Consider the following 72,089-nt stretch of genomic DNA (forward strand, 5'->3'; position numbering starts at 1 on the left):
GCCTCAGGGTGCCCAAGCACGTGCATAAGCAGGAGCTGAAAACCCACCCACTTTCTAGGCATCACATGTGGCTGTGTCTTCCTGGAGAGGAGGAGCTTTTTGACAATTCATAGCAAAGCATTTTCCTTTGGCCAGGACGTGTACACATGGCACAATGCGCACCCACAGGGACCCTGTATCCTCAGTTTAGCCTGGTGTACCTCCTACCTTCATGTACCCTCCTTTTTCTCTCTCTCCTTGGCACTAACATTTCTCTTAGTGAGTCCTGGCTCCTTCCTGCCCATTGCTGGATTCCATCTGGCCCCATGGATGCCAGAAGCAGCTTTCTTTGTCTAACCATCTTGCTCTGGAATGGAGGCAAAGCTGATGATGAACAGGAGTTATTCCTCCCGGGGATCATGAGTCAGGCAAGACCTTGGCAAGGACTGGAGCAAATTGTGTGGAAATAGCTTTCTTCTGAGTAGCAGGGACATGGTCCCAGGAAGACTCAAACTCCCTGGGCAACTCCTTAAGTGGGTGCACCATGGAATAATGCTTTTAAGCGCCTAAGATGAGTCAGCACCCACCATGTGCCAGGCTCTCTTAAAGGCACTTGTAATTTTCTTAATCCTCCTGGAAGACACAGGAGGTAGACACTGTTACTATCATCTTCTTAATACAGATGGTTAAACCAAGTTCGAAGAAAGGGAGTGTTTTGACTAATAAAATGCAGCTAACAGGTGTGCAGTCGGGATTTGGACCCAGGAAGCCAGCTGCAGGGCCTGCCTCTGGCCTTCATGCTACCTCTGTGTAGGGACAAGTACATGCACACCTGCCTGTCTCAGACCAGGGTACCTCTCCTGTAAGCAGGGTTCTTCCTTCTAGATGTCACAGCAAAGGGTCTGGTAACCTCAAGCCTTACGATAGGGAGCGGGGCTGAGGGGAGGGTCCACCTTGCCGGTGTTCTGGCTGTCATTAATAAAAAAAATTGGCTCCAGAAATGAGCACACAGCCTGGGCTGTGTGTGCGGAGTAGTGCCCATCTGCTCTGGCCCCGCTACGTCTGCCTACTTTCCATGGGATATCGTCATGCCTGGCCCACATTTGTTGACATGTGCAACACAACAAGACAAAGGCTCACCTCCCAAAGTTGTGTTTTCTCTCAGAGAAGGGATCCCAGTGCTTGACCTGACGCTGCTGTGAGACTCAGGACTAAGATCCCAGGTGGACCTGCTGAGGCTGGGTTGCTCTGGAAGTCCCGAGGACCACAGAGCCCAAGGACGTGTAGATTCAGATTCTGTGCCAGAGGGGGCCTAGCAAGGATCTACATCTCCCCCTCCATCGTTGAGTGGCAGTGAGGCTCAGCCATCCCTGAACCCTCCCCTGTGGGAATCTTTCCACTGCTGGTGTCCTACGGGTGGTTTCCACTCAGAGAAAGGGGCAGTGATGGCCACCCTTGATGCCAAAGCAGTGGTGGAGGGGATCATCGCCAAGAGCTTCCCAGAGCAACACTCATCATTAACCCCTGAGGACACAGCCAGGTGCTCAAGAAAGAGCAAAGCTGGGGATCTCCCATCCCTTGGCTTCAAAATGTACTGTAGAGCTGAGCTGTAGTGGTCAAAAAAGGGTGCTACTGGTATGAAAACAGACCCACGTACCCAGGAAATAGAATAGAAAGCCTAGAAAGAAATTCACATATTTACAGTTGATTGATCAAGAACGCACAATGGGGAAAGAACTCTTCAATAAACGGTCTTGGGAAAACTGGATATGCAAACGCAGGAGGAAACCAGGCCCTTATGTCAGACCACATAAAAATGAGCTCAGATTAAATAGTGACATGTAAGATTGGCAATTGTGAAACTACTTAGAAGAAAACACAGGGGAAAAGCTTCATGACTTTGATCTGGCCAGTGGTTTTTTGGATGGGACCCCAAAAGCACGGGCAACAAAACAAAAGTGGACAAATGGGATTGTAGCAAACTAACAGCTTTTGTAAAGCAAAGAAAATGGTCAACAGAGTAAAGAGACAACTTAAGGAATAGGAGAAATATGCTGAAACCACACATCTTATTAGGTGTTAATATGGAAAATATAATAAGGAGCTTGATCAAATATCAGGGCTGGGGTTGTGGCTCAGTGGTGGAGCGCTTGCCTTGCATGTATGAGGCCCTGGGTTTGATTCTCAGCACCACATAAAAATAAATATTGTGTCCATCTACAACTAAAAAACATTAAAAAAAAGAAAACCATTAACCCCATTCATAAATGGGCAAATAACCTGAATAGACATTTCTCAGAAAATGGCAGGCAAATGGCCCAGAGGCATAGAAGAAAACACTTGCCATTGCTGATCATCAGGGGACTAGAAATGAGGGGTGACGGATCATGGCCTCACGCCTGTTGGAATGGCCGTTGTGGGAACTGGGTGGGAACACGTGTGGGGAGCAGGCAGAGAAAAGTACGCTTGGCATCCCTCACTGTGACAAAAGGCAGTAGACTGTCTTCAAATACCACTGAGCCACATCCCCAGCCCTTTTTATTTTTAATTTTGAGACAGGGTCTCACTAAGTTGCTTGGAGCCTTGCTAAATTGTGAAGTCTGGCTTTGAACTTGTGACCCTCCTGCCTCAGCCTCCCGAGCTGCTGGGAATATAGGTGTGTACCACTGGGTCTGGACAATGTGCTGTATTCTTGAAAAATCACTAAGGGATTAGATTTGAAGTGTTCTTACCACAAAAATAAGCAGGTGAGGCATTGCATACGCTAATTATCTCAATTTAGCCATCCCGGTATGCATACCTATTTCAAAACATCATTCTGTATGTGATGAATATGTACAATATTTTTATTTGTCAGTTAAAGAAAAAAAAAAAAAAACAGGAAAACATTCCTGGAGAGGAATGACTGAGGTGGTTGTATAACACGAATGTCCCCAGTGCCACAGAACTAGTACACTGGAACGTGGTTAAAATGATACATCTTATGGTATGCATATTTTATAATAATTTAGAAAACCCCTGCCACGGAGCAGCAACAAGAACAAAAGCTAGGTGCTCAAGCCAGGTATGGTGACGCATGCCTATCATCCCAGTGACTCAGGAGGCTGAGGCGAGTCTGAGACCAGCCTCAACAGCAGCGAGGCCCTAAGCAATTTAGTGAGGCCCTGTCTCAAAATAAAAAAATTAAAAGGGCTGGGAATGCAACTCAGCGGTAAAGCACCCAGGGTTAAATCCCCAGTACCAAACAAACAAACAAAACATAGAACACAAAAAACCCAGGTGCTCTGGCCCCAGCCCCCTGCCAGTTTCCACCTCTGTTTCCTCACGTGGCACAAATGCACCCCTTGATCATCCCCAAGAAACCCCCAGCTCCTAGTGTGACACTCAGCAATGCAGGTGGACATTGATGGCCTTTCCCAGGTGCCCCAGCACGTCTCCAGGGGAGTCTGCTGCTTCCTCCTCGGGCAGAAGATCCCCCTTATCAGAGTTGGCCACAGATAAGAAATGCGGAAGCTTCTCCCAGCAGCCCCCGCTGAGGCCCTGGGTGCTTCCTGGCATCTCGTCCCTCTCTGTTCTCTAAATAGGAGAGGAAGATGCTCATGCAGCAGGTCCCCTATGGGAGTCCCAGGGATCCACAGAACAGAAGCTGGAGGTGAAAGGCTAACAGCAACAGCTTCAGAAGAACCCAAGACAGGAATGAGTAAAAGTTCATGGCAGAACGGGCCGGGGTGTTCCAGAAAGGGACAAAGATTCTTAGGGCCCAGAAGGATTCATGGAGTCAGGATGAGGCCGGGAGGGCTTCTGGTCTACCTGGAGGATACTGCTCACCTGGGCTGTGTGAAGCAGCAGCAGACCGGCCTGGAACAGGGGCGGATGCACACTAAGGGCCCCCTGTCCTGCCCCCACGGGGTGATCAGATGTCTCCTCCTCTGTTCCCAGCTGGTAGGACTGGCTGCAGGCACGTGCTCCAGGTGGAGGGGCTGAGGTGGAGCTGAGCTGACTGGGTGTGGCGGCGCCCCAGGGGTCCTTGCACCACGCTCCACACTTCACACACAATCCTGGGCTTCCCTCCCCGTCTCACCGGATCCCCCAAGAAACCAGTCACTGACAGCCACAGCCCTCATGGGATCTCGGGGGTTCCAGGCTCCTGGGGGGCAGGATAGCAGGATATACCCAGGGCTCAGAAAGAGGAAGCAATTATGCTGATATGATGCTGCTAACTGATGACCAATCCAGGTTTTGGACCCCAAGAGTTGATCCCTGCATCTGAGCTTGGTCTTCCTACCACCCTGCCTCTCTGTGCTGATGGGATGGTGTGCATGCAGCGGGCACCACATGTGTACACCAGGGCCTTGGCCCTCGGATGCCACAGGAGTATCTCTCTGGACCCCAACCCTTGTGAACTGGGGGCATGGAGGACCTGAGGTGGTCCCTGCGCATCTCAGTCCTCTGGCTGCAGCCCTGGATCTGGACGCAGGGGATGCTGAGGTGGGGGTGGGCTGGAAGCTCAGCATCGCCCTCCCCAGACCTCAGGGCAGGCTGAGAGCAACTCCTAGGGCCCAGGCCCTTTTGAAGTCCAAAGCCATCGCTGAAATAGCACTTTCTGTGAACCAGGACCTGCCAAGTGCCTTTGGACCTCATGTCCCTCAATTCTATGAGGAAGCACCTATGGCTCCCCTCCCTGCTTCCGCCCCTGGTGCTGGGGCCTGACCCAGGGACTCGCGCCTGCTGGACAAGTGCTCTACACCTGAGCTACACCCCAGCCCACGACTCCCCTTCTACAGATGGGCGAACGGAGGCACAGAGAGGTGAAGTGACTTGTCTGAAGTCACACAGTGAACCGAGAGCAAAGTCACCTTTGGTTTTGGTTTTTGGCAGTGCCAGGAGGGAGCCCAGGGCCTTGCTCTGCTAGGCAAGCACTCTGCCCGGAGCTGCACCCCAGCCTCTGCTTTTGTGTTTAGTTTTAGAACATAGGGGCTCTTTCCTGTGGTTTCTCTTTTCTTTTCTATTTTTTTTCTTTTTCTTTTTCTTTTTTTTTACTTCTCCCCGCCACTTTTTCCTCCTTGGGACAGGATCTTTCTCTGTTTCCCAGGCTGGCCTTGAATTCCTGGCCTCCAGTGATCCTCCTGCCTCAGCCTCCCAGTAGCTGAGACCACAGGCACAGATCACTGTGCAGGGCTTTTTTTTTCTTTTTAAACAGAAAATCACAATGATGTCATCACATCTCACATGTCCACAGGGTTCCTGATGAGCACCCTGGCCATCGTCACAGGCACAGCTATCAGGATGGGGCTCAGGCAGCTGGTCCCAGAGGGCCCTGGCCCTCACCCCCTGCCTCCCCTGGTGGCGGGTGCAGGCACAGCTGCCCCGTCTCCGAGTCCAGGTGCTGAAGCAGTAACTGAGCGCTGCCCCGGAGCAGCCCTGTTGTCCTGATCTTCATGCCAAGGGCGGGCGAGGGGCGGGCCTTACCTTGACAGGTGTTCTCACTGGCATTGGTGAACGTTTTTGCCCCAGAAAGGAGCTCGTATCCTGGGCTGCAAGTGCAGTAATAGCTCCCCTCCACATTCTGGCAGTCTGCGAATTTTCCACAGGACACTTTCATGGGTGGCTCACATTCGTTGATGTCTGCAACATAATAGGGCCATGGGTCACCTCCCAAAGGTGTGCGGGCTCTCAGGGAAGAGACTCCTGTCCCCTACCTGACCCCAGCATGGGGTCTGACGTTGAGTTAGAATCTTTTGGAGAGAATCCTGGGCTGTACTGCTGAGGCTGTGCTGTGGCTGGAGCAAGCCATTCCTGAAGACACAATCTGCTCTGTTCATCTCAGTCCTCTGGCTGACACCCCCGGTTTGGATACAGGGGACAATGCCAAGGTGGGGGGTGGACTAGAAGCTCAATGTCACCCTCCCCAGACCTGAGGGCAGGCTGAGACCAACTCCTGGGGCCCAGGTCCTCTCTCTGCAGGAAGCCACGCACATTTCCTGGTCTCTCCGCCTTCTTCCTGTTTCCTTTCTCTTTTCTGTCTTTGATGATGGTCTCGAGGTCAAAGGCCGCAACCCTGACCATTACCCACGACCCCACTGGCACTGGGCCATGCCCCGCAGTCTCTGGTGTGCCCGCCCCGCCCCAAGCCTCTTTACCGTCACAGATCTCCAGGGGGTCCGTGAAGACCTCTGCAGACAAAGCAGCAAACCCTGGCTTGCAGTGACAGGCGGTGGCATTGACACATTCCGAGTGCGGAGGGCACCAGCTGGCACAGGCTGTGGGGCATAGGCTGGTCAGAGGCTGGGAGGGGGCAGCGTGGTCCCGGAGGAGCACCCAGGGTTGTGGGGAGGCCTCTCTCCTTCTGGGCTGGGGGAGGGGCCCTTCCCCAGGCTCCGGCTGGGGACACGGCTCCCAGCACACTCACCCTCCGAGTCCTGGGCTCCGGCTCTCGAGAGACTCAGCAGGACACACAGGGCTGCGACACAGAGAGGGCGGGTCAGGCCCAGCAGGGAGAGGAGGCCGAAGGCCGTGCATTTGAGGGCAGGAGGCTGCGGACCCACCCGGGGCTGGGACCTGGTCCATTCCTCAGAGAGCCCAGGTGGCGCCTCCCAGAGGGTCTGGGGGACGGGAAGGGGCCTGAGCCTAGCAAGGTCTGGGCTCTAGCCGTGGCTTTCCTGGCCCATGGGCAGGAGGTTGGAGCCTGGCGACCCTGGATCAGATCCTGGAGCACAGGCAGGTTGCCTCCCTGCCCCTGCCTCAGTTTCCCTTTCTGCAGAATGGGGTCGACATGGCCTCACTTCCTAGGGTTGTGTGGGGGTTCCCAATGTGTCTGGGGGTTTAGCACATCGTGTTCTTTAGGTAGGAGAGAAGGGTCTGGACCGGCGGGTCTCTCAGGTCCCCAGCTTGGTCTTTCAGGCTCTCTGGCCCTGTCCCCTTTCTCAGGGACACACACCACACCAGCCACCCAGGCTGCAACTGTGACTGGGGCACCTGAGAGCCACATCCGATGCCACTGTTGTCAGCCCATGGCCTGTCCTGAGACCCAGTGCTGACTTATTCCCTTCCCCAACAGGAAGATGCTGTGGGCATATTGGCTCAGGCTGGAGGGGCCCCTCCTCCTGATGTTCCTGACGCTTGGCAGCTGCCTCCTCCCAGGGCACATCCTGGGGGACCCGCCTCAAGTCAAAGGGCCTTAGATATCTCCTTGCTATTCACCAGTGAGAGACAGGCAAGGAGATGAAGTGTTTATCTATCCCTAAAATAAAGTCTAGGAGTTTTGATGGTTCATTTTTTCTCAATTGATCTAGAGGTGGTACTCAGACAGTTGGTCAAACACTAGATGCCAGCATGAGGCATTCTTCAGATGAGACCCCGTTAAATGTGGAGACTTGGAGTAAAGCAGAATGCCTCTATCCTGTAGGTGGGTCTCATCTGATCCATAGAAGGCCTTACGAGCAATAGGACTGATCCTCCTAGGAGGAGGGAGTTGTGCACCTGGGCTGCTTTTGGACTCCAGTTGCAACATCAGCTCTTCCCTGGGTCTCCATCTGCCACCTACCTGGCAGAGCCTGGACTTCTGTGCCTGCACAATTGCATGAGCCATAGCCTTAAAATAATCGTCTTTCCTTCTCTCTGTATAGTGCCCCATTGGTCCTGTTTCTCTGGACCTGTCCATTCCTCAGAGAGAGTCCAGGCGGCACCTCCCAGAGGGTCTGGGGGAGGGGAAGGGGCCTGAGCCTAGCAAGGTCTGGAACCTGCTGCCTACGGGGAATATAATGAGGAATTCCCACTAAGTCCCAAAGTTTGTACTAGGGAGTAACTTTCCAGGACTAACTTTCTCCTTGGAGAACTTAATTAAAAAAAAAAAAAAAAAAAAAGAGCTGATATCCTTTAAAACTATCTTCTCTGCTCTCTCTTGTAGGGACAGTGAGAAACAAGCCAGAAATGAAGCAAAGGACTGGAGGGGTGGCCCCTGGCTCTCGTTCTTGTCTGTCACCAAGGTCATGACTGGACTTACCTGGCAGCAGTCTTGGACATCTGCTTCTCATGGTGCAAAGGCCAGCAAGTCCAGGCACAGGAGACTTTCAGTTCTGGTCTGAATTAAGAATACTTCCTGTTTAAATATGACTCGTGATAAGAATACTTCCTGTTTAAATATGACTCGTGACTAAGAGGACCACATTTTGGAAATCACTGATCTGGATGCTTTCTTCCTCCTAGCAGAGGTGGATTTCTCAGAACTCAGAGGTCTTTTTCCAAATATTTGCTGAGTATGGGTGGTAATTGTGCTGAAGATTCCTTGGGGGCGACTCTTGAGTCTTTTGATATGGGAAGGTGTGATGCTGTGTACTAGAAGCCTCAAACATGAAGGATCATTCTACTAGTCTTCTTGTCCCTCTAAGGACCTTGGTTCAGAATGAACCGACTTATCTGTTTATGATCTGTTAGTAGACTTACTTGTATAATTTACATTAAAACCAGCCTCATGATTAAATAAAGAACTTGGAGTTTCAGTAGATGGGGGGTCAGGAGAAGTAAAGTGGAGTTTCAGTAGATGGGGGGTCAGGAGAAGTAAAGTGGCCCAAGACATGACTCTCCTCCAGGGCAGGAGAGGGTGAGTCTGTGTAAGCTCATGTCTTACTGCTTCCCTTCCACCCAGAGCACCAGCTCCCCAACCTGAGACAAGACTTGGAGCTCCCGATCCTCACACCCAAAAAATCCAAGAAGGCAGTTCCTGCAGAGCCACCTGGCTCCCCATGCTACTCTTGCTCTTTATAAATTTTAGCATTAATTTTTTCTGTATTTATCATTCATAATCACATTGAAAGAAAAACAAGTAATTGCTGTGAAAAATTAAACTAGTCTTCCAAATACCCGGAAGACACCTTATTCTTTGCGGACTTTATTGTTAAAAGTCCAAGTGTGCTCTGCGTGCACTGTAATTTTAAATGCCCCTACCCCCAGATTACACCAAATTCTGCATTGCTTCCTGTCCCAATCTGAGTTTGCTCAGCTGAAATCTCATCCATTATGAATATAATGTGTGTTCTCCCTTACAAGTCCTAAGCCAACACTTGTAACATTTAAATAATACTAATAATGATAGGCACTGTTGAAAACAATCTCATCTTACCAATGGCGGCTGTTATACTTTTAAATCACTGTTCCTAACCTTAGGCTTTTCACCTTCCACCTGTAAAAAGATACAATATTATACTGTAAGTATTAACTTGATAATAACATATGTATTATATTTCAGCTTGCCTTTGCCATTTAACTTTGTGTATTGGAGATCTTTTTATATCAGTATAAGAGCTATCCTATGGACAGATGTAGCCTATTTTAAAAATTTATACTGGCATACCCTATTTAGTTTGCTATTCTTTATTGATAGTTGCTTGTAGGTTGTGGAATTTCTTATTCTTGCAAATATACTGCAGTAAACCTTAAAAATAGCTTTCTGTGAACACAGGATTGTTTAATGTAAGCTAGATTAAAAGAAGTGTGATTTCTGGGCCTTAGGTGTACACAGCTTAAATTTTCATAACTGTACCAAATTGCTGAATAAAGTAAATTTAAGTAAGTAAATTTAAGTAAATAAATTTGAGTAAATAAATTTAAGTAAATAAATTTGAGTAAATAAATTTACTCCAGTACCTACCATGTAGGGATATCCTTTTCACCCTGGTCTAGCAATGATTGAATATAAGCAACTTGGTAGATTTTCCTAAACGAATGAAATATTAGCTCCTTGTTTTTTCAAATTAATTTCACTTTCCTCAATGACTGTGTATTTATTAGCTATTTTTTTTCTTTTTCAGTTAAGAACATATAAATTTCTCTTTGTCTCAGCAGCTCAGGAGGCTGAGGCAGAAGGATTGCAAGTTTAAAGCCAGCTTCAGCAACTTAGCACTAAATAATGCTACTATCGACATTGGTGGACAAGCATCTATTTGAGTCCCGGTTTTCTGTTCTTTGGGGTGGTGTTATTTAACTTTCTGAGGAACTGCCAAACTGTTTTCCACAGTGACTGGAACATTCCACATTCCCAGAAGTGGTGTATGAGGATTCAAAATTCTCCCCATCCTCACCAATATTATTATTTTCTTTTTCAAAAAATTGTTACTTTTTATACTACTTATTGACAACTTTTGTCAATAATGTGTGATGATCATTTCAGGGTAATGGACACATGCACCACTTTAAACATGTATCATTTCTTTGCACAGAGATCATCCAAAATCTTCTAGATTAAAAAGACGATTACATGCTGATCAGCTTTAGTCTCTCTAGTATGCAACAGAACATCAGGACGCATTCCTCCTTTGTGCCCTTTGACAACCTCTGTTGCCCTCCGCTCATCCCTGTCCTGGTTACCATTACTCTGCTCTCCACTTGCAAGAGTTCAGCAGTTCTAGATTCCACCTCCAAGGGGGATTATGCAGTCTTCGCTTCTCTATATTCATTTTGGGGTGTGAAGTGCATCTCATCGTGGTTTTGATTTGCATCAGGTTCAAGTTTGGGTCTCGGAAAGTGAAGTTTTATTGGGAGACAGTCACACCTGCTCCTTTGTTGTCACTGACGGCTGCCACAGAAAAGTTGGCTGGACACTTCATTCAAGCCAGTGGTCAAGGTGAGAATCATGTTAGTGATTTTGTGTGTGTGTGTGTGTGTGTGTGTGTGTGTGTGTGCACATGTGCATGAGCTGCCTTAGGTCAGAGCTGCTTGGTGGATGGTGGATGTGATGGACAGAAGTACAGTCCCCACAGGTGTCCAAACCCTCATCCCTGTAACCTGTGATTAAAAAAAAATTTTAATTTGTTCTAATTGGTTATACCTGAGCAACCTGTGATTATTATACCCCATCTTTTGTATCCAACTGTGAATATTGTCTTCAAAATTAGAACAAATACCAAAAATGCACACTGGCACTTTATTACAATTATCCTCAGATTTGTTCCCTTTTGTTATTGTAAGGGCTAGCTATTGCTGCAGAACAAGTGGTCCTCAACGCAAATGGTTTAATGAGGCTTTTATCACCAGATGGGACTACCTGGTGAGGGGTTTTCGGAGCCTGGCTTAGTAGTAGAACATGTTGGCAGGAGAACCTGTGGCTGGAAACCACACGATGGGGCAGGAATTAAAACTCCCTTGTGAGTCAGCCCTTGATCTTGAGGACTGAAGTTATTTGAGCCTGAAGGACGCACATAATGGAGGACATGGGTATTGCTCACTTACTACCCTTCTAGTGCTAGTGGCGAAATTCAGAAACGGGGGTGGGATATTTCATTTAGATCAATGGAAGGATTTGCATTTCTAGGTAGCACTGGACATTGTTAAGCAGAAACAAATAGATGACTCAATAATGCAACATGAAAAATGCCGACCAATCCTCAGTGAGTAAACCCTGATACACGAACACCAACCTCCCACACCTCAGTTATCCTACTCGCAGAATGAAAAGATGAATTTTACATAACAAGACAACATGTAATGCAGACGTTTATCTCATCTTAAAGTCTTTTCTGATTCTGAGGCCGAAGTAATTAAACTGTCATTTCAAGTTTTTCTTTCCGTGTCACAATTCAAGTGGAGACAAGTATCTGAAAATAAGCTTTGCCAGTGATTGTGGTAGAGAACTGCTCACCAAGCTGAGCACGAGAGCAGTGTACCAACAGTGAGAAGAAAAGCTGATGCTCAGCCATGAAGCTCACTGGTCTGTTTGAATCTTCATCATCAGGAAGAGCAGCTGAGACAGGGACACAGGGAGGCAGGAGGGACCCACGAGGGCAAAACTGCAGTTTTGGGATTCCCTCCAGTACAGGATGGTACAGGCTGTCTTAATTGTCAAATGCATTTTTTCATAGGAGGAGTACCATGCATGACTGTGTTTTAGTATCAACCAAAGAAAAATTACTGGGTATGATCTGTCATTTAAGAAGAAATGATTTTCAGAAATGCATGTCATCCATCCCACAAGATAAAAGTGAACTTCCAATATCTCTAATCCAGGATTGAAAATGATAAACTGTTCAGATCTCAGAGGGAGCTGAAAACTTAGCAGGGTGTGCTTTTTAACTTTTGTACAGAAATTGAAATCAAAGAAAAACTCCAGAGAATGAATAGAAGGAACAAGTCATAGAATCTAAAATCAGATCAAAATGTTGTGATATTTTTGCATTGAGGCTTTGAGCCCTGAGATCAAAAGCAATTTTTAAGACCCAGGAAAATGGGCCTTTTAATAATTTCTTCCTCAAAGAGTCTTTTCAGAGCTCTCTTGATATCTTTATTCCTCAGACTGTAGATGAAGGAGTTCAGCATGGGGGTGACCACGCTGTACATCACTGAGGCTGTTGCACTTGAGTCTGCATCTTGGACAATAGAAGAACTGAGGTACACTCCCAGGAGTGTGCAGTAAAATAAGGAGACCATGGAGAGGTGAGAAGCACAGGTGGAGAAGGCTCTGTACCTGCCCTGAGCTGATGAGATTGCATGGATGGAGGAGACTGTCTTGGAGTAGAAGTAAAGGATGCCGGCGGGGGTGCCACCTCCCAGCAGCCCAGCTACAAAACACAGCACCATATTGTTTAAGAAAGTGTCAGAACAGGCAAGATAAACCAACTGATTAGTTTCACAGAAAAAATGTGGTATGTCCAAGTCTGTGCAGAAGGATAGTCACAGTGCCATTATACTTTGTAATAGGGAATGAAGAGCACTCATGATCCAGGACACCCAAACCAGCAATCCACAGAGCCTGTGGTTCATGATGACAGTGTAGTGCAGGGGGTGACAGATGGCCACATACCTGTCATAGGCCATCACAGCCAGGAGGAAGTTGTCCAACCCTACAAATAATTCAAAAAAGCACATCTGGGTGATGCAGCCTGCATAGGTAATGGCCTTGCTCTGGGTCTGGATATTCACCAGCATCTTTGGGACGGTGGTGGTGGTGAAGCAGATGTCCGCAAAGGACAGGTTGGAGAGGAAGATGTACATGGGTGTGTGCAGGTGGGAGTCTGGGATGGTGGCCAGGATGATGAGCAGGTTCCCCAGCACAGTGACCAGGTACATGGAGAGGAAAAGCCCAAAGAGGAGGGGCTGCAGTTCTGGGTCCTCTGAAAATCCCAGGAGGATGAATTCTGAAACGTGTGTAAAATTTTTTGGTTCCATGTGCTGTGAAGAGAAAAAATTAAACATGAGTAGTTTTTGTACCTAGCCCCCTTTAGGGTGACCCCAGTGCCATCCTTAGTTAGAAGATTGGTTCCCTAATTAACTGATTTAGGAGTTTCAGTCCTTATGGATTTTCTTCAGCATGGTGTATATTCTACATTTTCAGTGAGCAATTCTTCCATGTCCTTGAGGAAGGACATTGAGTTCTGATCCTGTTCCTGGCATTGGCTGGACCAGGGGCACAGGTGCTGAAAAATAAAAGTGCCTAAGATCCAGTCGTGAGAGAGAATGAAGGTAGACAGTCACTAAAAGCAACAGCACTGGAAGAAGGTTTCTGAGGTTTTTTCCATGAAGTGAGGATACCTGTGGGAGGAGATAGATTTGTACATACAGGAGAACATCACACATTACTGAGTACATACTTATAAATATTATAAATTTATAAACTGTTAAAAATAAATTGAGCATTCTCATAATATATGCACATAATGTACAGATGGTGTAATTGCTATGAATCAAACATGGATAGGTAGGAAGGGAAAGAGGTGGAGGTGCTATCCTTATGGAGGTCTAGGTAAGAGAGGTCAAGGGTGATGCTTGAGCAGAGGCCTGCAGGAGAGGAGGGTGCCCCTAGGTGGTCTGCAGAGGCCTGGGCCTGGCAGAAGGACGGAGTGGCACAGAGACCTGAGGATGGTGCTTTCTGCAACAGGTTCCAAAGGTAGCCAGGGTGGCAGCCAGAGTGAGCCAGGCAGGAGGAGGAGAGGCCCCGTCTGTGAATGCTGAGGAAGGAGCTGCCTTCCTGCTGCCGTGGAGATGCCGAGAGTCTCAGGAGGGGCCTTTGTTCTCCTGACTGCTGCTGGGGGCGGCTTTACTGAGGGAGCAGACCCCCGAGGAACTGCATATGCTTTATGCGGACGAGAGGGTGAATTCAGACATGTGTGAACCATGGCCGTCCCTTCAACACTTCAGTGTCATAGATGCATCCGTCACCTCCAAGAGTGTCCCTGGGTCCCTATTGTATCATTTTGTTGTTTTTCCTCTGACAAGAACACTTACCCTGAGGTCTACATTGATAGCAAATTTTCACATGAATAATACCCTGTTGTTAGTGCTGGTTCCATGCTGTCTAGCAGGTGTCTGGACATTAATCTCCATATACAACTTTAACTTTCCACCCAAGAACACAAAGCCCACATTCCCTACTCCACACCCTGACACCACCCTTCTCTTCTGTGTGTCTCTGAGTGTGACCATGTTAAAAATCTCATGTATGCAGAATCACACATTGTTCTGATTTCAAAGGTGTCCTGTGCACCAAAGTGGACTCCTCCTTGTTTCTCGCTCTTGGTTAGGATCGGGGGGGAGGGGGTCTATATTGTAATGACCTCAGTTTAGCCTGACAAGGACTAAACAAGAAAAGAAAAATTTCAGGTCAATGTGCTTGATGAACATAGAGGCAAAAATCTTCAACAAAATAATTGCAAAATGAGGTCAACAGTGTGTTAAAAGGATCATTCCCAATTTGGAATACATGAGCTGAGGTGCTGATCTAGACTAACTCCATAAAATCCTGCACCTCTCATGACATTCTGTCACCTGTCCTCAGAGGATTTATCCTCTATAACATGCACACATCTATTTCCGTGGAGTCTATATTTGCCATTATAATGTATGGTCCACACAAGAAGAGAGTCTGCCTGTTCTGTTCATTTTATGTTTTCAAAGGGCATTGATATAGAGAAAATTAAAGAAATAAATTTAGAGTTTCTACACAGATGAATAAATGGTTTCAAAACAAGGTCATTAAATGAAATTGAAAGTTTAAAATAAAATTTCCATCAAAAGAACTAAAACAACAATTATTTAATTCCTTCAACACAAGTCTCTAATTCAAGATTGACAAAAACCTGGAAATAAAATGATAAAACCTACTTTTTTTAAAGGAGCAGTGAAAGAAGTGGTATCCAAAGTTATAACTTGACCCTGTAAAAACATGAATGGATCCAGATATGCTCATGACTGTGGACCTAAGGGTAAGAATGATGGAATTGCGTAGCCACCTTGGTTATAGCCTGGCCACAGCTCCCGTCCTGAGTTCCTGCCAGGCACGTGGGCCAGGTGTGTTCCAGAATCTCCTCATCTATTCCCAGCAGTAAACCCGGGAGGCCCGGAGCCTATTCCAACTGTGCAGAGAGGAGATCTTGTAGATGTAATGACACTCCTGTGTATGAAGCCTGTGCTCATTAGAAAGACACAGGCAACCTTCATTTGAATGCAATAGAATACATCTCACAGGAGGGCAGAGGGTGATTGCTACTCATAATAATAGAACCAAAACCAAAGGCAAAAAGGGAGTAATAAGGAAAAACATATAAGTACTGAGATACAGAGTGGTATAAAAGGAACTTGATTACTACAGATCATGAAGAAGAACTGTAAACATAAGAAGCAATGGAGCAATGTTACCAACTCATAGGTGTGGCCATGTGAAATTCATAAGTTCATATGTTCCCTTCTCAAAATGTCAATACATATATAAAAAACTAAATGGCAAACAGCAAACTTAGTGAAAATAACTTCCAATTGTTTCTTTGAACTCAGAACATAAAGACCCCCAGATTCTAGAAAAGCAAAGGATTTCCAATTGCAACGAGGGGGAAAAAAAGGCTAACGATGTAAAAAATGTATTGTTTGTGCAATAAGGAAAGAATTGCAAAATAAATCCCTTTAGCTTCTACTTTAATCTATCAAATAAAACTTATTTTGTTCATGTGAACACCCAGCATGAGAGAAGATTCTGTGAGATGCATGTCTCCTGATGGATTGTTGCAAGGTAGTATTTGTAAGAGCTCATTAGTCTCACCTTTATAATGAATATGGAAATGGGCCCGAATACACTCCAGACTGAAAATTAAAGAAAGAAAACCCTTGCCTCATTGTGCGCCCGCTACACCTAAGACTCATTTTGCCTAACCTGCTACTGGGGAACTCCCTGGATATATTCTCTTTTATGGTAAATAATTTACACCACTTTTCCACTCTCATCCAACTGACTCTGTTCCTGTTATATAGTTGTCAAGAATGAGGTAGGCACTGCAGAGTCTAAGAGAGTCTGCTCATTAATAGGTTAAACAAGTTGCAGAGGAGTTAGTTGGCACGCAGACACATAGCTCTCTCAGCTCTGGGCTGGGCTGGCTGCGTTCTCAGTGACCTCAGGTAAATTCTATCAGCTTCTGTTCTGGCTGAGCATTTCCAGCAGTACCTACCAGGGTCTTAGACTTACATGGATGGGTCTCTGAGAAGGTCTCCCTGTGGATGTCTGGATTCCTCCCCAGTTGATGGTGGAGATCGAATCTCTGTCCCCAGACAAGACAGCATGAGGAGTGAAGCTCTGACCCCCGAGTCAGACTTAGGACTCCAGAGCAAACCACCATGTCCTGCTGTTCAGCCTGGGATTACACATTCTGAGGGACAACATCAGGGAATCTACTTGTAGCTCCCTGTCTCTGTACATTAGGTACAATTCCTCTCACCACTCCATCCCCTGAGCACCTGACTTCCCTGGGGGACATTGGTCTGAGCAGAAAGGAAAATGTTCCTGCTCATTCTATGATCCCAAGAGATCAGGGCAATCAGGAATCCAGTCTTCATTTTTCTTTGTCCATAAAATCCTCTACCTTCCAGAGATCTAGACTTCTTACCATTTTTGCCCAATCCTTAGCTACAATTTCCTTCAGTGTCTGAGGTACTTGTCTTTGCTAGATTCCATGGAACTCCCAAGCACTGGCTTGTAGAGGGACACAGTTCCAAATATGTTCAGAAAATTGCTGTTCCCTCTTCATCAAGGGAAAGAACTGTATTCATTTATTATAAAGCCATGGTAACTTACCACAATCCTTGGAGTCATGATTTTTTAAACACATACTTAGGAATTTTATGCTTTATGCCTTCATTTATAAAACATTAGGTCATTATTAGAGATATTTTAGATTTTTTTGTGTAAGATGGACTGAAGTTCATGTTACAAGTATTGTTTCATTTGATTTTTACAGATGTACACTATATGAGATCAACAGTGTTATGGACTCATTTTACATCTGTACAAATGGGGTCCAGAGAGGCTAAGAGATCTGCCCCCAGGTATGAACTGAATAATAATGGGCTTTCCTCCTGGTGTTCCCAGTTCTCCTGCTCCAGGGCACTGTCTTCCACCAGGCATGATGATGGTGGCAGTGTTTGAGGAAGTTTTGGGTTGTTACGTACTGGGATTTGTACTGAAACTAGGGGGTTGAGGCCAGGGATGCAGTTCACTGGCCAGCAAAGTACAGGATGCCACACATAATAGTGTTATTCAGCATAAAAGTCCACAGTGGGGAGTTTGAGAAACACTTTCCCAACCAGAATCTTTCCAACTTCAGTGTGAATATGAATCACTTGGGGATCTTGTTGAAATGCAGGTTGTGATTGGCAGGTTAGTGTGGCCAGAGATTGTACTTTTGAAGGAACTCCCACTTGGCATTGAGGTTGCCAATCTTGGATGGTGGATCTCTCTTCTTTTATTTAATGGAAAAATTGTGTTTATGGAGTACGACATAATGTTTTCAAGAACACATACACTGTGGAATGACTAAATACAGCTAATTATCAGGTGCATCACTTCACATGATGATAATTTTTGTGGTGGTCCACTCAGCATTTTTAAAGATTCTGTTACTAACTAGAGTCGCTATGCTGTGGATCTCTTGAACTCTTCCTCTTATCTAGCTGAACCTTGGATGTTTGGCTAACATCTCTCCCACAAACCACATCAGTCCCTGGTGACCACCATTTATTTCACCCTTTTTATTTTTATGAAATTAACATTTTTAGATTCCATATATGAGTGAGATCATGTGGCATTTGTCTTAATCTCCCTAATTTCACTTACGTGGGGACTTCCATTTCCATCTGCGTTGTCACAATTGAAAGGCTTTCTTCCATTTTATGGTTGAACCATAGTCTCCTGAGTATACATATGGTGTTTCCTTTATTCATCCATCCATTATGGACACTTAAGTGTTCATGTCTGGCTATTCTGAATAATGCTGCAATTAATATGGAAGTACAGAAGTCTTTGAGATACTTCATTTCCTTTGGATGAAGTAAGGATCACACAGTGGTTCCATTATGGAGCATGAGGCTCAGCATCAGAGTCAAGTGCATGCATCCTGAGGCCTTCTCCACCATGAATTCCTCCACCACCTCAGATATGATTTTAGGTGGTCAGATGTGGACTCAGTAGCTCAGCTTCTGCCTAAACAAGTTGACATTTGCCTCTTGAATGTTTCCCTGATGATAGGAAATCAAACTTACTGTCCTTGGCTCTTTATATATAAATCTGGTAGATTTCTCCTTTCTACATGGGGTTTCTGTGTGAGCTCAGGCTAAGCTCATAGGAAATGACCTGCCCAGAGTAGATGCTCCACAGATAGCAACCATGTGACCATCACCTTTCTCCTCATTGGTTCAGGTCACTGTGACATCACAAGGGTTTCCTGGCACAGGAAGTGAGTACAGCATTGACCTGCTCCGGGGAGACAGGGAGTGGTGGTGGAGAGGACATGGTCCCAGGACCCAGGCAGGGAGCTCAGAGTCCACTTACCCTATGCTCCTTGGACTCATGGACACCATCTCTGACCCACTCATGGCTCCAAGAAGGCACAGTAAGGATTTTAAGACTCTTTTAAAGCTGTTATCCTTTGTTCTACTCTTGGGAAAATCTATAAAACTGATGTTTCTTGGTGCATAAAATTATCCTTCCTTACAGGGAGCTGTCTAGACTAGCAAAATCAGACTTGGTTGAGCCATCAGACACGGAAATCTGGTTTTCAGGAACTGGCAGTCATGAGAGATTGTTTCAGATAGCCTGAAGTATGTGGTTCCTGTGCAGAGTGGCTAACTGCTGGGAAATTTGCGTGTCCTAGATGTGTCATGTGACCCGCTAGAGCAAAATGCCTTCCTTAACTCAACACCATCCTGTTTCTCACAGAAGTTCCTATCAATCCCCCTTTGATTTGTACCACTATAAATAAACCAAAATAGGGCTCCATTTCTTGTTAGAGCCAGATCCTAGCATGGCTCAATCCATCACACCCCCTGCTTCAAAAGATAATTGTCTCTTGTGGTTTTGCTACAACATAAGTTTCTTAGCAATTAATTTATAGTCAGACCAACCCTCTGATAGAACCCTTTCCCTCACCCATGCAGGACTTGTGATGAGACCTGAGATTCCCTTGCTTCTCAACCTTCCTGGTGCAAATCCATAGAATATAATTCATAAACTTTTTATGACATCAAAAATATAAACTGTTTTCCTCTCTGATTCTGCCCCATGGAGAGTTTATTTTATATTTTACAATTAGTTATCAGTTCCACATTTTCTGGAAGAGGAATTACAACCCTACCCACTACTGTGGGTCTTGGCCCTGTCTTGCCTGATAGGAATGCATGTCCCTCCTGTGTGACTTTGGACATGGACAAGTGGATGGCTAATTTTGGAGTGTTTTCTTGAGTGGATTGCAGGTTGCCCTGAGGACTGGTAAATCTGAACTCTGTGTATCTCTGGGACAGTGTTTCCAGAGACGATTGGTAGTGGACAGAGTGACGAAGCTTCCCTGAATGTGGGCAAAACAGTCTGCGTGGGGCCCTGGTCTGAACAGAACAGAAGAAGGGGAAGCTCTCTGCCGCCTCTTCCTCTGGAGCTGGTGTGTTCCCTCCTGCTCCTGCTGTTGGACATCTGTCTCCAGTTTCTTAAGCCTTGGCCTCTGCCACTGGCACCAGCAGCCTCCTGGGTCTTGGTGTCTCTCATTTTGGACTGGCTGCTGCACCATTGGCCTCCCTGGCACTGAGGCCTCTGGCTTCTAGGACTGAGGCACATGATTGGCTTCTCTGGTTCTGTAGGCTGCAGAGAGCCATTGTGCAAACACTCAGCTTCTGTGATCACAAGAGTCAATCTCATATCTGAACCTGCATCTCCATCTACCATCTGTCTACTTTTTGCATTAGGAGAAGCCTAATGCAAAGTGCCCTGCATTAGTTGATAGAATGTGGGCAGACATGACCTGCTCCCTGGGAAGAAGCTGCAGGAGGCAGGTGAGATTCTGCCATGTCCTTTTCTTCCTCTGTGTGGGAAGGGTGGGCTCCTCTCTGTGGGGCTCTTTCCTTAGCCACACTCCCAGAATGATAGTGCACATGGGACAAAATGCACCTGGGTCAAAGCCACACGCCCTGAAGCCCACAATGAAGGGGCCCAGGTTGTGCTCATGGGAAAGCACTCTAGCTTGGGGCATGGTGTGTTTTCTGCAAAGGAGAGCAGCACACTCCTCAGAGGATCTAACAAATACATAACAGTTAACCATCACCTGGCTGGACAAGGCAGGACACACACTTCTTTCCATCCACAACCCTAGATGACTTTTATATGGGAATTAAAAACTGGTGGGGAAGACTGGTGGAGGTGGGGATAGACAGAGGTTGGGCAACGGGAACCAAAACCCAGACAGAGAGAAGGAATAAGACTTGTGTTCTGCAGCATGGGGGGGCACCAGAGTTCACAGTGATCTACTGTATATTTGATGAATGAGGAGAGGAGCTCAGAGACTCTTAACACAAAGCAACAATAAGGATATTGAAACGTTCCTCTTACTATTTGATCCATACATATATTTAAAAAAATATTTTATTTACAGATAGGGTCTTGTTGAGTTGCTTATGGTCTCACTAAATGCTGAGGCTGACCTTGAACTTGTGATCCTCTTGCCTCAGCTTTGAGCTGCTGGACTTATAGGCATGTAACAACATGCCCAGGGCTCCATATATATTGTCTCCGTGTATTGAAATAGAACATTACTTCCCACATATACATATGCAATCATTAATTGCTTATCAAAAATTTAATAATGTTTAAGGACATGAAAGGTTAAATACCCTGATTTGATCAGTGCATATTTTATACCTGCATTGAGATATAAAATTGTACCTCATTAAAATAAGCATTTGTGTGCTATTCAAAAAGTTTTAAAAAGGTTGAACTCGATGAAAAGGCTAGGTACCCTGATTCGATAGTTATATACTCTCTTCCTGCAGTGACTCACATGCCATACCCTAAATTTGTTCGATGAGAATATTAATTTATAGAACATTAAGGCTTCAGACTTTAAAGATTTTTTAATTGTGGCCACAGATCCTCTCCTCTCTTCTGTGATAGTTTGTGTATAAATAAATAAGATTGATTTTCAAAACAATCGTGTGTCTAGATGGTGCTCCCAGTGAGCCCATCAGAAGCTTGACCATGGTAAATTGAGCGTGAACCCCCTGAACGCCGCAGCTCAGCAGTCACTTGGCTGTGGAGAGGGAGTTGGTGGCTGGTGACAGAGTGGCTGCCAGGGAGCTGTGGGCGGCAGCTGCTGCTGCTCATGTTGCACCCTGAGGAAAAGGTAAACCCCCAAATTTAATGTAGGATTTCAACTGAAGACATCTCACTTCCCAAAGAAAGCCAGAGGTCGGGGTCCATTTGGATGACTTTCTGAGCTCAAATAGTCCTCCTCGTGATCCAAAATTCTGATCCATAGAAAGGAAAGATCATTAAAAAAAAGGAGCAACACTGGGCTTCATCAAAATTTTACAGTTTTGCTCATCTAAAGACCCCACGAGCAAACTGGGAGTGGAAGCCCCTGATTAGAAAAAGATGCAAATCTCTCACACACACACACACACACACACACGCGTGCACGCGTGTGATAATAGGGGCAGCTGAGCTGGGCATGGTGCTCACACCTGTCATCCCGGTTACCCAGGAGGCTAAGGCAGGGGAATCGTGAGTTTAAGGCCAGTCCAGGCAACTCAGGGAGACCATGTCTCAAACAACAGCAACAAAACAAATAAACAAAAAGCTAAGTAATCACTTCTACAAATCTAAAGGAAGAAACAATACAAAATGGACAAAAGACTTGTAGACACCCTTTATCATAAAATATTTGAAAGTGGCCACTAAGCACAGTAAGCAAGCATCTGCATTGGGGTCCAGCCAGGAAAGCCACAGAGTCAAAGCATGAAGGGCCCTGTTCCATTGCCCTTGGTCACACTTGTCCAGGCACAGGTCAGTGTTGCTGTGACCATCTGGTCAGCAGGCTGCACAGAAGTCTTCTCAAGGCCCTCTTCATGTCCCTGTTCCTCAGGCTGTAGATAATGGGGTTCAGCATGGGAGTGACCCGCGTGTACAGGATGGAGGCAAACACCCCTGTCCAGGAGTCGCGTGTCCATGTGTTGCTGAGGTAGATACTCAGGCAGGTCCCGTAGAACAGGGAGACAACTGAGAGGTGAGAACCACAGGTGCAGAAGGCTTTATACTTCCCTCCTGCTGTTGAGATCTGCAGGACAGAAGCCACAATTTTAGAATAAGAGAAAAGGATTCCAGCAAGAGGGAAAAAGCCCACAATGCCTGTAACCATGTCCACTACAACTCTACTGATGAAGGAATCAGAGCAGCAAAGCTTGAGTGCGGGGACGTCTGGAATTCCATCCAGTGCTTGACAAAGATCCTCTGGAGGATGATTGCAAAGGCTCATCCTAAAAGGAATTGCCGGATGTTTTGCTCCGAAGCATGGTGTTTTCTCTGATAATATATTACTCATTTCAGTCTGAATGGATTGCTTAAGGGGACGAAGGGAATACAACAAAAATTCCAGAAAATATTACCAACAATCTGAAAAACAATGGGTCTTTACCACTAACAAAATTAAAAATAATTTTGCAACCATACAATGAGTCCCTGAAAGCCTCTGGAGAAAATAGTTGTAGATCTGCCTTTGTCTCCAACAGGCTGGTTAAATTTTAACGATGGTTTTGTTCATGTGTGGTGGTGAGGTAAGAGAATAAGGTTTCATAACATTCCTTCCTTCCTACAAAGAATATGTCACCCCTATAATAAACGTTGGCACACAATTACAATTGGGACCGCTGCCCTACTGTACCCCTTAACTCAGTAATTCAGATATTAACCAGATGGACGTAGTAGAGATAGTCACATGAGATGACTTGTCTATTGTTTTAACCACGAGAATATTAAGAATAGTTTTAGGTCACATAGAGTTTAGATATTAAGAAAGTAAATATTGGATTAGTTCACCGAGGTAGTTAGATATTCTTAAAACAATTGTGAATAGGTAAGGATAATCTTTAAGGTTACTGTTTTCTCATAATTTTCTGTTCCTTGTTAAAAACAATTTCTGCCTATGCTTTGAAACTTCTTTAATATTAACCACAAGATTGTCATTATAGCCTGAAGAAAAATGTATATAAACCCAGCCTTCCCCAGAATAAAGTGGGATTGATTGCACCAGAACTAGAGTCTGTGTCTTTCATTCTCCATCCATCGCCGACTGCTGTCTCCCCGCGCCCCGTTTACCGGTGTGGAACCCATGACTTCCTGCTAGGGCTGGACCCCGGCACAAGGACCTTAATGTAAGAACTCACAAGCAAAGAACATCAATTCCTGGATTCTTTCAGAAAAAAAAAATGTGGGAACATAATCAACTGATAGATTTGACTACACCAAGTTTACACATTTTTACACACTCCCCAAAATATCTCTATGCATACATGAAACAACAAAACTAAAAGGCAAACAGGTAATTTGTGTGGGGGAAAAACTCCAATACTTTGTAAGAATACATTTGAAAATGAGGGAAATGCCCTGCAGTGTCTATGCAAAAGTCTCGAGGGAGAGACTCTGCTGTACAGAGGTAACTGGCAAGCAACCCCACCTGCATGTTCAGCCTCAGAGATGTGCAAATCATTGCACAGTAAGGCTCTTAGACATACTTGTACTCAGCTGTGACATAATGCTTTCCAGGTGAACACCAAAGGGAGAAATGATACTATTGAAAGTGCATCCATGACTTCTGTTGCAAGATATTTGCAAGATCCTTGATGTGGATTCTTGCCAACAATACACAAACATAATCAAATATTTCCAATCTAATTAAATACATATCAAAATACACCATAACATGGCTGTTTTTCCCTACTCCCTTAATTGCAAAGCTTCTTGGACCTCTGCTCTTTCTCTGGGAGCACTGGATGCCTCCCTCCCATCTTCTCTTCAGCCTGTTAGTTCCATTTCATGGCCAGCAGTGAACCCTATGTTAATCAGTGCAATGTTCATTTCTCAGCTAAATGTCATGAATCAATGCAGCCTTGTGAGTAAATCCTCAATCAGGACAGGGAGCAGCCACAGAAGCCCTGCTATGTGGTAGGTTGGCCTGGCTCTCCACTGACCTCAGCTAAAGAGTCCTAGGTTCCATTTTCTCTGATACTCTCCTCCAGTGTCCACAGAGCTCTCAGACTCACCTGGAGACCAGCTCTGTGAGGAAGGTCTCTCTGGAAGTGCAAGGTCCTGCCTGGGTGGGGTTGATGGTGACTGAAGCTCTGTCCCCAGAAAACACAGCAGGAAGGAGTCAAGTGCTTGGCTCCTAGGCAGACTGAAGACCTCAAAGGACACCACCACATCCCGTCCAGCACAAGGCTGTGCACTGAGGGACCACATTAGAGCAGAGTCACAGCTCCGTATTTCTGCTCATTAGGCTCATTTCCCTCTTATTCCCCTGAGGGACACTGACCTGGAAAGACAAAATATTCTTCCTGCTGATTCTCTCTTCTCAAGAGACATGATTATAACCAAGTAAATCCAGTTTTTATTGTTCCTCCATGGATCCACCTGCCTTCCAGAGTTCCAGCCTCCTGGCTCTTCATCTCCCCTTTGACTAAAAGTGTTTTCCAAGTCTGACACTGATGAGCTCATCTTGATTGCTGCTCTTGTATCTTCAAAGCATGGACCTGTGTTGGGCAAAAAGCACTGATATACCAAAAAATAATCATTCCTCTTTAATAAGGGTGAGAACATGGTCTAAAGCCTTGGGCATTTCACATCATGTCTTCATGGTCCTTCCAACACTATCAGGAAATTTTGATTTTTACTTCTATTTTACTTGTTCTTTTTAGATATACATGACATAGACATATTACCCATACATGGAGTATAACTTATTCTAATTAGGATCCTATTCTTGTGGTTGGAGCAGGGAGGGGAAGAAGAGAAGTCCATTGGATCAGACAAAGGGGAATGATGGAAGGGAGGAGAGGGGGACAGGAAGGACAGTAAGATTAATTGGACACACTTTCCTATCCTTGTGTTTGAATATACGACAAGGGTAACTTCACATCACGCACAACCACAAGAATAGGATATTTATAGTTTTAACACGTTAAGAGCTCCCATGCAGCCCCTCATTTTGAAATATTTATTAAGAAAAGATGTAATTAGTTCTTATTTTGCACTATAATCTGAGATTAACATCTGACAAGAATTCTGCAATTTCATGTTTACTAAGGTCTATTCTATGCAGTCTCTTCTATGTAGTGATACTATTGTGAACTCCATCCACTACAGATCTTCGGCTGAGCAATGCTATTACATTAAGTGGAGATGGGACCTTCATTTGAATTCTGGCATGACCCTTACTCTTCTCAAATAAGTGACTCTGGTTCTCAACTACATATGTTTTTCCCCTGGGGATAATTGGCAATGTCTGCAGCATGGTACTAAACACCCATAGCAGCTCCCAACACAAAAAATTACCCTGCCCCCACATGTCAGCCTTGAGGAGGTGATCCGAACCAATTCTAGGCCAACTTCATCATTCAGAAGACTTACCAGGAATGCAAGTTCCAATGCAAAATGTGAGGTCATAGGTCTCCTGAAACTCTGTAATTTAACAAGGTCCAAAGTGTCCAGTACTATAGGTCCTGCTCTGTGAATCTCACTTTGAGTAGCAGGCTGTGATGCTCTATGGAGTCTGGTGTAGGTAGTTTTAGGTCTTCTCCTTCCAAATCATCATTCTGTGTTATTCCTGAAGGAAGTGCATCTACTCACTGTAGAGACAGTAATAATTTCCTGTCCAGTTATTATTATATAGTCTTTTATATATTACAGGGGAGTGAAACCAGAAGGGAACTACCAGTGAGTTACAAAACTGGATCTTTTTAATATTTATTTATTTATTCATTTATTTATTTATTTTGAGCCAGGGTGTCCCTATCTTGTCCAGGTTGGCCTCAAAATTGTCACCTGCTATCCTCAACCTCCAAGTCACTAGGGTGAAAGGTGTGCACAACCATTGTCAGTCAATAATTCTACGTGGAAGCTCTTACATGGCAACTAATGTAATTCTGAAAAAGACACTTTAGTAGGCAGAATAATGATCTCCAAAGATGTCTGGAACCTACTTCAAAGAGAGTTTGAATATGCTGGATTAAAAACTATAATCATTCCTTTCCCTTTTTAATGATTTATTATTGTGTTGTGGTTATATATAACAGGGGTGCTTATTGTGACATACTCACACTTGCATGGAATAGTATTTGCTCCATTTCAGGCCCCAGGACTTCCTCTCTCTGCTCTGCTCCCTCTCCTATTTCCCCTCCTGCACTCTCCTGGTCTTCCCACTATTTATTCACTGTATTTAGTTGGTGCTTTATAGACAGACATGAAGGTGGAATTCACAGCAGTGTGTTCATGTGTAGATATGGTATACGTAGGACGATGATCTCCCTTTCACTATCCCTCATACCCACTCCACTGTTCCATTCCTTGACTCCATTATTCTCCCTTCTAGTGTCATGTGATACCCTTTTTTATGCCTCATTTCTCTCTAGCTTCAACAGGTGAGAGAGAAATTTGACCCTTGATGTTCTGAGCCTGGCTTATTTCATTTAGCACAATGTTCTCCAGGACCATCATTTTCAAACAGGCCATAATTTCAATTTTCTTTATGACTGAGTAAAACCCCATTGGGCATATATACCATATTTTCTTTATATATCTTACTGTTGAATTTTTTAGACCATAATAACCTGTAGTAGAGTACACTAGCATAATAAAGATTGCCTTTCATGAAAAGCAGTTATATTGCTGACATACATGGGAATTATAAAGCAACACAGAAAAATGGTGGCCTCAGATTTTGCTCCAGTAAATTTCAAAAATTACCTCATGTGCCCAGTGCTGCCTGTTTCCATAAATACAGTAAAATACATGACTGTTTTATCAGTGAAACATAAAAACCTTCATCAATATGACATATTTCATGTGGGAAGAATGTTTTTGTAAGAAATATTTGCTGTCTGTAACATAAAGCATTCCTCTTTCAAAGAAAAATCAAAAGAAAATGTAGACGAACAGTTGACTGTCAGAGAAACTGAAGGCTAGATAAAGAGAGCTGGTTACATTGCATAGAGGTTCAAACCAGAATCATGTCAACTCCAGGGTTAACAGAATGAAGAGGTGTCACCTTCACAATCAGATTAAAACAACACAAGTCTATCTCTGAGTCTGAGCTGCCTGCAGTCATGGGCAGGTGCCCCTGAACCCCAAGGCAAGAGGCTTTCATCATTTCCTTCCAAAGAGCCTTCTCAGGACTCTCTTTACATCCTTATTCCTCAGACGGTAGATGAAGGGGTTCAGCATGGGGGTGACCATGGTGTACATCACCAAGACTGTTGCACTGGAGTGTGGGCTGTGGGTTGCACCAGAACTAAGATACAACTTAGCCCTGTGCAGTAAAATAAGGAGATCATGGAGAGGTGAGACGCACAGGTGGAGAAGGCTTTGTACCTCCCCTGAGCTGATGAGATTTTACAAATGAAGGACACTATCTTGGAGTAGGAGTAAAGGATGCCAGCGAGGGGTCCAACTTCCAGCAACAGTTACAAAATACCTGACCAAATCACTAATCAAGGTGTCAGAACAGGCAAGTTGGACCACCTGGTTAAGTTCACAGAAAAAGTGTGGAATTTCTAAGTGTGTGGAGAAAGACAGGCTCAACACCATTAAGCTTTGTATCAAGGCATGTAGGAGACTCAGGATCCAGCACACCAGAACCAGCAAACCACAGAGCTGGGAATTCATGATGGCAGTGTAGTGCAAGGGGTGACAGATGGCCACATATCTGTCACAGGCCATGATGGTCAGGAGGAAGTTGTCCACCTCTTCAAAAATCAAGAAAAAGCACATCTGGGTGATGCAGCCTTCATAGGTAATGGCTTTGCTTTGTGTCTAGATGTTCATCAGCATCTTTGGGATGGTGGTGGAGGTGAAGCAGATGTACACAAAGGACAGGTTGGAGAGGAAGAAGTACATGGGCGTGTGCAGGTGTGAGTCTGAGATGGTGGCCAGGATGATGAGCAGGTTCCCCAGCACAGTGACAAGGCACATGGACTGGAAAAGCCCAAAGATGAGGGGTTGCATTTCTGGGTCCTCTGAAATCCCAGAAGGAGGAATTCTGAAAATCTTGTATTGTTTCCTGGTTCCATGAAGTGGATGTGACTACTGAAAAGAGAAAGAATATATGACTACTTTCAATGGTTAATTTGAATTGTCAACTTGATTGGATTAAGAGATGTTGATGATGAAGAGGCTTCTGGGTGTGTCCATGATGGTGTGTCTAGGAATGATTGGAATGTGGGACAGGAACTGAAGTGGAGTCCCTCCCTAAGCATGGTCAGCACCACCCAATAGGAAGGAATAGAAACTGGAAGAACCAGGAAGCAGATGCAGATGCAAACTTGACTCTTGAATGGTTTCTTGATTGCTGCTTCAGTCCTGTGAGGATATCAGCCTCTGGTTTTTCAATCTTCTAAAGTAGACTCTTCCAGTGATTCTCCAGGTAGATTCTGATGCCTTGGTCTCAGACCAGGGAAGCACTGTTGATCTTTCTTGTTCTGGGTCTTCTGTGTCTTGGAGTTTGCAGCTGCTGTTTCTTGCTGCTCACCAGCTGTAGATGGCCATTGTGGACTATCCACCTTCTGCCTGTGTCAGACAATCTAATAGATCCCCTTTTTATATCATAATTCTGATTGATTCTGTTCCTCTAGAGAACACTGACTCGTACACTGATCTTCACACACATGGACAAAATGGATATAAATGTTATATTTCATATTTTCCAGTAAAGAAATTAATTTGTTTTGTTTCTGGGTCTGGTCACCCTAGGACGTCCCTAAAGCCATTACTGGTTAGGAATTCCTGCCTCACTCTAAGTCTTTCCTGGAGTTTTCTCCTTAAGCCTTTAAGGAGAAATTGCTATTTACCATGAAAGAGCATATGTGGAGTGCTGGACACGTTCCAGGCACTCTGCAGACCTCAACAACCAAAGCTCCTACATCCCATTGATGGGCAAAGAGCATATGTATATAGCCTTCCTCTTTGTGCCCAGGATCTGGCCTATATTTGCATTTCCTTATGCATATTAGCATTCCCATATGCATAGCTCATATTGTACACTTTAAACACATGTGGTCCTTTGGGTATTACTTACACTTCAACAAAGCTGTTCAAAAAAGAAATCATGATATACCATGCCAAGAGCTGAAAGTGCTCCAAAAAACAAAAGAACACACAAATGGAGAGAGTAGTTAGAAGGAGCTGTTTCGTGGGTGTGTGTGTGTGTGTGTGTGTGTGTGTGTGCATTTGGCTAAGTGTAACTCCTAGGTGATTTCTGTGCTTGTAGGCACTCTACACTAACCGACCCTGCCCTCAGTCTCTGAGGTTTCTATTTTCATGGTTTTCCATACAGTAATTAAAAAGAAACTTAGAGAACTGAAAAGCATATTATACAGCATGCTGAAAACATCAACATGAAGAGTAATGAAGTTGACCAAGAATTTGGCACACTATTACAGAGCAGACAATGTTTCTATGACATTATGGCAGATGATAAATGCTAAGCTATCACTTGTCAAATGAACCAGGAATGAAGTCTATTGTACATGGACATTTCAAATACAGAGTTAGCACCCCTTCTTTTTGACAGCAAAAAATCTCTCCAGACACTGCTCAATATCCCCTAGGGCAGAAATATCACGAGTGATTGAGATCCACTCTGAAATTAACAATAGCAAAATACTTTTGCAGCGTTGATATAATAGTAAAGCAATGATTTAAAAACTAAGAAAGACCACAAGGAGAAGTATGGATAGCATAGTCCCATTGTGAAATACCATACATCCTTTGAAACATCTAAAGGGTGTTGTGTTAGTTGATTTGAAGGAACTCAGCAGACATCTTTCAGAGAGAAGGAAAGAGGGCACAAGCTAGAACAGACCACAACCAAAGCAAGGGCATGTCCAGTGTGCATAGGAGCCTATGCCTGCATTTGTTTGAAGAGTGTATGAGCTTGTCATTAAGCAGAATAAGAAGAAAAGTGGAGTGTTATAATTCAATTCATGTGTGAAATATGAAATACTCAAATCAGGGTCATTAGCATTTCCCTCGCCTTAAACATTTGTCAATTCTTTTTGTTGGGAACTACCTAACTTCATTGTTCTTATTTTTTTGTAAATATGTCTTATAAAACTGTTAGAGTATTTTGGAGTAATTTTCAGTTTGCTTCCTAGGATTATAAAATTTTAGAGATAAAATGTATAAGAAAAGATTTTACTGAAAACTTCCCAGCATGTGGTGGGACACAGGAGCCCTTCTTCCTGTGCCTGGGAACTGCTGTGGTTATCAGGCCTCCCTGGCTCCTCCCCTGCCTTTCCTGCCTCTGCTGACAACCAGCCTATGTTCTACCACACTGAGTCTTCAATGTTCTCCTATTCTTTATTAAAAATGCCCTCTGTACATGTTCATGGGTTCCATGTCACTTTTCAATACATTCATTCACCACACACTGATTGAAACAAAATGGAATGAAAACTCTAAACATCCACTGGAAAGATGGCAAATAGGAGTTATTTAATGATATCAACATGGGTTACAAATTCAAGACTAAATTGCCAAACAAATGGAAATAGCACAAAATGAAGGAAGACCTATAAACTGCATGACAGGGAAAATATGTAAAGTTTTAATATTGGTCATGCAAAAATATGTATGTCACAATATGCTAAGTAAAGATAAAATGAGCTTTCATCGAGAGGGAAATAAGCATGAATGCCTTTCAATGATGCCTAAAGGTGATGCCTTTCTGAGCAATGCACCTGAGCAGAAAAAGACAAAACACAATCATAAGCAAAAGCAGAGATGTGAAAAGCAGTTGGAAATGTGTATCTAAGGTGATGTAGCATGAGGGCTGCATGAGAATATTCACTACCTTTTTTAAAGCAAGTGTTCAAAAAAGAAAATATCACATTAGACACTCAATACATTCCAAAAAAGTGCAAACAAATACAGTCAATATTTATAGGCTTGGACTTACAAAAGTCATAATTTTTCAATATTCCTCACAAAAATATTTCTGCATACATGAAAATAGGCAGTCTGTAAAAGAAAATGAATCTTCAACAATCTTTTAAATAAATGCATTGGAAAACGAGTTGGGGATAAAACCTCCCAGTATACAATAGAAAAACTGGCATAGACCCTCAGCAATTAGAAGTAAGTGCTCAACAAACTCACAGACACAGGCTCAGATATATAAACCATTCCAAAATAAGTCTCCTAGGTGTATCTCTATTCAAATGTTAAATTGCTTTTTAATGAGACAAGAGAAATAACACGTTAAAATATACATCCATTCATGTGTGTGTGTGTCTGTGTGTGTGTGTGTGTGTGTGTGTGTGTGTGTGTATACATAGATCAAACTTTCCTTATCCATTCGCCTGTTTAAGGGCATCTAGGTTATTTCGATAGTTTATTAATTCTGAAGCCAAATCAAAAAAAAATCAATACTTTCTCCGATATGTTGCTGCTAATTCACAATGAGGGTGGGGAATATGGAAGAGTAGTTACATTATATTAGGTAGAGGGGGTGAAGGCAGGAAAAGTGGTGAGGGGGAAGGAATAATAGCAGAGTGAAACAGATATTAACACATCATATACACATATTACTGCCTGAACAATGTGCTCCTTACAATATATACAATCAGAAAACTGAGAGATTATAATCCATTATGTATGATCTATCAAAATGTATAAATCCATTCTACTGTCATGTACAACTACATAGAACAAATGAAAACTTTTAAACAATATGTGTCCCATGGCCATTTACAGTAATATAAATTTACAAGATCCTTCCTCAGAATCTTGTACAGAATACATAAATGTAATCAAATATTTTTCATCTACAGTACACAATCATAAAATTACACCCTAATTTCACTGTTTTTCCCTTTACAGTTAATCCTTATTCCTCTACTCCTTTAACTGCAGAGATCCTCAGGCCTCTGCTCTTTCTCTGGGAGCACTGGACACCTCCCTCCCTTCTTCTCTTCAGCCTCCATTCGCTCCATTTCATGGCGAGCAGTGAACCCTGAGTTAATCAGTGCAATGTTCACTTCTCAGCCAAGTGTCGTGAATCAATGCAGCCTTGTGAGTAAATCCTCAATCAGGACAGCGAGCAGCCACAGCAGCCCTGCTCTGTCCTAGGTTGGCCTGACTCTCCACTGTCATCAGCTAAAGAGTCTGGGATTCCATTCTCTCTGATGCTCTCCTGCAGCGTCCACTGAGCTCTCAGACTCACCTGGAGACCAGCTCTGACAGGAAGGTCTCTCTGAAATTGCAAGGTCCTGCCTGGGTGGGCTTGATGGTGACTGAAGCTCTGTCCTCAGAAAACACAGAAGGAAGGAATCAAGTGCTGGGTTCCTAGGCAGACCAAACACCTCAAAGGACACCACCACATCCCGTCCATCACAAGGCTGTGTACTGAGGGACCACATCAGAGCAGAGAGTCACAGCTCCCTATATCTGCTCATTAGACTCATTTCCCGCTTGGCCGCTAGAGGGACACTGGCCTGGAAAGACAGGAAACTCTTCCTGCTGATTCTCTATTACCAAGAGAATTGCTTATAGTCCAGTAAACCTAGATTTTATTATTCCCCCATGAATCCACCTGCCTTCCAGTGGTCCAGCCTCCTGGCACATCTTCACCCATTTGGCTGAAAGTGTTTTCTAAGTCTGACACTGATGAGCTCATCTTGACTGGAGCTCATGTGTCTCTAGGCATGAACCTGTGCTGGGCAAAAAGCACCAATACCCCAGAAAAGTCACTCCTCTTTAACAAGGGTGAGCACTGTGTTCCCTTTGTCTAAATCTTGGGCATTACACTTCTTGCCTCTGTGGTCCTTTCTCAAATTGTCATTAAGTTATAGTTTTAAGACCAGTTAAGAGCTCCCAATCAACCTTTAACTTAAAAATGTTTATTAGAAGGAGATGTGATTGGTTCACTTCATGCATCATAACCTGAGCCTAATACCTGATAGGAACTGGGAAACTTCATTTTTATTGACTTCTATTCTGTGAAGTCGATTTTACATAGTGATACTCCTATGACCTCCATCTCCATGGCAGAAAAATGGGGTGACAAATGCTATACTGTAAGGAGCGATGAGACCTTCGTTTGACTTCTGGCAGGATGCTTCCACTTCATATACATGGGCATTTGGTTTTGACCTACATATATTTTCCCCCAGAGGATATTTAACAATGTCTTAACATTGGTACTAGCCATCTACCACGCCCACAACAGCTCCCAACACAAATAATTACCCTAGTTCTAAATGTCAACAGTGAAGGGTAATCAAAACCAATTCTAGACCACATTTCTGCATATTTATGCAGAAGAATCACCAAAAGGCAAGTACAAAAGCAAATGCTGAGACCATAGGACTACTAAGGTTCCAGGAACTCTGCATTCTTATTTGATAAAGGTGGTCTTGGTACTGCAGGTGTGGTCTGGGGACCTCTCTCTGAGGAGCAAGGCTGTGAAATTCTGTGAGAGTCTGGTGTAGGTAGTTGTAGCTCTTCTCCTCTGCAAACTGTCTTTGTAAGTTATTATTTTTGTGTATTTATGAAAGGCTGTGTGTTCTCTCACTCTAAAGAAGGTAATGATGTCTGTGTATTCTTGTTGCTGTTATTGCTACGGTTATTATCATTTCATCATACTGCAGACCGACCCCAGAGGTGACCCACCACTGGGCAACATGCCCTGACTATTTTTATTTATTTATTTATTTATTTATTTATTTATTTATTTATTTATTTACCTGGGTTTTCCTAACTTGCAAGACTGGTTTCACAATGACCATCCTCCAGCTTCAGCCTCCAAACTCTTGGATTAATGTTTTGCTCCACCATATCCAGCCCATTATTCCATACCACTGCTCTTGAAACACAACCAATATCACTGTGAAAAAGAACGTGTAGTAGGCAGGATAATGATCATGAAAGGATGTCTAGATTCCACTTCAAGAAGAGTTTGAACATGATGACTTTACAGTTATAAATTTAATTTTATGATCCCAGTAACCTGCCACAATCAACACCATTATACTAAAGTCCAAATTACCAAGAGGAGCAGTTAAAGCATTGACATACACAGAATTGATAAAGCAAAGGAGAAGCACTTCAGTGACACTTTTCCCTCTACTGCAAATTACAAAATCCAACTCAGGGGCCCAGTGCTGTACTTCTACATAACATAGCAAAATAAATGAATATATTTCAGTAACACATATAAACATATAAATACAATATATTTCAAGAGGGAAGAAATGATTTGTAGGAAATCCTTCCCATCCCATGACACACATGTGAATTTCCAAAGGTTTTTCATTTTTTTTTTTTGTCCAAAGTTTGTAAAAATTTAGAATCTCAGACGATGTGAAAAACTGCTGAGCATCACAGAAAGCAGGAGAATGAATGAAGTGGGTTGTTAATGGTAGAGAGAGGTTGAACTCAGAGGAGTGAATCTGCAGGAAATCAATAGGAGGAGGAAGCTTCACATGCCCAATCTCATCAGAAATTCCAACTCTGGCTCTGAGGCTTGCTACCTGCAGTCAGAGGCATGGGCTTCTGAACCTTCTACAGTTGCCCTCCAAAGAGCCTTCTCAGGGCTCTCTTTACATCCTTATTCCTCAGACTGTAGATGAAGGGGATCAGCATGGGGGTGACCACAGTGTACATCACAGAGGCTGTGGCACTGGAGTGTGAGCTGTGGGTTGCACCAGAACTGAGGTACACACCAAGTCCTGTGCAATAAAATAAGGAGACCACAGAGAGGTGAGATGCACAGGTGGAGAAAGCTTTGTATTTGCCCTGAGTTGATGAGATTTTACAGATGGAGGACACTATCTTGGAGTAGGAGTAAAGAATGCCAGCGATGGAGCCACCTGCCAGCAACACAGATGCAATATACATCACCATGTCATTAAGGAAGGTGTCAGAACAGGCAAGTTGGCCCACCTGGTTGAGTTCACAGAAAAAGTGGGGGATTTCTAGGTTTGTGCAGAAGGACAGTTGCAAGACCATTAAGCTTTCTAACAAGGCATGCAGGAGACTCAGAATCCAGGACACTAGAACCAGCAAACCACAGAGCTGAGAATTCATGATGGCAGTGTAGTGCAGAGGGTGACAGATGGCCACATATCTGTCGTAGGCCATGACAGTCAGGAGGAAGTTGTCCAACTCTATAAAAACCATGAAGAAGCACATCTGGGTGATGCAGCCTGTGTAGGTAATGGCTTTGCTCTTTGTCTGTATGTTCAGCAGCATCTTTGGGATGCTCGTAGAGGTGAAGCAGGTGTCCACAAAGGACAGGTTGGAGAGGAAGAAGTACATGGGCTTGTGCAGGTGGGAGTCTGAGATGGTGGCCAGGATGATGAGCAGGTTCCCAAGCACAGTGACCAGGTACGTGGAGAGGAAAAGCCCAAAGATGAGGGGCTGTAGTTCTGGGTCCTCTGAAAATCCCAGTAGAAGAAACTCTGAAACTTCTGTTTTATTTCCTTGTTCCATGTGGTGGATATTACTCCCAAAAAATTAATAAATAACATGACTTCTCTTCACACATATGGACACCACTGATTTGATTGAAATGGGACAATTCATCCAGATGCAGTGGTACATACCTGCAATCATCCAGGATGAGGATGATGGATTTCAAGTTCAAGGCTAGCCTCAACAATTTAGTGAGGCCCTAAGCAACTTAGAAAGACCTTGTCTCACCCTAAAAAGGACTGCATTGTGGTTCAGTGGTAAAGTATCCCAGTGTTCAAATCCCAGTACCAAAATCACAAAAACAAAAAAACTGAAATGGGTCAATTTATATTTTCCAGTAAAGAAACTGATTTTGGTGGCAATCCAAGATGGCAGACTATAGGGTGACTGCATCACCTGTCGCTCCAGAACCCAGGATGCAAGAAGGGGAGGCATTGAGAGACTCAGACTAAAACAGAGCCACGGGGTGAGTCTCCCCCACCGGGTGAAGCTCGGCCTGGGCAGCAGGCCCGGATAGGGGCGGCTTATCAGAGCAGTACAGGGCAGCTAGAGTCTTCCTCAAGTAGCCTTGCTCTCTCTGGTGGTGGGCTCCTCCCACACGGCCAGCTTCTCGGAGCAGGCCCCCCAGTGAGAGCCTTTCTGCACAGAACCAGCTCCAAGTCCCGGAGCCAGCGGCGAGCTCCGGCCCACAGGCAGCTTCAGGGGCCAGGACAGGGCAGCGAGGGACTTTCCCAAGCAGCCCGGCTCCCTCCTGGCGGCAGGCTCCTTTCACGGCCAGCTTCTCAGTGCAGACCGCCCAGTGAGAGCCTTTCTGCACAGAAACAGCTCCAAGCCCTGGAACCAGTAGCAGGCTAGGGGCAGCTTTCTTTGGAAGCACTGCATTATCAAGTTCCTCCAAGACTTCAGGCTACTGAAGGTGGGGAGGTGATAAACTGGAAATCTTCAGGGACACTATAAGCCAATAGTGAAAATCTGCAATATCTCAGAGTCTCACTGACATCTGACCAACATGAGAAAACAAGGGGAAAAAATGTCCCAAAAAAACCTAGATACTATATCAATAAAACCCAATGACAGCACAGCAGAAAAAATGTCAGAAAGAGAGTTAACAATGTACATAATTAAAGCAATCAGGGAAGCAAACGAGGAGATGAAAGAGCAAATGCAGGCATTGAAGGAGGAGATGAAAGAGCAAATGCAGGCATTAAATGATCGCACCAATCAACAGTTAAAAGAGCAATTACAGGAAGCAAAAGATCATTTCAATAAAGAGTTAGAGATACTGAAAAAACAACAAACAGAAATCCTTGAAATGAAGGAAACAATAAACCAAGTTAAAAACTCCATAGAAAGCATAACCAATAGTATAGAACACCTGGAAGACAGAATCTCAGACATTGAAGAAAAACTATTTAATCTTGAAAACAAAGTTGACCAAACAGAGAAGGTGGTAAGAAATCATGAACAGAATTATGGGATATCATGAAAAGGCTAAATTTAAGAATTATTGGGGTTGAGGAAGGCTTAGAGAAACAAATCAAAGGAATGAACAATCTATTCAATGAAATAATATCAGAAAATTTCCCAAATATGAAGAATGAAATGGAAAACCAAGTACAAAAGGCTTATAGGACTCCAAATACACAAAATTACAACAGACCCACACCAAGGCACCGTATTATGAAAATACCTAACATACAAAATAAAGACAGAATTTTAAAGGCTGCAAGTCAAAGGAATCAAATCACATTCAGGGAGAAACCAATAAGAATATCTGCAGATTTTTCAAACCAGACCCTAAAAGCTAGAAGGACCTGGAACAACATTTACCAAGCCCTGAAAGAAAACGGATGCCAACCAAGAATCTTATACCCAGCAAAACTTATTTTCAGATTTGACGACAAAATAAGATCCTTCCATGATAAACAAAAGCTAAATAATTTACATAAAGAAAACTGGCATTACAGAACATTCTCAGCAAACTATTCCATGAGGAAGAGATGAAAAACAACGATGCAAATCAGCAACAGGAAGAACTAGTCTAAAGGAATAGCCAAATAAAGGAGAAACCAAATCATGTCAAAAAACAAAAATGAGTCAAATGACTGGGAATACAAATCATATCACAATAATAAACCTGAATGTTAATGGCCCTGAACTCATCAATCAAGACATAGACTGGCAGATTGGATTAAAAAGAAAAATCCAACAATATTCTGCCTGCAAGAGACTCATCTCATAGAAAGAGATACACATAGACTAAAGGTTAAAGGATGGGAAAAATATACCATGCACATGGACTCAGCAAAAAAGCTGGAGTATCCATCCTCATTTCAGATAATGTGGACTTCAAGCCAAAACTAGTCAGAAGGGATAAAGAAGGACATTACATACTGCTTAAGGGAAGCATAAATCAGCAAGACATAACAATCATAAATATCTATGCCCCAAACATTGGCTCATCCATGTACGTCAAACAAATCCTTCTTAATTCCAGAAATCAAATAGACCACAACACAATAATACTAGGCGGTTTTAATACACCTCTCTCACCATTGGATAGATCTTCCAAACAAAAATTGAATAAGGAAAACATAGATCTCAATAACACAATCAACAATTTAGACTTAACCGACATATATAGAATATACCATCCAACAAAGAATGAATACACTTTCTTCTCAGCAGCACATGAATCCTTCTCTAAAATAGACCATGTTTTATGCCACAAAGCTACTCTTAGCAAACACAAGAAGATAGAGATACTACCTTGTACTCTATGAGATCATAATGGATTGAAATTAGAAATAAATGACAGAACAAAAAACAGAAAGTTCTCCAACACCTGGAGATTAAGTAATACACTATTTTACGATGAATGGATAACAGAAGACATCAGGAGGGAAATAAAAAAATTCTTAGAAGTAAACGAGAACAAAGACACATCATATCAAAATCTCTGGAACACTATGAAAGCAGTACTTAGAGGAAGATTTATTTCATGGGGCACATTCAACTGATTTCTATTTTGTCTCTGGGTCTGGTCATTCTACAGCATCCCTAATGCCATTACTTAGTATGAGTATGACTTTCTCTCTAACTCTATGCTTGTTTTCCAGAACTCATGCATTGTGCACTGTTAATGAGAAATGACCTCTTACCATTGAGGAGCAAAACAGAGTGCTGGCCACATTCCTGGCACTATCCAGGTCTCAATAACAGAAGCTCCTACATCCTGTCACTGGAGAAAGAAAATATACATGGAGCAAATCACAGGTCTACTACATTTTTGTGCTAAGGGTATATCACATGTATTGACATATGTGATAGGTAATGGGCATCTTCATTTTTATGGAAGTCTCTTCTATGAAGTCTGTCTTATGTATTGATACTATTATGAACTCCATCCTCTACAGAAACTGGGCTGACCAATGCTATTAACTTAAGAGAAAAGACTCTCATTTGAATTCTGGTATAATATTTCCAGTTCCTAAGATCTGAGCCTGATATTTTCAGCTTGAGATATTTTCCACTGGAAATATATGATGAAGTCTCAATGCTGGTACTAAACATCTACATCATCCACGACAGCTCCCAACACAAATAATATCCCTGCTTCCAAATGTCAAAAGTGAAGAGTTCATCAAAACCAGTTCTACACAAACTTCAATATGCAGAAGATTCATCACGGATGCAAGTTGTGATGCAAATGCTGAGACCATAGGTCTACTGTGGTTGCAGGACCTCTGCATTCTTCCTTGACAAAGGTGGTCCTGTTACTGGAGGTCCTGATCTGTGGACCTCTCTCTGAGGAGCAAGACTGTGAAGTTCTGTGAAAGTCTGGTATAGGTAGTTTTAGGTCTTCTCCTGCCAAAATTCTCTTTATATTATTATTTTTGTGTATTTTTTTGAAAGGAAGTGTGGTCACTCACTCTAAAGATTGTAATTATTTCTGTGTATTATTGTTGCTGAGTTATTGTTATTATCATTTCATCATACTGCAGATTGACCTCAGATGTGGCCCACCCCTGAGCTAAATGCCCTATTTATTTATTTGTTTGCTTGGGTCTCCCTAACTTGCAAGGCTGGCTTCACAATGACCATCCTCCAGCTTCAGCCTCCAAGCTCTTGGTTTGAAGGTGTGCTCCACTGTGTCCAGTCAATAATTGCATACAAGGGCTCTCGAAACACTACAAGTATCACTGCTAAAAAGAACTTGTAGTAGGTAGAATAATGATCTATCAAGGATATCTCAATTAGCTCAATCCTAATCCACAGAACTTTTGAATATCTTGGCCTAAATTTTTAATATGTGACCCCAGTAACCTACAACAACCAACACCATTATACTAAAGTCCAAGTTATCAAGAGGAGCAGTTAAAGTATAGACATACACAGAAATGATACAGCAAAGGAGAAGCACATCAGTGACACATTTCCCTCTACTACAAACTACAAAATCCACTTCAGGGCCCAGTGCCCTGCTTCTGCATACACATAGCCAAACTCAGGAATATGTTTTTCAGTAAAAACAAAGAAACATTCATTGATATGATGTATTTCAAGAGGGAAGAAATGATTCCTGAGACATCCTTTCTGACCCATGACATGAAAGGGAATTATCAAAGGTTTTTTGGTTCAACATTATAAAGATTTTATAAATTCAAAGTAAAAAACTACTGAGCATCATAGAAAGCATGAGACAGAATGAAGTGGGTTGTTAATGGTAGAGAGAGGTTGAGATCAGAGGAGTGAATCTGCAGGAAATCAATAGGAGGAAGAAGCTTCACATGCCCAATCTCCTTAGAATCCCAACTCTGGCTCTGAGGCTTGCTGCCTGCAGTCAGGGGCATGGGCTTCTGAACCTGCTACAGTTGCCCACCAAAGAGCCTTCTCAGGGCCCTCTTTACATCCTTATTCCTCAGACTGTAGATGAAGGGGATCAGCATGGGGGTGACCACAGTGTACATCACCGAGGCTGTGGCACTGGAGTGTGAGTTGTGGGTTGCAGAAGAACTAATGTACACACCAAGTCCTGTGCCATAAAATAAGGAGACAATGGACAGGTGAGAAGCACAGGTGGAGAAGGCTTTGTACCTGCCCTGAGCTGATGAGATTGCACGGATGGAGGACACTATCTTGCAGTAGGAGTAAAGGATGCCGACAAGGGGACCACCTCCCAGCAACACAGATGCAAAATACATCACCATGTCATTAAGGAGGGTGTCAGAAAAGGCAAGTTGGACCACCTGGTTACGTTCACAGAAAAAGTGTGGGATTTCCAAGTTTCAGCAGAAGAACAGTTGCAACATCATTAAGCTTTGTAGCAGGGCATGCAGGACACTCATGATCCAGCACACAAGAACCAGCAAACCACAGATCCAGGGATTCATGATGACCATGTAATGCAGGGGGTGGCAGATGGCTAGAAACCTGTCATAGGCCATCACAGCCAGGAGGAAATTGTCCAACTCTACAAAAATAAAGAAAAAGCACATCTGCGTGATGCAGCTTGTGTAGGTAATGGTCTTCCTCTGTGTCTGGATGTTCACCAACATCTTTGGGATGGTGGTGGAGGTGAAGCAGATGTCCACAAAGGACAGGTTGGACAGGAAGATGTACATGGGTGTGTGCAGGTGGGAGTCTGAGATGGTGGCCAGGATGATGAGCAGGTTCCCCAGCACAGTGACCAGGTACATGGAGAGGAAAAGCCCAAAGATGAGGGGCTGCAGTTCTGGGTCTTCCGAGAATCCCTGCAGAAGAAACTCTGAAACTCTTGTGCTGTTTCCTGGTTCCATGTGGTGGATGTGACTACCAAAATAAAAAGAAAAATATCATGACTCCTCTTTACATATATGGTCACCACTGCTTTAGTTGAAATGGGAAAATTCAGTTGGACCTGATGGCACGTTACTGTACCCCATTGACTGTGGATGCTGAGGTAGTGCATTGCAAATTCAAGGCCAGCCTCAGTCATTTAGCAAGGCCTTAAGTCACTTCCTGTGACTCTGTGTCTAAATAAAAACGCCTGCAGTGTGGATCAGAGGAAATGCAACCCTGGATTCAATTCCCAGTACCAACACAACAGAAATGAGACAATTTATACTTTCCATCATAAACCAGTTTCCGTATGTGGACTCTTGAGAAGAGTGTAGCATTTTGCTTCATATCGAATTACACTGAGTAATTATATTATAAAATATGGTTCTTGTGCTTTTTTTAAATGAAAGTCATTACACTCTATTCCAAGAGTAAAAATAACATTAGGATGGCTTGCCAAACAAAAACAAAAAAATAATAAAAGAAAGAAAGTGACCTCTGTTTTGTTCTGTTTTGTTTTTTCTGGTTCTGGTCATCCTAGGGCATCACTAATGCCATTACTGAGTAGGAATTTCTGTCTAACTGCAGACTTTATTCTGCAGTTCACACATTGTACACTTTCTTAAATATGTTTTATTTGCTCTAATTAATTATACATGACAGTAGAATGTATTTTGACACATCATATATAAGTGGAGGATAACTTCTCATTTTGCTGGTTGTACCTGAAGCCATTGCACACTTTTAATGAGAAATTCTTTCTTACCACTGAGGAACACATGCAGCGTGCTGGCCAAATTGCAGGCACTGCCGAGTGCTTGTCCACAAAAGCTCCTACGTCCCAATGGTGGACAAGGAACATGTGCATGGGTCAAATCACAGGCCCATTACGTTTTTGTGCTAAGGGTATATCACATGTATTGACATATGTGGGAACTCACTGAATTACGCACATCAAATACATGTGGTCCTTTGAACATTCATTACCACTCAATAAACCTGTTTTAAAAAGAATAATCATGTCACATGGTTGATGATGAATCAGATATGAGAAAAACAAAATCAGGTTGAGTGGAGACAGTAGATAAGAGGTTGTATTTAATGTGTGTGTTTGTGCACATGCTGAGTGTGGAACTCAGGGCTGATTGTGGACACTCTACACTGACCAACACCCGGAGACCTGGAGATACTATTTTTGTGGTATTTCCAAACAAAAAGGAACACCAAAAGAACCTGAAAGAACCAAAAAGTGGTATACAGCATGTTAAAATATCAACAGGACAATAATAAAAATATATATATCAACATCCAAAATAATTAAATTCACAAAGTCTTTGTGTACACACATATACAGGTAATGTTCCTATGACATTGTGGCAGGTGATAAATGCTCAGTTATCTCTTAGAAATGAATCAGGAATGAAGACTACGAGTGTAGGTGGACATTTCACATAACACACAGTAAGATATCCAACTGATAGGAAAAATTAGATGGTAGAATACATCCTTATAAAAGTGCCATCTCTCTGGGAGAAGATGAAGTTGATCTCCTAGCTCACACATTTACTAATAATCAAACAGTTTAAAGACCTCAGTGGAAAAATGCAAAACACATTTGAGAAGAATATCTAGACATTGTATATGAAATCTACAGTGAACTACTACGTTGTAAGACAAGAAACTCAGAATAAGAAGATAAGCACAGATCACTAAATACAATTTGAAATTGTTCAATAGTCAGAAAATCACCCCAATAGTCAGTAGAGGAACACTAATTGTGACATCACTTGAAATGCTGATAATTTTGGAAAAATAGGAGGATATCAATAACAGGGAGATCAAAACAGTGGTGATAAGAACAAAGATTAGCTCCAAGCTGTTAAGAAAACAGCAAGATATCATCATATTCTTCTGCTTTGGAAAACACCCTAAGGAGCCCTTGAATTGATGGCATTGGAATTCTCAAACAGAAAAGAGGAACTCTCTGAGGTGGTGGAAGACAAGGGACTTGGTGCCATGTCTTGGTGACAGGCTTGGGACAGGGATGAATGGGAAAGCTGAAGATGTTCTTTCACCCAGCTTCTCGATCTTCTCACCTACAACATTCTGGTCAGCTTACACTTTGGGATTCGGCTGTCCTGTGCCTTGTAGTACATTAAGCAGCATCCCTGAGCTCTCTTGATGTGAAAAGTCTCTGCACACTACTCAATGTCCCCTGGGAGACACAGATATCACTCATGATTTAGAACCACTTTGAAACTAACAATACCAGAATATTTTGGCAGCCTTGATATAATAGTAAAGCGATGTTTACAAAAGTAAGAAAGACCACCAAAAGTATGGGTGGCACAGCCTCACTGTGAAATACCCTGCATCCTTTGAAATATCTAAAGTGCATTCTGTTAGTTGATTGAAAGGAACTCTGCAGTCATCTTTGAGAGAGAAGGAAAGAAGGGACAAGCTAGAACAGACCACAGCACTAAACACAGGCATGTGCAATGTGCACAGGAGCCTATTCCTGCATTTGTATGAAGAACACATGAGCTTGTCAGAATGCAGAATAGGAAGAAAAGTTCAAACATAAACTAAGAACTTACAGGTAAACAGAGTGGCAGAGTTAGTAAGTTTACTGTGTATTCATCATTTTCATCTAAAGCAATCAGTGTATGCATTTTGTTTCCATTTTTTGCAATATGTCACACTGATTAAAATTTATTTCAGTCTTTTGAGAAAGGTATCTGCTGCACTTTGTTTTGTGGTTTTGGTTTGTTTTTTCATTTTGTGTTGCTTTGCTGTGTTTTGGGTTCTTCTTGCAAGGCCACAAGTGAACCTGGGACCTTTTGCATGATAAGCAAGTGTTCTATGACTGAACCTCAGCCTCACTCTGAATTTTTTTAACTGAGACATAATAGCTGTGTACACTAGCAGGGCCTAGTGTGATCATTGAACACGTGTGTGAAATATAACATGCTCCAATCAGGGTCATTAGCACTTGTCTCTCCTTAAACATTCATCAATTCTCTGTGTTAGAAATTTCTAACTTTTCTTATTCTTTATGGAAATCATATAATCAAAAACTAGTATGTAGGCAGGCTCTGGGGCTGTGGTGGGAGGACACCAGCATGACCTTGGTCCTTGTGACTGGCAGCTCCTGTGCAGTCACAGTCTGGAGAGGATTCAAGATGACCAATGAAGAACCGCTTCCCAAAATGGTTGGACTGAGTGAAGCAACATAGGAACAAGAGAGGCAAGAGTGTCCTTCTCAAAGTCAGTGCCCCAAGCAAGTCATCAGACCAGGGTTGCCCACCAAGATCAACAATGGGAGACCCAGGGACTGACTTGTTTTTCCTAAAAAGGAAAGTGGGAAAACTGGGCCAGACTAAAGACAAACTGGAACAAACCCAAAGTGGACTGAGTGCCTGGAAGATTAGGCCTGATAGGTAAACAAATCATACTCCCCAGACAAGACTTCCTGACAGTCCCATTAAGTGAAAGCTGGGTTGGGACACCCAAGTGCTCATTTCCACACTGATACTCAGACTTTTTGAGCCAAGAAAGAAAGAAAAAGCCACATTCTTACACTGTGCAGCTTGTAATGAATTGTGTAAAACTTACCAGGTGAAATTTGTGTTTCAGCTTTTTTCTCTTCCCTTTGTCCTTGCTTCTGAGACCTGATGCCGTCAGATTATTCTGAAGAAGAGGCCATCTCCAAAAACTTCCCCTTCTAGGAAATGCAGACACTTGAGCAATGTTTCTGTTTGCAGAAAATAGCATGAGAAACAGAAGTGTATGTGGCACCCTCTGTCTAGAGACAGGTTGGAGAGCTGCAAACAGAGATATCAGTCAAGACTTGAACATGTAAAATTCCAGTAAAATGAAGAAATGGAAAATGCTTCACACTTAACCTTGAGTATAATGACCTGAAGACACTGTGTATCAGTTTTGCCAATAAGACTGTGGACTTCATGATTGTTGTTGAATCTCTGGGTCAAAGAGGTGATTATGTATTTAATTGTTTTTGTGTGTTTCTTTGTTTGGGTTGGTTTTTTTTTTTGATTTTTGTTTTTTTTTTTTCTGAGAAAGAACCTTTAATAGTCATGAGGAAGTCAAATAATAGATGTCAGTACAAGTCATGCATGCATGGGGGAATGTGATCCTTTGTTGAATTTGCGTCTTTTGTATTACACTCTTGATGTTGAATTAAATGTGTCGTGAAATAGTAAAAAAAAAAAAAAGAAAAATAAGTAGAGTGCTTTGGATGTAATATTATGTTTGCATCAAAAGATTATAAACTTTTGGACATAACACCATATAAGGAATGGTTTCAATGAAAACTTCCCACTGTGTGGTGGGACACGGACCCCTTCCCCTGTGACTGTGGGTTACAGTGGTTATACAGTCTCCCTGCCTCCTCCCCACCCTTTCCAGCCTCTGCTGACCACCAGCTTACATTCTACTATATTGATCTTAAATATTTTGCTATTCTTTATTAAAAATGCCCCCTGTACTTGTTGACAGGGTTCCATGTCACTTTTCAATAAATTCATTCGCCATGCACTGTTTGAAACAAATGAAATGAAAAATCTAAAACATCCAATGGAAAGATGTGAAATAGGAATTAGTTAATGATATCAACATGGGTTATGAATTTGAGACTCAATTGCCAAACACCTGCAAATAAGACAAAATGAAGGAAGTCCTCTAAACAGCAGGATGGTGAAAATAGGTAAAGATTTGATATCTCCATACAAAATTGTTTATGCTGAAATATGTTAAACAAGGATAAAATATGCTTGGATCAAGAGGGAAATGATCATGAATGCCTTTCAATGATGCCTACAGTGGATGCCTTTCTGAGCAATGCATCTGAGCAGAAAACACAAATAAACAGTAAGTCATAGCAGAGTTGTGAAAAGCAGATGGAAATGTATATCTATGGTGACATAGAACTAGGGATGCACAAGACCGTCGACTATCTTTATTTTTATTTAAAGCAAGAATTCAAAGAATATTAAATTAATCAGTCACATTTTCTGAAAATGTAATGTGCAGATAAAACCAATTCATAGACTGGAATTTACAAAATTCACAAATTTTCACACATTCCCAACTAATGTATTTCTATATATCTGAAAATAGACAGTCTGTGGTAGAAAAAATACCAATAATCTCTTTAAAAGACTATATTGTAAAACAGTTCCGGGGGGAACTCCTATCACTTAGAGAAACCAGCACAGCCCTTTGAAACACACCAGGAAATAGCTGAAAAACCACAGGTATATTAAGTCTCACAAGTATGCAAAGCATTCCACAGTAAGGTTCCAGGCATAACTCTATTCACCTATGAAATTATATTTTCAATGTTACTATAGAGAAAATAATACTTTAAAAATGTGTGTCCCATGAACTTTTTACCTAAGATAACATGCAAGATTCATAGTCAGGATCTTTGTAAATAATAAATAAGCATAATCAATTATTTCCCATATTGAGCACATACACAATTTTAAAATGCACTAACCAAACTTCTTGTTCCTGCACAGTTAATTACTATTCCTCTACTCCCTTAAATGCAAAGCTCCTTGAACCTCTGCTCTTTCTCTGGGAGCACTGGACACCTCCCTCCCGTCTTCTCTTCAGCCTCCATTAGCTCCATTTCATGGCCAGCAGTGAACCCTGTGTTAATCAGTGTAATGTTCACTTCTCAGCCAAGTGTCATGAATCAATGCAGCCTTGTGAGTAAATCCTCAATCAGGACAGCGAGCAGCCACAGCAGCCCTGCTCTGGGCTAGGTTGTGACTGAAAGTGTTTTCTAAGTCTGACACTGATGAGCTCATCTTGACTGGAGATTATGTGTCTTCAAAGCCTGGACCTGTGCTCGGAGAAAAGCACTGATACCCCTGAAAAGTGCCATGTCCTCTTTAACAAGAGTGATCACTGTGTTCCCTTGGTCTAAAGCCTTGAGCATTACACCACTTGCCTTTGAGGTTCTTTCTCAAACTGTCATTAAATTACAGTTTTAACACGTATTAAGAGGTCCCACTCAGTCCCTCACTTCAAAATGTTTACTAGGAAGAGATGTGATTTGTTCTTATTATGCATCATAACCTGAGCTAACATAGGAACAAGAGAGGCAAGAGTGTCCTTCTCAAAGTCAGTGCCCCAAGCAAGTCATCAGACCAGGGTTGCCCACCAAGATCAACAATGGGAGACCCAGGGACTGACTTGTTTTTCCTAAAAAGGAAAACTGGGCCAGACTAAAGACAAACTGGAACAAACCCAAAATGTACATAGTGCCTGGGAGTTTAGGCCTGATAGTTAATCAAATCATACTCCCCAGACAAGACTTCCTGACAGTCCCATTAAGATAAAGCTGGGGTGGGACACCCAAGTGCTCATTTCCACACTCAGATTCAGACATTGTGAGTGAAGGGAGGAAGAAAGGTAGGAAGAAAGGAAGGAAGGAAGAAAGGAAGGAAGGAAGGAAGGAAGGAAGGGTAAGAGACAGGAAGTCACATCCTCATACTCTGCAGCTTATAATGATTTATGTAAAACTTACCTGGCAAACTTTGTGTTTCAAATATTTTCTCTTCCTCTTCTCCTTGCTTCTGAGTCCTGATGTCATTTGACTATTCTGAAGAAGAGGTCATCTCTGAAAATTCCCCTTCTCAAACAGGCCAACACTTGAGAAATATTTCTATTTGCATAAAGTAGAGTGAGAAACAGAAGTGTTAAGTCTGTGGCACACTGTGTCTTCAGACAGTTGGAGAGTTGAAAACCTAGAAATTTTGAATCATGAATTGAACTTGTAAAATTCGGGTAAAATAACAAAACAGAATATGCATCTCTCTTACCCTTGAGCCTAATGAATGAGAGACACTCTGTATTCGTTTTGCCAATAAGACTGTAGACTTCATGATTGTTGTTGAACCTCTGGTTCAAATGAGGTGATTTTGCTTTTAATGAGTTTTGTTTTGTTTTATTTTGTTTTTTGCTGAGAACCAACATTTAATAGTCATGAGAAAGTCAAATAATAGATGTCAGTAAAAGTCGTGCATGTATTTAACCATTAGCTTAGGGATCTACATCACATAACGGAGCCTTAAATCAATTTGGTTTTCATCAATGGTTTGTTCTTTGAATGGTTGCAAATACTGTAATTGATCTTAACTGAGGACTGTACAAACATGAAGGTGTTGTGTGAAACTTAGGTTTAAACTTTTGAAGCAATGTAAACCCTCATTTCACAACTAGATTGTGTAAGGATATTGGCTGTGATGAGACTCACCGCATTATTTTTTTAAGTAGTGAACTTTATGAAACCCCATCTCATTCAAAGTCACATGTTAAAACAGCATGGTCCTTGGTGGTAATGGGGGAATGCGTTCCTTTGTTGAATTTGGGCCTTTTGTATTACACTCTTGATGTTGAATTAAATGAGCCTTGAAAGATAAAAAAAAAAAAAAACTAGTATAGTGTTTTAGAAGTAATATTATGTTAGCTTCATAGGATTATAAACTTTTGGAGATAACACTGTATAAACAATGGCTTCACTGAAAACTTCCCACTGTGTGTTGGGACACGGGCCCCTTCCCCTGTGACTGTGGGTTGTAGTGGTTATCCAGTCTCCCTGGCTCCTCCCCTCCCTTTCCAGCCTCTGCTGACCACCAGCTTACATTCTACTGTACTGATATTAAATATTTTCCTATTCTTTATTAAAAATTCCCCCTATACTTGTTGACAGGGTTCCATGTCACTTTTCAATAAATTCATTCGCCATGCACTGTTTGAAAGAAATAAAATGAAAAATCTAAAACATCCAATGGAAAGATGTGAAATAGGATTTAGTTAATGATATCAACATGGGTTATGAATTTGAGACTCAATTGCCAAACACCTGCAAATAAGACAAAATGAAGGAAGTCCTCTAAACAGCAGGATGGTGAAAATAGGTAATGTTTTGATATCTCCATACAAAATTGTTTATGTTGAAATATGTTAAACTTGGATAAAATAAGCTTGGATCAAGAGGGAAATAAGCATGAATGCCTTTCAATGATGCCTACAGTGGATGCCTTTCTGAGCAATGCATCTGAGTAGAAAAAGCCAAAAACACAAGAGTAAGCAATAGCAGAGTTCTGAAAAGCAGTTGGAAATGGGTCTCTAAGGTGATGTAGCACTAGAAATGCAGGAGAATGCTCACTATCCCTTTTAATTTAAAACAAGAACTCAAATAATACTAAACTATTCACTAATAGTTTCAGAAAAAGCAATGCACAGGTACAATCAATTCATAGACTAGAATTTACAAAATTCACAAAGGTTCACACATTCCCAAACAAAGCACCTCTATATATGTGAAAGCACACAGTGTATGGAAGAAAAAAATACCAAAAACGTTTTAAGAAGACTATATTGGAAAAAGTGCAGCAGGGACTCCTCTCAAGTAAGCCATGGAAAATCCAGCACATTCCGTTGCAACACACCAGGAAATACCTGAAAAAGCTGTAGGCATATTCAGTCTCGCAGGTATGCAAAGCATTCCACAGTAAGAATCCAGTCATAACTCTACTCACCTGTGAAATCATATTTTTCAGCATTATTGTAGAGCAAACAATACTTTAAAAATGTGTATCCCATGAACTATTATCGTAAGATAGCATTTGCAAGATTCTTACTTAGGATTGTTGTAAATAATAAACAAACATAATCAATTATTTCTCCTCTTGAGCATACATACAATTTAAAAATGCTCTAACTTCTTCTCCCTCCACAGTTAATCCCTATTCCTCTACTCCCTTAATCGCAAACTTCCTTGGACTTCTGTTCTTTCTCTGAAAGCACTGGACGCCTCCTTCCCATCTTCTCTTCAGCCTCTGTTAGCTCCATTTCATGCTCACCAGTGAACCCTGCGTTAATCAGTGCAATGTTCACTTCTCACCTGAGTATTATGAATCAATGCAGCCCTTTGAATAAATCATCAATCAGGACAGCAAACATCCACAACAGCCCTGCACTGGGCTAGGTCTGAATAACTCTCCACTGACCTCAGCTAAAGAGTCCTGGGTTCCTTTCTCTCTGATGCTCTCCTGCAGTGTCCACTGAGCTCTCAGAATCACCTGGAGACCAGCTCTGAGAGGAAGTTCTCTCTGTGGAAGTGCAAGGTCCTGCCTGGGAGGGCTTGATGGTGACTGAAGCTCTGTCTCCAGAAAACACAGCAGGAAGGAGTCAAGTGTCAGGTCCATAGGCAGACTGAAGACCTCAAAGACACCACCATGTCCCATCCAGCACCAGACTGTGCACTGAGGGACCACATCAGAACAGAGTTTAGCCCCCTATATCTTCTCATTAGGCACATTTCCCTCTTGTTCCCCTGAGGTACACTGGCCTGGAAAGGAAAGAAATTCTTCCTACTGATCCCCTGTTCCCAAAAGACCCATGTGTAGTCCAGTAAACCTAGTCTTCATTGTTCCTCCATGAATTCAAGTGCCTTCCAGAAGTCCAGCCTCCTAAACTTCATCCTTCCTTTGACTGAAAGTGTTTTCTAAGTCTGACCCACATGAGCTCATCTATATTTGAGCTCATGAATCTTGAGAGCACTAATATGTGTTGGCGATAAAACACCTGATATCCCCAGAAAATAGTCATGCCATCTTTAACAATGGGGAGAATTGTGTCCCCCTGGTGTAAAGGCTTGGGCATTACAATTCTTACCTTCATGATCCCAACAATATCAAGAAATTTATAGTTTTTACACTAGTGAGGTGCTCCCAATTATCTCTCATTTTGAAATATTTACTAAGATGAGGTGATAAGGCTTTTTTATGCACCATAGCCTAAGTTTAACACCTGAAAGGAGCTGGGCACTCTCACTCTTAGTGAAGTCTACTCTATGAAGTCTATTTTATGTGTTAGTACGATTATGAACTCCATTGCCACTGCTGATACAGGGCTCACAAACATTAGGCATCAAGCAGAGACTGGCCAGACATGGAGGCACACACCTGTAATCCCAACCACTTGACAGCCTGAGGCAGGAAGATTATGATTTCTAGACCAGCCTCAGGAACTCAAGAAGACCCTGTATCAAGACACATATGGTTTTTGAAAAGTAGAAATGGGAACTTCATTTTAATTCTGACTTGATATGTCTATTTCTCAAGCTCCGAGCCTATGGTTCTCAAATAGAGATACTTTTCTTTGCCAATGTCTGTAAGGAGTGCCAATCAACTACTTTGCACAGAACAGATCCCTGCCCCCAAATGTCAGCAGTGAGGAGGTGACCCAAACCAATTCTAGACCAAATTCATTATGCAGAAGAATCATCAGGGATGAAAACCCAAATGCAAATTCTGAGACCATAGGTATACTCTAGTCCCAGGAACTCTGCATCCTAACATTAACCAGGTAGTCCTGGTCTGTGGAACATGCTTTGAGTAGCAAGGATGTGATGCCCTGTGAGAGTCAGGTGTAAATAGATTTACGTCCTCTCCTCCCGAAGTTGGATTTTATGTAAGTGTATTCTATCACTCTAGAAATTTCTGTTTGGTCTTTCCTATTATTATTATTCTCTTGTGGTCTATGGAGTGCATTCAAATTGACCTAACACTAGGACACATGACCTGACCTTTTATAAATTTTTTTGAGCCAAAGTCTTGCTAACTTTCCCTTTCTGGGTTGAAAATTGCCATCCGCTGACTTCAACTTGAGATTCAGATAACTGGAATTAGAGGTGTGCACCACCATGCCTCGCCAATAATTTTATACAAGGGATTGAATGACAACTGTTAAAATTCTGCAGAAGGCATTTCAGTAGGCAGAATAATGGTCTCTGAAAAAAGTTCAGATCCTAATCCATAGAACTTTTGAATATGGTGACTTGAAAACAATTTGTCCAAACCCCAGTGATCTGTTTTAAAGTAGAAATATTAAGTATAAATTACCAAGAATTTTTTTCCTTTCTTACAGTATTTTTATTAGTGCACAACAGTTGTACATAATGTCAGGGTTCATTCTGATAGTCACACATGCATGGCATAGAATTTGCTCACGTCATTCCCTGGTACTTTCCTTTATCCCTCCCCTCCTCTCTCTCCCATTTCCCTTTCTTCCTATTATTTATAGTTTTTAATAGTTGTCTAATAAATATACATAAAGGTGAAATTCATGGTCGTTTATTCATATGGGCACATAGCATAAATCGATCAATTTTATTCCACCGTTCCTCCTTTCTCAAGTACCCATAGACAAACGATCATGCAAAACTGTGACCTCAGATGACATTCTACTAAAAGTTGCAAGAATTACCTCAGTTGTAAAGAGCAGATTTTCCGTAGAGACTTGACTATGTTTTCAATAAAGGAAAAGAAACATTAATCAATACAGTATGTCATGTAGTAAGACATTGATTAAAAGATTTTTTGCCAACCCATGAGAGAAATGAGAATTTTTAAATATTTCTGGTCTGACATTTAGAATGATTTTAGAAAATCAGAGCAACCAAGCAAAAAATTGTTGGATTTTGGAGGGTGGCAGGAGCTTAATCAAGGGAGTTGGTTATAATTTTATAAAGAGTGTGAAATCATAGTTGTGGAAACTGCAGCAAATAAGTAGAAGGAAGCTGTTTCACAATCACAGTTGAATCAAAGAATCACAATTTCTGGTTCTGAGGCTTTGCTCCAGCAATCAAAGGCAGGTACCACTGAAGCCCAGGGCAAGAGACCCTTCTATAGATTCCCTCCAACGAGACTTTTCAGGGAATTTTTTATGTCATTATTCCTCAGACTGTAGATGAAGGGGTTCAGCATGGGGGTGACCACAGTGTACATGACCGAGGATATAGCTGTAAAATGTGAGTTTGGGGTCACAGCAGAACTGAGGTACACACGTAGGCCTGTGCATTACAATAAGGAGACTACGGAGAGGTGAGGAGCACAGGTGGAGAAGGCTTTGTAACTGCCCTGAGCTGATGAGATTGCACAGATGGAGGACACTATCTTGGAGTAGGAGAAAGGAACACCAGCGAGGGCAATAGAAGCCAATAGCAGGTCAGTAAAATACATCACCACGTCATTAAGGAAGGTGTGAGAACAGGCAAGTTGCACCACCTGATTGAGTTCACAGAAAAAGTGGGGGATTTTGAAGTTTGTGCAGAAGGACAGTCGCAACACCATTAAGCTTTGTAGCACGGCATGCAGGACACTCAGGATCCAGCACACCAGAACCAACAAACCACAGAGCTGGGGAGTCATGATGGCAGTGTAGTGCAGGGGGTGACAGATGGACACAAACCTGTCATACGTCATCACAGCCAGGAGGAATTTGCCCAACTCTCCAAAAATCAAGAAAAAGCACATCTGGATGATGCAGCCTATGTAGGTAATGGCCTTGCTCTGTGTCTGGATGTTCACAAGCATCTTTGGGATGGTGGTGGAGGTGGAGCAGATGTCCACAAAGGACAGGTTGGAGAGGAAGAAGTACATGGTCGTGTGCAGGTGGGAGTCTGAGATGCTGCCAGGATGATGAGCAGGTTGCCCCAGCACAGTGACCAGGTACATAGACAGGAAAAGGTCAAAGATGAAGGGCTGCAGTTCTGGGTCCTCTGATAATCGCAGCAGAAGAAATTCTGAAACCCTTGTATTGTTTCCTGGTTCCATGTGGTGGATGTGACTACCAATAAAAATAAGTAACATGAGTTCTCCTCACACAAATGAACACAACTGCTATGGTTGAAATGTTCTGATTTATATTTCCTGTGAGAACTGGATTTCTACACTCTGCTTATGGATCTGTCCCCTGAGGATGTTCCTGGAGCCAATATTGATGAGGAACTCCTATCCCACTCTATCTTTTTCTGCAGAAGATCATTTATTCTGCAGGTTCTTTTAATTTTTTTTAATTTGTTCAAATTAGTCGTACATGGCAGTAGAATAAATTTACACATTTTGATAAATCATACATAAATGGAGTGTAATTTCTCATTTTTTTCACTGTAATGTTGTGGGATCACATTGGTCATGCAGTCACTTATCTAAATGGGCTAACAATGTCTGTTTCACTGTACTGTCATTCCTACCCCCATACCCCTTCCCCTCCCTTCATTCCCTCTACTCTATTTTCCCTACACTCCCCTATTGTGAATTAGCATCTGCATATCAGAGAAAATGTTCGGCCTTTGGTTTTCTGGGTCTGGATTATTTTGCTTAGCGTGATGTTCGCCAGCTCCATCCATTCTTATTTCTTACCGTTGAGGAAGTTTATATTGAGAGCTGACCATGTTCCAGGCACTGGCTGAACTCCCCTACCTCCCACTAATGGGCAGAGAATGATATGTAGTTACGTAAACCATAGATATATTGCTTTTTGTGCATACATTTGCACATGGTGCAAACTCTCCAGATGGTTTACATTAATCACAAATGGTCCTTTCAATATCAGTTATGCCTCAATAAATCTGTTAGAAAAAGAATTATACAGTATGTCCGATGGTGAATGAAACTAAAGCAGATATGAAGGAGAGAGCAAAGGAGGTGCTATTTAAATATGGGTGTGTGTAGTGCTGGGAATGAAACCCCGAGGTTTCTGGTGGCCGAGCAGGTGCTCTATCACTGAGCTGCACCCCCAAGCTCTAGAGCTATTTTTTATGGGTGCCCAGACAAGATCAGCAGAGAATGTAACAGTGCAACAGGCCCCAAGAGGAAGGAGCAGTAGGCAGGAGATTATCTGTGGAAGTTTAGTCAGTGCAAAGGCCTTGAGGTAGAAGCCTGTTTCAGGTGTTCAAGGACCTGAAAGAGTCACTGTGAAGAGGCCATTACAAAGAGGTATGATGTTTAAGGTTTTCATACCCAAATGTCTTTATATAAATAGCTTTATAATCGGCTATCTGATGATAAAAAAATATTGCTTCTTTATTTAGCATGTTACAACTTTGATAATACATTTTAAATTTTCACTGAATTTGTATGTAACTCTCAAAAAAAAAAGAGGCAAAGTTTATTGACAAGTTGTGGTGTCAGAAGATGCTGAGGAATGAGGTGGTCTCTCTGATGGTGCTGAAAGTGCCAGGAACCAAGAGACCATCGTCCACACTAAGTAAAATGTTAATTTTGTGGAAAGGCATACTGTGAAATGAAATGGACAGGCTACTCACACCACTGAGGGTTGAGGCCTCCCTCTACATCACAGGAATCCCCTTGGATTCTGAGTCCCAGTGTCCTGCCCTGAGGACACACCACATAACCATGGCTGCTGGCCTTCTGGCCACACCACTAGGATCCTAGTGTGTGCAATGCGAGCTGGCCAGATCAGTTTGACTTTTCCCTAACATGGGCATAGCAGCCAGAATGTCCATTCCGTAAACTTCCTTTTAACAAAAAAACATTGGGAAAATACTGTCTCGTTTTGCTAGCTTACAGTTCTGCATTTGACCAGAGAGAGAGAGAGACAGAGAGACCAATAAACAGTGAAGAACAGAGAAATGAAGTGGGCGTTGATGGTTGATGGTTGGGTGAAAGGCAATGATCTCAGAGGCCCCTGAGAGACTGAATGGAAGAAAATGCTCTTTGATTCTGGGGACATTCCAGCAAAGGGCCTACCCCCTGGAGGTCCTGCAAAAGTAAGAAAAGAGAAAGAAATGTATCCAAAGTCAAAAGTAATGATATCTTTATGGTTTCAAATACCTTAAAGAAAAATGACTCCACGACAAAATGATCAAGGGAACAAGCTAACAATTGTAGGGGTTTCAGGCCAAAGTTCAGAGGAGTGATGTCCTTGAGTCAAACAAACTCCTGGAACAATAAAGGCTCCCTGTTTGAATGACTTAGAAAGGCTCTGCACTCCTCTGTCCTTAAGCCTGGAGACATTATCTTATTACAATAACATTTGGCACTAGTGGACTCTGAGAGGCAAGCAAGTTACATGATCTGCACATGCACAAAGCTAACTGCACCATGTAACCTGAGGAAACTTGACGTGACCCTGGGAGAGATAATAAGGCAAAACTGGCTTTCCCACGGGAGCCACTTCTGCTGTTCGCTTCTTGCTCTGTGCTTGCCTCTTTACTGCTCTCCCATTAACCTTTACAGCTGGACCCCAATTAACCTTTAAAAACAATTCATAAAAGGATATATACAAAGTACCACAAAGCTCATTGTAGTCTGCATGAAACTGAAGAACCCAGTTTTCCTCCATGTTTTCCCTCTTTGACTAATTGGTTTTAAAATGGCCCAATATGAGCCATGTGGGCCTCTTTCACACTATGCTCATGTGGAATCTTTCCTTGGTTATTCTTGGATTTTGGAATTTCATCTCTCTCTCACCCCCTCTCTCTGTCTCTTCTGTTGTTGTTTCTGTTTGTTTGTTTGTTTTTGTTTTTGTTTTGACAATCCCTCCAGGTACACTCTAGCACTGGTTCTGATGTTTGTCCAACCTGTAAACATGTGCCCAAGCCATTCCCTGTAAGGTCATGCACGTGTCCTGACAACTCCACCCTCACATGTCCTCCTATTTAGGCCGAGGGCTCTGTGCCACAACATGCGTGTGCTGCCATCGTCGATCTATCCTCTTGTCATCCAAAATCTAAAACGAACAACAAGGAACCCGTTGGTCCACATTTCCCTTTTCAGAAGGGTTTGCAAATTTATGTTTAGTTATGCAAAACAAGTTGAAGAAAATTAAAGGCTGAGTAAACAATTGAATGCGAGGAGGATGAAACCACGCTCACCAGGGTTGATTCCAAAGAAGTGTGTCCAACAAAATTGAAGGGAGCCTCAAAGATGAACTGAGACAAAAATTGGGGGGAACTTCTATGAGCAAATGCATTAAGGCAAGAAACTCAGGAGTAAGACAGATATAGGACACTAAATGCAATATACATGTTTATGATCAAAAGCATCACTCCCAAAATCAAGGGAGAAACAATAATTTGTCCAAATGACTCAAAATGTTGACACTGTTAGAAAAATAGACCAATAACAATAATAGGGAAATCAAAATGTTGGTGAGTAGACAAACATTGATGAATATTTGCTCAAAGTCAATTTAATTTCAAGAAAACAAGAAAAAAAAATTTCACATCCTTTGTCCACAGAAGATCTGTTACACTGATTCGGACTGAGGTTTCTAAACAGAAGAAAATGGAACACTAATTCAGTGACTGCAATGTGCCCTCATGCCAGGCATTGGGGATAATCTGAAGACAGTTATAAATATTAAAAGTACAAGTATCTTTAAGTCAATGTTTCTCCACCTCTCCAATATGGACATTCTGGACAAGGTATTCTTTGAGGTGGGGGCTGTTCTGTGCATTGTGGGATGGTGAGCAGCATCCTGACCTCTCATGACCTCTCCCATGTGTCAGCCAAAAACGGCTCTGCTCCCTGCTCAGTGCCCCCCGCCAAGGGGGACAAGAAACACTCCTGGTTGAGAAGTATTTGTTAGAACGTAACAATAGCCACGTATTTTTGAAGCATTGACATAATAGTACATTAATGAGAAAGAATATAAAAATTCATCACAAACATTAGTAGGAACAGCCTCATACTGAAATACTATGCATCCTTTGAAATGTCTGACCAGCCTTATGTTCAATGATTTGCAGAAAGTGATAGGCATTGTTGAGTGATAAAGTAAGATGGGATAATTTAGAAGGAAAACTGCACTAAATAAGCAGAGCACTTATGATGTGCATTGGATCTCATTCAGACATTTGTATAAAAGGTGTATATGCATGTAGGCATGCATAATATAGAAAGAAAATTTGTTAAACAAACAAATAATACAATGGAGAACAGCATTAATTAAATAAGAGTAACAGGGTTTTTTCTTCTTTAATGAGTGTGTGGATTTTATTTTCTTTATTTTAATACCTCATATTAATTAGTTTTTTATGTTTGGTTTCTGTTTTGGCATCTTGTCTTCTTTTGCAGTGCTGAGGACCAAATCCAGGACCTTGCACTTGCTAGGCAACCACTCTACCACTGAAGTATTCTCAGCACAGTTCTTTTTTTATTAACACATAACAACTGTGTGTGTGACTGGAGTAGTGTGATAATTTAATACACGTACACAATATGCAAGTCTCAAAGCAGGGCAATGATCATTCCCCCCTCTTTAAGCTTTTATCAATTTTTTTAGTTTAGAAATTTCAAAATCCTCTCTTCTAATTCTTTATAAAAATAAACAATAAAACTTGATCAGGCCAGGTGCAGTGGCACACGCCTGTAATCCCAGCAGCTTGGGAGACTGAGGCAGGAGAATTGTCAGTTCCAATTCAGCCTCAGCAAAAGCGAGGCACTAAGCAACTCAGTGAGACTCTGTCTCTAAATAAAATACAAATTATGGCCAGGGATGCCACTCAGTGGATGAGTGCCCCTGAGTTCAATTCCCCGAACAAAATAAAAAAAAAAAAAAGAAAACTGATCAGATGGCTACAGATGGTGGAAATTTACAACCTGCTCACATCAATGGGTGAGGAAATTTCTAGAGTCTAAATTATTGACCTTAATGTTTTTCTTTACCCCAATTCATTCCTTGCATGTTGGCTCAATCTTTTCAGTATTTATATTACTTTTCTTCAACGCAAGCCAGGAAAATAGCTTTGTAGGAATCAGAATGATATCCAACTGTATATTATTTACCTTATTATAAATACTGGAGAAAAATGGTTAATAATAATTTAATATTCCTTTAAAAAACTCAGATGGCATCTAGTAAGTAATCTTATGTTTTATGATAAAAGTTATGGACATATTGATGTGTAATGAATGGTTGTCAACCATAATTATCCTACTGTTTTCACATTATCAGGACTTAATCCTCATACGTAACCAGGTACTGGTACCCCCTGTTCAACCTCCCTGTCTCCTTCCCTTCCCTTCCCAACTCCTAGGACTGTCCTTCTACTCTCGATGATAATGTTTAAGTGTTCTCCAACTTACTGGAATGAACTCTGTGCTATTAATGAAGTTCAGGGTCATATTTCAATACCTGCATGCAGTATGCCCTGAAACAAAATTAAAGCAAAGTATAAAACATCTGAAATAAAAGATAGAAAATAGAAATTATTTAATGATATCAACCTGGGTTACTAATTCAAGATTAAATTGCCTTAGATGTGGAAATGATAGGGTCCTGAAATCCATGAAGGTACTGTTTTACCTAAAGTTTCAGTTTGTCTCATATAAAGATATGTGTATTCAATACACTTAATAATGACAGAAAAAGCTTAAATCAAATAAGGAAGAGGCATGAATACCTTCCCAATGAAGGCTGAAGCTTTTGCCAAAGGAAGGTTTCTAATCAGAAACATTCAAAACACAATAAGCAGTAACAGAGATGTGAAAAGATGTTGGAAATATTAACACTAAAAGTGCTCAAGAACCTTCATGATCTTTTTTATTTAAAATGAGGACTCACAAGTAAAGAATATTATATTAAGACCTCAATTCTTTCAGGAAAATAGCAATGCACAAAATGTAATGTGATTGACAGTTTGGACCTCAAAAGATTCACAAATTCTCACACATTCCCCACAAATCTCTCTAATATAGGCATGAAAGAATTAAATGGCAAATGGGAAATATGTGAACGAAAAAAATATGTATTACTTTGTTTGCAAGAATACATTGCAAAAGGCAGTGGGGAGGTGGACAAGTCTTCCACCTCTACACACAAGTGAATGACTTGCTTAGACACCTGGCCATTCAGCAGTAACTGGCTATGAAATCACAGGTACATTCAGCCTCACAGGTATACAAATCACCACAAAGTAAGGATCTTGGGATATTTCTGTTTACCTATGAAATCATGTTCTTTAATATGAGGGTTCCCAGGGAGAAATAATGCTTAAAAAACATTTCAAGGAGGATCCAAGATGGCAGACTAGAGGGAGGTTGCGTTCCCTGTCGAGCCATAACTCTGGTTTCAACACAGGACACCTGTTTCTTAGTAAGGCAGTTTTTGCTGCTTATAGATCCCCTGCTGTTTATCCCATTTGTCTGCTGTGATCACCTGCAGTCTGCCAGCATATGGACGCTTTTTTTGGGTGCAGATTGCTCACTGTCAGGCACCTATCATCCACCATTTGCCTGCCTCTCACTTGTCCATCGCTTGCCTTACACCTATCCATCACCCAACACATGAGGTTCACCTCCCGATCCTCCAACAACAGTCAACAAACTGATCGCGGACAGCCAGTGGAGCACCAGCTGTCTGCTGTTGCCTGGAAGTTCACTGTTATGGTGCCTGCAGGTTTGATTACACGTGGCTGTTGCCATTTTGATACAACAGCCAGGCCTGTAGGACCCCTGGCCGAACTTACTGAGCCCCATCTCCAGGATCCCTCAGCCCAACTGATCACCCCCTGCCTCTTGGGCCCTTACATCAACTGACGGCTCCCTGCTGCCAGGATCACCATACCAACTGACTGCATCCTATCACTGGGACCCCAGACCAACTGATTGCAACCAGCCTCCAGGATCCCACAACCACACCAAACACACCCGACCTCCAGGACCCTGCCTGACCAACTGCATCCTGCCTCCAGGACCTCCTGCTGACCACGGCCACACACTGAGCTGCAGCTCCCCATTTGCCAACACATTTCGAAGCCAGAGCAGCCATCTTGGATAATCCCGGAAGCCATAGCTCCGATCTTTAGGTGGTGCAAAACACATTCTGAGATGCCTGCTACAGGCTTGAAGCTCATTGTCAGGTACCTCTCATGCATCAGGTCGCTGAACTCTGGGAGGTTTCATTACTACATGACTGTTATACTGTATATTTTCTTTTTTCTCCTTATTGAACAATTTTAAGTTTTTATTTATTTAATTTTCTTGCTCTCTTTTCCTTTTGTTTAAGTGTTCCCTCAGAGTCTTTTTGTCCCTTTTTTAGATGCTAACATCCCATTTCTTTTTATTATAGTCTCACACTTTCTATTATCTAGAACTTCTGTATATTCTTTTCTTATCCCATTAACAGTCACAATCTACATCCCTCTGCATCCTCTTTGTCCTCCATTTGAAACTGCAGAACTTATTGCAAATCTGTTTGTTTTACTGAAGATAATATTTGAACTCATTCTGTTTATTATGACAATTTTGTTATTGTCCCCATAGGGGCTATTTGGTCTATGATTGCAAAGTGTCTGAATTCGGCACTGCTAATCTTGATCTCCCCTTAAAGAAAGGGTTTTGGAAACCTACAGGGCCACTATAAGCCTATAGGGGGAAATCTGCAATCCCCAGATCTGCACTGCTAGAGGGGAAGATAAATGAACGATATGAAAAAACAAGGGATGAAAATGATACAAACAAATCTAGATTCTATAGTAATAGAATCCAATGACAGTATGTTAGAAGAAATGTCAGAAAAGGACATCAGATTATACATGGTTAAGATGATTCATGAAGCAAATGATGAGATAAGCAAGCAAATGCAGGCAATGAATGAAAACACCAATAGGCAGTTGAAAGAAGAAGTGCAGGAAGCAAAATATCATTTCAACAAAGAGATAGAGATTCTCAAAAAAAAAAAAAAACAAATAGAAATCCTTGGAATGAAGGAAACAATAAACCAAATAAAAAACTCAATGGAAAGCATCACCAAAAGACTAGACCACTTGGAAGACAGAACCTCAGACAATGAAGACAAAATATTTTATTTGAAAATAAAGTTGCCCAATCAGAGAAGATGGTAAGAAATCATGAACAGAATCCCAAGAACTATGGGACATCATGAAAAGACCAAATTTAAGAATTATTGGGATTGAGGCAGGCACAGAGATACAAACCAAAGGAATGAACAACCTATTCAATGAAATAACATCAGAAAATTTCCCAAACCTGAAGAATGAAATGGTAAATCAAATACAAGAGGCTTACAGAACACCAAATGTACAAAATCACAACAGATCCACACCAAGGCACACTATAATGAAAATGCCTAACATTCAAAATAAAGATAGGATTTTGAAGGCTGCAAGAGAAAAGAATCAGATTACATATAGGGGGAGACCAATACAAATAGTAGCAGACTTCTCAACCTATACTCTAAAAGCTAGAAGGGCCTGGACCAACATATTTCAAGCTCTGAAAGAACATGGTTGCCAACCAAGAATCCTATACCCAGAAATCTAACCTTCAGATTAGAAGATGAAATAAAATCCTTACATGATAAACAAAAGTTAAAAGTATTTACAAATAGAAAGCCTGCACTACAGAAGGTGCTCAACAAAATATTCCATGAGGAGGAAATGAAAAACAACAATGTAGGTCAGCAAAGGGAGGAACTACCTTAGAGAAAAACCCACTCAAAGGTGAAACCAAACCACGTTAAGAACCAAAAATAGGACCAAATGACTGGGAATACAAACCATATCTCAATAATAACCCTGAACGTTAGTGGCCTAAACACACCAATCAAAAGACAGAGACTGGCAGAATGGATTAAAAAGAAAGACAACACTATGCTGCATGCAAGAGACTCATCTCATAGAAAAAGACGTCCACAGACTAAAGGTGAAATGATGGGGAAAAATCTACCATGCACATGGACTCAGTAAAAAAGCGGGAGTTTCCATCCTTCTATCAGATAAGGTGGACTTCAAGCCTAAGTTAGTCAGAAGAGATAAAGAAGGACATTTCATACTGCTTAAGGGAACCATAAATCAGGAAGACATAACGATAGTAAATATTTATGCTCCACACAATGGTGCATCCCTGTACATCATACATATCCTTCTCAATTTCATGAATAAAATAGACCACAACACAGTGCTCTGGGTTATTTTAACACACCACTATCATCACTAGATAGATATTACAAACAAAAACCAAACAAAGAAACCACAGACTCAATAATGGAATCAACAACCTAGACTTAATTGACATATAGAGAATATTCCATCCATCAATGAGCAAATTCACTTTCTTCTCAGCAGCACATGGAACCTTCTCGAAAATAGACCATATGTTATGCCACAACGCAGTCCTTAGGAAATGCAAAGAAAATAGAGATACTGCCTTGTGATCTATCAGATCATCATGGACTGAGAGTAGAAATCAATGACAAAATAAAAAATAGAAATTACTCCAACATCTGCAGACTAAATAATATGCTATTGAACAAAACATGGATAACAAAAAACATCAGGGAGGAGATAAAAACATACTTAGAGGTCAATGAGAATGATGATACAACTTATCAAAATCTCTGGGACACTATGAAATTGGCACTAAGAGGAAAATTCATTGCATGGAGCGCATTCAAGAAAAGAATGAAAAGTCAACAACTAAATGCCCTAACATTACAGCTCAAAGCCCTAGAAAAAGAAGAACAGAATAACAGCAAAAGTAATAGAAGACAGGAAATAATTAAAATCAGAGCTGAAATCAAAGAAAATGAAACAAAAGAAACCAATCAAAAAATTGACAAAACAAAAAGTTGGTTCTTTGAAAAAGTAAACAAAATAGACAAACCCTTAGCCACACTAACAAAGAGAATGTGAGAGAAACCTCAAATTACTAAAATTTGTGATGAAAAAGGAAATATCACAACAGACACCACTGAGATACAGAACATAATGAGAAGCTACATTGAAAATCTATGTTCCAACAAAATACAAACTACTGAAGACATTGACAAATTTCTAGAGACATATGTTCCTCTCAAACTGAACCAGGAGGACATACACAATTTAAACAGATCAATATCAAGCAATGAAATAGAAGAAGCCATTAAAAATCTACCATCCAAGAAAAGCCCAGGAATGCACGGATTCTCAGCCGAGTTCTACAAGACCTTCAAAGAAGAACTCATTCCAATACTTCTCAAAATATTCCAGGAAATATAAAAGGAGAGTACTCTACCAAACTCATTCTGTGAAGCTAATACCACACTCATACCCAAACCAGGCAAAGACACATCAAGGAAAGAAAATTTTAGACCAATATCCTTGATGAATATGAATGCAAAGATCATTATCAAAATATTGACAAACCGTATCCAAAAACATATTAAGAAAATTGTGCACCACGATCAAGTGGGGCTCATCCCTGGAATGCAAGGATGGTTTAACATCCGTAAATCAATAAACATAATCCATCATGTCAATAGACTTAAGGATAAGAATCATATGGTTATTTCAATTGATGCAGAAAAAGTGTTTGAGAAAATACAACACCCCTCATGCTCAAAACACAAGAAAAAATATGGATATTAGAAACATACCTCAACATTGTAAAGGCTATTTATGCTAAACCCATTGCCAACATCATTCTTAATGGAGAAAAACTGAAACCATTCCCTTTAAAAATGGGAACAAGACAGGGATGTCCTCTTTCAACACTTCTATTCAACATTGTCCTCGAAACTCTAGCCAGAGCAATTAGGCAGACAAAAGAAATTAAAGGGATACGAATAGGAAAAGAGGAACTTAAGCTGTCACAATTTGCAGATGACATGATTCTATATTTAGAGGATCCAAAAACCTCCTCCAGTAAACTTCTAGACCTCATCAGTGAATTCATCAAAATAGCAGGCTATAAAATCAACATGCATAAATCTAAAGCATTTTTATACACAAGCGAAGAAACATCTGAAAGGGAAATGAGGAAAAACAACTCCATTTGTAATAGCCTCAAAAAAATAAAATAAAATACTTGGAAATCAATCCAACCATAGAGGAAAAAGATTTCTACAATGAAAACTTCAAAACATTGAAGAAAGAAATTGAGGAAGACCTTAGAAGATGGAAAGTTCTCCCATGTTCTTGGAAAGGCAGAATTAATATTGTCAAAATGGCCATACTACCAAAAGTGCTATACAGATTCAATGCAATTCCAATTAAAATCCCAATGACATACCTTACAGAAATAGAGCAAGCAATCATGAAATTCATCTGGAAGAATAAGAAACCCAGAATAGCTAAAGTTATCCTTAGCAGGAAGAGAGAAACAGGGGGTATCGCAATACAAGAACTTCAACTATACTACAAAGCAATAGTAACAAAAACGGCATGCTATTGGTACCAAAATAGACAGGGAGATCAATGGTACAGAAGAGAGGCCATGGACACAAACCCAAATAAATACAATTTTCTCATAGTAGACAAAGGGGCCAAAATATGCAATGGAGAAAAGATAGCCTCTTCAACAAATGGTGCTGGGAAAACTGGAAATTCACATGCAGCAGAATGAAACTAAAACCCTATCTCTCACCCTTCACAAAACTCAACTCAAAATGGATCAAGGACCTCAGAATCAGACCAGAGACCCTTTATCTTATAGAAGAAAAAGTAGTTCCGAATCTCCAACATGTTGGCTTAGGTTCAAACTTCCTTAACAGGACTCCCAAAGCAAAGAAATAACAGCAAGAATCAATAACTGGGATAGATTCAAACTAAAAAGCTTTCTCCCAGCAAAGGAAACTATCAGCAATGTGAAGAGAGAACCTACACAGTGGAAGAGAATCATTGCCACTCATACTTGAGATAGAGCACTAATTTCCAGAATATATAAATAACTCAAAAAACTCTACACCAAGAATTTAAATAATCCAATACACAAATGGGCTAAGGAAATGAACAGACACTTCACAGAAGAAGATCTACAAGCAATCAACAGACAAATGAAAAAATGTTCAACTTCTTCAGTAATAAGAGAAATGCAAATCAAAACTACCCTAAGATTTCATCTCACTCCAATTAGAATGGTAATTATCAAGAATAAAAGCAACAATAGTTGTTGGGGAGGATGAGAGGAAAAGGGTACATTCATTCATTGCTGATGGGGCTGCAAATTAGTGCAGCCACTCTGGAAAGCAGTGTGGAGATTCTTCAGAAAGCTTGGAATGGAACCAGCATTTGACCCAGCTATCCCACTCCTTGGCCTATACCCAAAGGACTTAAAATCAGCATACTACAGAGATACAGCCATATCAATGTTCATAGCTGCTCAATTCACAATAGCCAGATTGTGGAACCAACCTAGATGTCCTTCAATTGATGAATGGATAAAGAAACTGTGGTATATATATATATATATATATATATATATATATATATATATATATATACACACAATGGAATATTACTCAGCTATAAAGAATAATAAAATATGGCATTTGCAGCAAATGGATGAAATTGGAGAATATTATGCTAAGTGAGATAAGCCAATCTCAAAAAACCAAAGGATGAATGATCTCGCTGATAAGCGATGATGACACATAATGGGGGGTGGGAAGGGGCAAGAATGGAGGAAGGAGGGACTGTATAGAAGGAAAAGAGGAGTAGGAGGGGTGGGGGTGCAGGAAAAAATAACATAATGAATCAAAAACCATTACCCTGTGTAGATATATGATTACGCAAATGATATGCCTTTACTTCATGTACAAACAGAAACGACATGTATCCCATTTGTTTACAATAAAAATAAATAATAAAATTCAAGCAAATCGTATACAGAAACATTTTTTAAAAGATAGTGCACCATGATCAAGTGGGTTTTGTCCCAGAGATGCAAGGTTGGTTCACCATCCAGAAATCTATAAATGTAATTCACCACATCAACAGGCTTAAAGTTAAGAATCACATGATTATTTCAATAGATGCAGAAAAAGCATTTGATAAAGTACAGCACCCCTTCATGCTCAAAACACTAGAAAAAATAGGGATAGTAGGAACATACCTCAACATTGTAAAGGCCATCTATGCTAAGCCCATGGCCAACATCATTCTAAATGGTGAAAAACTAAAAGCAATCCCCCTAAAAACAGGAACAAGGCATGGATGCCCTCTTTCACCACTTCTATTCAACATTGTCCTCGAAACTCTAGAGCAATTAGGCAGACCAAAGGAATTAAGGGGATACCAATAGGAAAAGAAGAACTCTTAGTATCCCTATTTGCTGATGACATGATTGTATATTTAGAGGAGCCAAAAAATTCCACCAGAAAATTTCTAGAACTCATAAGTGAATTCAGTAAAGCAGTAGGATATAAAATCAATATGCAGAAATCTAGTGCATTTCTATTTATAAGTGATGACTCCTCTGAAAGAGAAATTATGGGAACTACACCATTCACAATAGCCTCAAAAACCTAAAATACTTGGGAATTAATCTAACAAAAGAGGTGAAAGACTTCTACAATGAGAACTACAGAACACTGAATAAAGAAATTAAAGAAAATCCTAGAAGATGGAAAGCTCTTCCATGTTCTTGGATTAGGCAGAATTAATAGTGTCAAAATGGCTATTCTACCAAAAGCACTATACAAATTCAAAGCAATTCCAATTAAAATACCAAGGACTATCATTCTTAACAGCATTAAACCTGAACATCAAATGTTATGAACAAGAAATGAATGTAATTTACATTTTATTGAAAAGAAAACTTCATTAAATTTTACTGAAAAAGGGACTGAAAAGTCTAGAGGGAAATTCCTGCCCCTGGAATGAGAATAGGACATCGTAATTACATCAGATTATTTCAGATTAATTCACAATTTTAAGGGATCTCTAATGAACTTCCTTTTTTTCTTCCAATAGGGATGATTCTAAAATCCATCTCTGAAAATAAACTGGTAACAGAAGCAAAATTTTGAAGGAAATAATATCAGCTAATATTTTCTATTTGTCTTTTAAGTATAAAGTGAAGATAGATTTTTTTTTTAAATCTGGATCTGAGAGTCTGAGAAATGACCATTTTTAATCAATTGTTTATATACATATGACACAGGAAATACCTGATTGTTTTAAAAGTTGATAGAGGTCATTTATGGGCTACCCTAACAAGAGAAAATATGAAATAAAAATAAATCTAAACTTATATTTGTCATAAAGAAAACTCAGAAAGAATATAAATGACCAAAGTGGGCAAAGTTGAAAGAGCCATTTCCAAGTGCTAAAATATGGTGGTATGGTGTCAGAGGATGAAACATGTGCATAAGATTCACTTTTATATTTACAAACACTGGAATTTCTATCTTTACTTGTTTATTTGCTTATTTATTTATTATGGAACAGGGGATTTAACCCAAGGGCACTTTGCCACTGAGACACATTCCAGCCATTTTGTTTCCTATCTCTTTTTTTTTTTTTTTTTGAAACTGGCTCTTGCTAAGTTCCTTAGGGCCTCACTCTGTTTGCGAGGATGGCCTCAAACTGGTGATCGTCCTTCCTCAGCTTCCGGAGTCACTGGGCTTGCAGGCGTGCACCATTACACGTGGCTCAGGATTTCTATATTTTGCAAATCCATCTGTGTTGGAATTATGCAGTGAAAGTGGTAGAACTGAGGACTGGAGTAAAGCAAAATATATTCCCTGCTTGTATGCCAAAAGGAAACACGATCTTATTTATGACTATAATACACTTATTTTTTTATTGTAAACAAATGGGATACATGTTGTTTCTCTGTTTGTACATGGCATAAAGGCATACAATTTCTGTAATCATAAATTTACATAGGGTAATGTTGCTTGATTCATTCTGTTATTTTTTTTCCTTCCCCCCAACCCCTCCCACCCCTCTTTTCCCTCTATACAGTCCTTCCTTCCTCCATTCTTGCCCCCCTCCCTAACCCTATCTCTAACCCTAACACTAACCCCTCCCACCCCCCATTATGTATCATCATCCACTTATTAGCGATATCATTCGTCCTCTGTTTTTTTGAGATTGGCTTATCTCTCTTAGCATGATATTCTCCAGTTTCATCCATTTGCCTGCAAATGCCATAATTTTATCGTTCTTTATGGCTGAGTAACATTCCATTGTATATATATACCACAGTTTCTTTATCCACTAATCAATTGAAGGACATCTAGGTTGGTATGACTATAATACACTTATAAAAACATGAAAATACTAAAAATGAAATGGAAGTAATGAACACTCACAGTGGTTATCGATATTTTTAGCAGAAAGAGCACTAAAGGCCCACAAATATAACATGTAGAAATTACAAAGAGGCAGTTTATAAAATAAAGAGTCCTCCACTCATTGATGCTCCTGCCTGGAGCTAGGAAGCTCGCATGCCCACGTGTAGTGAGAAGAACAGCCCAGAGCAGCCACCAGGACACTGGGGAAGGACTGGCTGCCAGGGATGCAACAAGCACTAGAGCCAGGACCTACAAACTGCCATGCGCATCAGAATCCTTAATAACCTGGATTGTGAGGCTTAGGTGGTTCTGTAGACCTGAAGATGCACATTCCCACCAAGTTTCCAGGTGATATTCAGGTGGCTGTTCCAGGAAAACCATTTGAGAACCACTGGCCTAGAAGCCGTTTGCTTTGAGTGAAACATAAACTTCAACTTGTCAGCACAAACACCCCATGACAAGACACAATATATAATTTCTCTAGTTTCTGAAGTTTCAGTAAAAGACACTGGGGGCAACTGGGGAATTCCTTCTGGGAGTTAATTTTGAGTTCTTATTCCCTCCTTCTCGAGAAACTCAGAAACCCCATGGAAAGAAGAAATCCAAACAGGAGCTGGCAACTTCGTCCTCCTGGGATTCACAGATGACCCTGACCTGCAGTCCCTCCTCCTGCTCCAGGACCTGCTCCTGTCCATGTACCTGGTCACTGTGCTGGGGAACCTGCTCATCATCCTGGCCACCATCTCAGACTCCCACCTGCACACGCCCATGTACTTCTTCCTCTCCAACCTGTCCCTGGCTGACATTGGTTTCACATCCACCACTGTCCCCAAGGTTCTGAGGAACATCCAGACACAGAGCAGAGTCATCACCTTTGCAGACTGCATCTCACAGATTTGCTTTTCCTTTGTGTTTGGATACCAGGACAATTTGCTCCTGACAGTGATGGCCTATGACTGCTTCATGGCCATCTGTCACCCCCTGCACTATGTGTCCGTCATGAGCCCACGACTCTGCCAGCTCATGGCTCTAGGGTCCTGGTTGATCAGTATCCTGGGCTCCCTCCCAGACACCTTGACCATTTTTAGGCTGTCCTTTTGCAAAAACATAGAAATCCCTCACTTTTTCTGTGATCTTCCTGAAGTTCTGAAGCTTGCCTGCTCTGACACTCTCATCAATCACATAGTGGTGTACTCTGTGACCATCATCCTGGTGTTTTCCCTCTCATTGGCATCCTCCTCTTCTACTCTCAGATTTGCTCCTCCATCCTGAAGATCTCATCAGACAGAGGCAAGTACAAAGCCTTTTCCACCTGTGGGTCTCACCTCCTGGTGGTCTCCTTGTTCTATGGAACTAGCCTTGCAGTTAACCTCAGTTCCATAGGCACAGTGTCTTCTAAGATGAGTCTGATGTCCTCAGTGATGTACACCATGGTCACTTCCATGCTGAACACTTTCATCTACAGTCTGAGGAATAGGGACATCAAGGTGACCCTGGGGAGAGTCCTCAATAAGATGTTTCCTCTCACAGAAAGAATGGATGCACACCTCTCATGAGTCACAGTGTGTGCCACACTGGAGACCAGAGAGTCTCACCCTCTCCATCCAAATTGTGCCTACCTCTGCTTTGTGTATTTTAGACCAACTCATTCTCTGCATCTTCTTAGGACTCATTCCCACCTAGGGACTGCTCATAATGCTACATATTGGATCATGTACACTGTCTTACCATTTTTGTATGAATACACCTGGACATTTTCATTTGCAATTACTTACACTGAGGTATGGGCATTTGTATTTCTATTGATACATGATACTGCCATATGTTTATGGGGTACAGTGTGATATCTCCATGCATGTGTGAAACATATACTGATCAAATCAAGGCAATTGGCATTTCCATCTCCTGAAACATTTATCATTACTTTTCACTGGGACACTTCACTTTCTCTCTTCAAGTTTTCTAAAATTATAAAATCAATTGTTATGAATTATGGCCCTCTATGAGCTGTAGAGCTTTATAAATCATTTCTCTTATAAAACTGAATTTCATGCCCTCTACCCAACATCCTCCTCACCCCACCTGAGTTCTAGGGACCTCTATTGTACTCTCAACTCCTGTGACATCAACTTCACACTCATCCTCACGTGAGCAAGAACTTGCAGTCTTTGCTTCTGGTCTTTTGGACTGACATATATCAGAAGTGATGGAATGTGTACTTCTAGTGTTGAGTTAATGTTGTCTGAAAAATTCATATACAAGAACATTTCTTAGAGGGAGTGAAAAAATTCATCCTATCATATCAAATTACTGTGCTTCCCATCACACCAACTATATTCAATTTTTTACTCATCCTCTGTACAGATTCTTCAAATTCAAAAAATCCTCTTTCCCAACCTTTAAGACAAATGCCTCATCCTGTTGTTGGAAAGGACTTTTTTCCTCAGGGAATATT

At 41.8% G+C, this 72,089-nt stretch overlaps 1 protein-coding gene and 3 pseudogenes across 1 annotated transcript; 1 reads left to right on the plus strand and 3 right to left on the minus strand.

Moving 5' to 3' along the window:
* Window positions 1-12,165: 12,165 nt before the first annotated feature.
* Window positions 12,166-13,134, minus strand: LOC124968187 (olfactory receptor 7A17-like; annotated as a pseudogene).
* A 21,898-nt stretch (window positions 13,135-35,032) lies between these two features.
* LOC124968662 (olfactory receptor 7A17-like) lies at window positions 35,033-35,962 on the minus strand. The gene has a single exon (XM_047531333.1). It carries the CDS (start codon window positions 35,960-35,962, stop codon window positions 35,033-35,035), a length of 930 nt encoding a protein of 309 aa, XP_047387289.1.
* Window positions 35,963-40,812: 4,850 nt separating this feature from the next.
* Window positions 40,813-45,519, minus strand: LOC124968660 (olfactory receptor 7A10-like; annotated as a pseudogene).
* Window positions 45,520-70,597: 25,078 nt separating this feature from the next.
* On the plus strand, window positions 70,598-71,190 carry LOC124968189 (olfactory receptor 7C2-like; annotated as a pseudogene).
* Window positions 71,191-72,089: the final 899 nt, after the last annotated feature.

Source organism: Sciurus carolinensis, chromosome 17 (genome assembly GCF_902686445.1).
Source record: "Sciurus carolinensis chromosome 17, mSciCar1.2, whole genome shotgun sequence".
Taxonomy (NCBI): domain Eukaryota; kingdom Metazoa; phylum Chordata; class Mammalia; order Rodentia; family Sciuridae; genus Sciurus; species Sciurus carolinensis.

Coding starts and splice junctions, on each gene's coding strand:
- LOC124968662 (XM_047531333.1), bottom strand. CDS start 35,962: ATGGAACAAGGAAATAAAACAGAAGTTTCAGAGTTTCTTCTACTGGGA.